This window comes from Hordeum vulgare, chromosome 3H (assembly GCF_904849725.1).
Source record: "Hordeum vulgare subsp. vulgare chromosome 3H, MorexV3_pseudomolecules_assembly, whole genome shotgun sequence".
Lineage (NCBI taxonomy): Eukaryota > Viridiplantae > Streptophyta > Magnoliopsida > Poales > Poaceae > Hordeum > Hordeum vulgare.
In genome coordinates this window covers 573,987,426-574,059,514 of record NC_058520.1, presented here as the reverse complement: position 1 = coordinate 574,059,514, position 72,089 = coordinate 573,987,426, and the positions used below count along the sequence as shown (strand labels likewise).

The 72,089-nt window shown below is 44.1% G+C and overlaps 3 protein-coding genes, 1 non-coding gene and 1 pseudogene across 4 annotated transcripts; 3 read left to right on the top strand and 2 right to left on the bottom strand.

Moving 5' to 3' along the window:
- Positions 1–25,876: 25,876 nt before the first annotated feature.
- On the top strand, positions 25,877–27,100 carry LOC123442074 (transcription initiation factor IIB-like). Its single transcript, XM_045118185.1, has one exon. It carries the CDS (start codon positions 25,877–25,879, stop codon positions 26,921–26,923), a length of 1,047 nt encoding a protein of 348 aa, XP_044974120.1. The 3' UTR covers positions 26,924–27,100.
- A 3,122-nt stretch (positions 27,101–30,222) lies between these two features.
- LOC123445889 lies at positions 30,223–30,419 on the top strand. The gene has a single exon (XR_006631247.1). It is a non-coding gene; the product is annotated as a U2 spliceosomal RNA (small nuclear RNA).
- Positions 30,420–30,853: 434 nt separating this feature from the next.
- Positions 30,854–30,979, top strand: LOC123445896 (annotated as a pseudogene).
- A 497-nt stretch (positions 30,980–31,476) lies between these two features.
- Positions 31,477–34,720, bottom strand: LOC123445242 (probable arabinosyltransferase ARAD1). Its single transcript, XM_045122205.1, has 4 exons — positions 34,154–34,720; positions 32,576–32,872; positions 32,391–32,486; positions 31,477–32,197 (listed from the first exon to the last, which is right to left on the bottom strand). The coding sequence occupies exons 1-4, from the start codon at positions 34,661–34,663 to the stop codon at positions 31,784–31,786; spliced, it is 1,317 nt and encodes a 438-aa protein (XP_044978140.1). The 5' UTR covers positions 34,664–34,720; the 3' UTR covers positions 31,477–31,783.
- A 2,851-nt stretch (positions 34,721–37,571) lies between these two features.
- On the bottom strand, positions 37,572–46,234 carry LOC123445241 (mannosyl-oligosaccharide glucosidase GCS1-like). Its single transcript, XM_045122204.1, has 22 exons — positions 45,818–46,234; positions 45,108–45,181; positions 44,492–44,743; positions 44,105–44,279; positions 43,894–43,980; positions 43,736–43,804; positions 43,472–43,568; positions 43,119–43,201; positions 42,677–42,784; positions 42,375–42,496; positions 42,143–42,250; positions 41,964–42,037; positions 41,235–41,360; positions 40,019–40,086; positions 39,643–39,792; positions 39,506–39,556; positions 38,888–38,944; positions 38,665–38,805; positions 38,459–38,550; positions 38,123–38,232; positions 37,958–38,021; positions 37,572–37,860 (listed from the first exon to the last, which is right to left on the bottom strand). Exons 1-22 carry the CDS (start codon positions 46,163–46,165, stop codon positions 37,707–37,709), a joined length of 2,610 nt encoding a protein of 869 aa, XP_044978139.1. The 5' UTR covers positions 46,166–46,234; the 3' UTR covers positions 37,572–37,706.
- Between the last annotated feature and the right edge of the window lie 25,855 nt (positions 46,235–72,089).

Below are 72,089 nucleotides of genomic sequence, written 5' to 3'. Positions count from 1 at the left end.
TCCACAATGGTTGGAGATTTCCAAGCACACCTAGCCAACAAGGAGGCATCACCCTCAAAAGGTAATAGATGATGTTGATGATAAACTCCTTGCTCTTGTGCTTCAAAATATAATCTTCCAAACTCTCATATATTTTTGGCTTTGGTAGAAGAGGATTTTATAGGAGATACGTCCTAGAGGCTATTTTTTTAGCCCCAAGTTCGCAATTATGTTTATTTCATGCTATAACTGCAATGGTCCTTGAGTCTGTATATCCATAAACTCTCAGAGGAAAACCATATGTGTGGAATAATAAATGATAAAATGTATTTCTAGTCATGCCTCTAAGATTAGCTCAAGTGTTGCATGATGATCAGTGATACGCCTCCAACGTGTCTATAATTTTTATTCTTTCATACTATTATTTTATAATTTTTGGATACTTTTTATACAATTTTCTATAATTTTGGGGGCTAACCTATTAAGTCAATGTCCAGTGTGAGTTACTGTTTTTTGCATGTTTTCTTGTTTTTCAGAAAATCAACATCTTGGATACTTTTTATACAGTGTTTGTTGAGATCCGATGAATTACGGGTTTATGATCAGATTATTCATTGAAAGTAATTAAGTCTTTTCTGAATTCTATTATTTGTGATTGATATAGCTAATGCTTTCCGATCTATGAGTTTTCTTTGGCCAACTTTATCTACCGATCATTAGTGGAAGTCCTCCATAGTAGTGGATTCAATCTTGCGGTATCTTCACCCAGTGATAGAAGGGGTAGCCAGGCACGTATTGTATTGTTGCTCGTAAGGATAAAACGGCGGGGTTTAATCATATTGCTTGGTTTTACTTTGTCTGTAGTATGACATCTTGCTTAAAGTGTTCTCCATTCGTATGAACTTAATTACCATAGAGACAGACAAGAGTCGGTTGATTGTTGGAGTAGTAGTATTAGATGCACGCATGAGTCGGTCTACTTGTCACGGACATAATGAATATGTATATGATCATGTCATGAATAACGTCATGATTATGCATTTTTCTATCAATTGTTCAACAGTAATTTGTTCACCCACCGTATGTCATGCTACTAAGAGAGAAACCTCTAGTGAAAACTATGGCCCCCGGGTCTACCTTAATCATATTACAAAAAACAAAAATATATTCCTAGATTAGTTAATTTTATTTTAATTTGCAATTTATCAATCTACATATTAGATTTTATCGTGCCGCTAACAAGTTCAATAGGATTGAACACCCTTTTGCGCGTGTTGGGTGCAAGTATTTGCTCTTTTGTGTGTAGGTGTTGCTTAAGGTTGCTTGTTTGGTGCTCCTACTATTTCGATAAACCTTGGTTCTTAACTCAAGGAAATATTTTCGCTACTTTACTACATCACCCTTCCTCTTTGGGGAAAATCCTAACGTCATCATAGGTAGCGGAATAAACTCTGACGCCGTTTCCGGGAAAATATCACCAAACAACCGCAAGGTTCTACATATAAATTTTCAATTACTTGTTCTACTTTTTGTTAGCTTTTATTTGTGATTTTAAAAAAATACAAAAAATATTTATCTTGCTTGTTTGATTGGTTACGTATTTGTTGCCATGTCTCAAGACAATACTAAGTTCTCTGACTTCTCCGATAGTAATAAAAATGATTTTATTAGTACTCCAATATCACGCACCACTAGTGCGGAGTCTTTTCATATTAATGTTGCATTGCTAAATCTCGTCATCAAAGGACAATTTTCTGGAAGTGCTACTGATGATGTTGAATCCCATCTTAATCCCTTCGTTGAATTATGTGATATGCGAAAGAAAATAGATGTGGATAATGATATTATCAAGTTGAAATTATTTCCTTTCTCACTAAGAGATAAAGCTAAAACTTGGTTTTCATCCTGGCCTCGTAATAGTATTGGAAATGGGGATAGATGCAAGGATGCTTTCGTTACTAAATGTTTTACTCCTGCCAAGATAATATCTCTTAGAAATCAAATTATGAACATTAAACAACATGAGCAAGAACATGTTGCACAATCTTGTGAAATAATGCAATTAATGATTAGATATTTCCAAACTCATGGATTGAATTTGTGGATAATCATGCAAAACTTCTTTGCTATACTAAACTTTGCCTCAAGAAACCTTCTAGACTCGGCAGCAAGTGGATCGTTTATGGAAGCAACATTAGGAGAATAGGCAAGGTACATTTTGCATCACGAATCTTTATTGATATTTCTCTTATTATTGTCCATTATTCCGTATTATTTTGTAATTCTTATATCTTTTATCTTTGAATATGCAAGGTACATTATGAAGAGGGAAGTATCTGGAAACTGGAATTCTAGGCCAGAAAACCGAGAAAAAGGCACAAAAATCAAGTTGCTCCAAATGACCTGAAACTTCACGGAATTTTTTTTCTAGAATATATAACAATTATTGGGCCAAAAATACACTAGAGAGGGGCAGCTACCTAGGCACAAGCCCCCGTGAGGGAGTCCGAGATTAAGGGGTCCTGAGGTAGTCGGCTTACTACGAAGAGGTCGGCCTTATGGGTTGTGCCTATCATGGGCTGGGCTGCACGATTGCCTCATATTCAAGAAGGAGAACCCCGAATACTTGGGTGGTGACCAAGTAAAGTAGACTAGGTCAGTTGCATGTAACCCTAGGCCCACCAAGTGAATATATAAACCGGGGGTCCTCGTCCATGTAGAGGGATTATTCCACCTAGGGTTTAGTATACACGATCTCGAGGTAGACTCTGTAATCATCATCCACATAAATATAATCGAGGAGGATGTAGGGTTTTACCTCCTCAAGAGGGCCCGAACCTGGGTAAACATTGTCTCCCCCTCTCTTCTGCAACCCATTGATCTAAGCTCCACATTTCGGGACCCCTTACCCGAGATCTACCGGTTTTGACACCGACATTGGTGCTTTCATTGAGAGTTCCACTAATTGGATGGCCGGAAGGATCGATGGCACGCCTAGTCATCAGCCAAGAGATCATTAGCAGGGATGTCTTCGTCCCCGGACAGATCTTCGCCTTTGGAAGCATGGTTCTACACACCAATCCGGCCGGCCACCTTGGCCTAGTCGAGAACTTTGCCCCCGGTCAGGACGTCAGGTTAGGGAATCTAGAGTTCACCACTGACCTCCGGGGAGATCTTGCATTAACAAAATTCTTAGCTCCTCTAGAGGAACTCGCGACCCCCGACTCTTAGGCATCGGAAGCCGCGAACCTCACCACTGGGACGACCTTCGTCCCCACCCTGATCTCAGAGCTCGACGTGATGAACATGCCGGAGCATGGCCCGACCGAGAACACTCTGGGGATCGGCGACATGGGTTGAACCCGAACAATTAAGTGGCGCGATCCCCACTGGAATCACGATGCTACACAAGCTACTCGATCAGATACAAGTCAGGGGAATAACGACCGACTAGGTTACGGTCTACGACCAGATCGGGCTTAGACCCGACGACAGGTAAATCTACATCCCACCTATTACGCACCTGAAAAGGATCATCGAGTGCCCGGGCATGGGTTCCCCGCACCAATCACCCGAGATGAGGACTGCTACCTCTTGAGCTTGCGTTGGTTTTCCCTTGAAGAGGAAAGGGTGATGCAGCAAAGTAGATATTTATTTCCCTCAGTTTGTTGAGAACCAAGGTATCAATCTAGTAGGAGGAACAAGCAAGGCCCAATGGTAGTACATGCACAAATATCAAACACTTGCACCCGACGCTATAAAAGGGTTGTCAATCCCTTCAGAGTTATTTGCAAGGATGAGATCTGATAGAGATAGATATAAAATATTGATAGATCTGAAAGAAAAACTAAAGTAAATAAATTGCAGCAAAGTATTTTTGGTATTTTTGGTTTATAGATTTGGAAATGTAATATGGAACTGTTACATGATGAATGTTATCCAATCAATATGTTTATCCGTCACCGATCCAAATGCCTACACTTTTCATATACTTAATCTTGCTAAGTTACTATTGTTGTTGCTACTGTTACATCAATATAAATCTGCTTTTGTTACAGTTACTTTACTACTACTATTTTCTTCTGCTATTAAAACTTTGGGTCTTTTACATTTGTGTCCCTAACTCGAACCCACTACTCAGATTTACCCCTAACTTTGAAATGTGCTCATATTTACCCCTCTATCGGAAGGGCATTTCTATAAGGGCACCTAACGACACGGGGTAAATTTGAGCACACTTCAAAATTAGGGTGAATCTGAGTAGTGGGTTCGAGTTAGGGACACAAATGTAAAAGACCCTAAAACTCTTGCTACATAGAGGTATGGTTGAATTGACAATTTAACTGCTAAGACCATTTAATATTCTTTGGCTCCCCTTGTGTTGAATCGATAAATTAGGATGAAATACTGCCCGTGAAGACTATTGTGATCTCCTATACTGGTTATCAGGAGACCAGCATCGATGCCCGGCGACACCGACCACTTAGAGTAGCCTCGTGTAGAGCCGACCGGAGGAGCCGCCGTAGAAACAACCGAGAGTGGTCGGGATCTACTCTCCTCGCCATCCAGCGAGATGCCCCGCCACCATCCTCTCTTGTGTCTGCCCGGGTTCCGTTGTCGGGATCCCTAGACGGTGGCGAGATTATAGGATGGGGAGGAGGGGTGAGGTGATGAGTTCGGTGGGGTTTTCCCTGTGTCGCCAGAGGAGGGGCAACATAAGGGTTCCCGGTGGGTGGAGTTGGTTCACACTAGTAGAAAACAGGGCTACCGTTCGGCCCTGGCCAGCCCATTAGTACCGGTTCTTCAAGAACCGGGACCAATGGGGGGTATTAGACCCGGTTCGTGAGCCTAGGGCGGTGGCCGGGGCCTCGTGGGCATTAGTCCCGGTTTGTGTGGAACCATTTTGTTGGGGAACGACGCATGGGAAACAAAAAATTTCCTACGCGCACGAAGACCTATCATGGTGATGTCCATCTACGAGAGGGGATGAGTGATCTACGTACCCTTGTAGACCGTACAGCAGAAGCGTTAGAGAACGCGGTTGATGTAGTGGAACGTCCTCACGTCCCTCGATCCGCCCCGCGAACAATCCCGCGATCAGTCCCACGATCTAGTACCGAACGGACGGCACCTCCGCGTTCAGCACACGTACAGCTCGACGATGATCTCGGCCTTCTTGATCCAGCAAGAGAGACAGAGAGGTATAAGAGTTCTCCGGCAGCGTGACGGCGCTCCGGAGGTTGGTGATGACCTTGTCTCAGCAGGGCTCCGCCCGAGCTCCGCAGAAACGCGATCTAGAGGAAAAACTGTGGAGGTATGTGGTCGGGCTGCCGTGGAAAAGTCGTCTCAAATCAGCCCTAAAACCTCCGTATATATAGGTGGGAGGGAGGGGAGGAGGCAGCCTCAAAACCTAAAGGTTTGGCCGAAATTGGAGGTGGAGGAGTCCTACTCCAATCCTACTTGGAGTAGGATTCCACCTTCCCACTTGGAAACTCTTTCCACCTTGTGTTTTTCCTTCTCAAACCTTATGGGCCTTAGTGGGAACTTATTCCAGCCCACTAGGGGCTGGTTTATCTCTTCCCACAGACCATGAGACCCCTTGGGGCGTGACACCCCTCCCGATGGTCCCCGGCACCCCTCCCGGCACTCCCGGTACACTACCGATGAGCCCGAAACTTTTCCGGTAATGCATGAAAACCTTCCGGTAACCGAATGAGGTCATCCTATATATCAATCTTCGTTTTCGGACCATTCCGGAAACCCTCGTGACGTCTGTGATCTCATCCGGGACTCCGAACAACATTCGGTAACCAACCATATAACTCAAATACGCATAAAACAACGTCGAACCTTAAGTGTGCAGACCCTGCGGGTTCGAGAACTATGTAGACATGACCCGAGAGACTCCTCGGTCAATATCCAATAGCGGGACCTGGATGCCCATATTGGATCCTACATATTCTACGAAGATCTTATCGTTTGAACCTCAGTGCCAAGAATTCATATAATCCCGTATGTCATTCCCTTTGTCCTTCGGTATGTTACTTGCCCGAGATTCGATCGTTAGTATCCGCATACCTATTTCAATCTCGTTTACCGGCAAGTCTCTTTACTCGTTCCGTAATACAAGATCCCGCAACTTACATTAAGTTACATTGCTTGCAAGGCTTGTGTGTGATGTTGTATTACTGAGTGGGCCCCGAGATACCTCTCCGTCACACGGAGTGACAAATCCCAGTCTCGATCTATACTAACTCAACGAACACCTTCGGAGATACCTGTAGAGCATCTTTATAGTCACCCAGTTACGTTGCGACGTTTGATACACACAAAGCATTCCTCCGGTGTCCGTGAGTTATATGATCTCATGGTCATAGGAACAAATACTTGACACGCAGAAAACAGTAGCAACAAAATGACACGATCAACATGCTACGTCTATTAGTTTGGGTCTAGTCCATCACATGATTCTCCTAATGATGTGATCCCGTTATCAAGTGACAACACTTGCCTATGGCCAGGAAACCTTGACCATCTTTGATCAACGAGCTAGTCAACTAGAGGCTTACTAGGGACAGTGTTTTGTCTATGTATACACACAAGTATTGTGTTTCCAATCAATACAATTATAGCATGGATAATAAACGATTATCATGAACTAAGAAATATAATAATAACTAATTTATTATTGCCTCTAGGGCATATTTCCAACAGTCTCTCACTTGCACTAGAGTCAATAATCTAGTTCACATCACCATGTGATTCCAACGAATCCAACACCCATATAGTTATGGGGTCTATCACGCCTTGCTCGTGAGAGAGGTTTTAGTCAACGGTTCTGAAACTTTCAGATTCGTGCATTCTTTACAAATCTTTATGTCATCTTATAGATGCTGCTACTACGTGCTATTCGGAAATGCTCCAAATATCTACTCTACTATACGAATCCGTTTCACTACTCATAGTTATCCGGATTAGTGTCAAAGCTTGCATTGACGTAACCCTTTACGACAAACTCTTTAACCACCTCCATAATCGAGAAAAATTCCTTAGTCCATTAGTTACTAAGGATAAATTTCGACCGCTGCTAGTGATTCAATCATGGATCACTCTCTATACCTCTCAACATACTTTGAGTCAAGGCACACTTCAGGTGCGGTACACAGCATGGCATACTTTAGATTCTACAGCTAAGGCATAGAAGACGACCTTCGTCTATTCTCTTTATTCTGCCGTGGTCGGGTTTTGAGTCTTACTCAAATTCACACCTCACAACGCAACCAAGAACTCCTTCTTTGCTGGTCTATTTTGAACTCCTTCAAAAAACTTGTCAAGGCATGCATCTTGTTGAAACTTCCATTAAGCGCTTTTGATCTATCTCCACAGATCTTTGATGCTCAACGTTCAAGTAGCTCAATCCAGGTATTCCTTGAAAACTCCTTTCAAACAACCTTGTATGCTTTACAGAAATTCTACATTACTTCTGATCCACAATATGTCAACCATATATACTTAGCAGAAATTCTATAGTGCTCCCACTCACTTCTTTGGAAATACAAGTTTCTCATAAACCTTGTACAAACCCAAAATCTTTGATCATCTCATCAAAGTGTATATTCCAACTCCGAGATGCTTGCACCAGTCCATTGAAGGATCACTGGAGCTTGCATACTTGCTAGTATCTTTAGGATCGACAAAACCTTCTGGTTGTATCACATACAATGTTTGCTCAAGGAAACCGTCGAGAAAACAATGTTTTGACATCCTACGTGCAATATTTCATAAATAATGCATCAACAACTAACATAATTCTAACAGACTTTTAGCATCGCTACGAGTGAGAAAGTCTCATCATAGTCAACTGTTTGATCTTATCGAAAACATCTTTGCGACAAGTCGAGCTTTTCTTAATAGTGACTTATCACCATCATCGTCTGTCTTCTTTTAAAGATCCATTTTTACTCAATAGTCCTATGACCATCAAGTAGTTCTACCAAAGTCTACACTTTGTTTTCACACATGGATCCTCTCTCGGATTTCATGGCTTCCAGCCATTTGTCGGAATCTGGGCCCACCATCGCTTTCTCCATAACTCGTAGGTTCACTGTTGCTCAACAACATGACCTCCAAGACAGGGTTACCGTACTACTCTGCAGCAGTACGCGACCTTGTTGACCTACGAGGTTTGTAGTAACTTGATTCGAAGCTCAATGATCATCATCATCAGCTTCCACTTCAATTGGTGTAGGCGCCACATGAACAACTTCCTGCGCCCTGCTACACATTGGTTGAAGTGATGGTTCAATAACCTCAGCAAGTTCTACTACCCTCCCACTCAATTCTTTCGAGAGAAACCTTTCCTCGAGAAAGGATCCGTTTCTAGAAACAAACACTTTGCTTTCGGATCTGAGATAGGAGATGTACCCAAATGTTTTGGATATCCTATGAAGATGCATTTATCCGCTTTGGGTTCCAGCTTATCAGACTGAAACTTTTTCACATAAGTGTCGAAACCCCAAACTTTCAAGAAACGAAAGTTTAGATTTCTCTAAACCTCAGTCTATACTGTGTCATTTCAACGGAAATACGCGGTGCCCTATTTAAAGTGAGTGCGGTTGTCTCTAATGCATAACCCATAAACGATAGTGGTAATTCGATAAGAGACATCATAGTATGCACCATACCAAATAGTGTGTGGCTATGACGTTCAGACACATCATCACACTATGATGTTCCAGGTGGCATGAACTGCAAAACAATTTCCACATTGTCTTAACTGTGTACCAAAAACTCGTAACTCAGATATTCATTTCCATGATCATATCGTAGACAGTTTATCCTCTTGTTACGACGAACTTCACTCTGAAACGGAATTGAACTTTTCAACATTTTAGACTTGTGATTCATTAAGTAAATACTCCTGTATCTACTCAAATCGTAAGTGAAGTAAGAACATAATGATATCCACTGCGTGCCTCGGCACCCATTGGACTGCATACATCAAAATGTATCACTTCCAACAAGTTACTATCTTATTTCATCTCAATGAAAACAAGGCCTTGCTCATGTGGTATGATTCGCATGTCACTAGTGATTCGAAATCAGGTGAGTACAAAGATCCATCAGCATGGAGCCTCTTCATGCAATTTATACTAACATGACTCAAGCGGCAGTGCCACAAGTAAGTGGTACTATCATCATCAACTCGTATCTTTTGGCACCAATATCATGAACATGTGTAACACTACGATCGAGATTCAATAAACCATTGAAGGTGATTATTCAAGAAAATAGAGTAACCATTATTGTCTTTAAATGAATAATCGTATTGCAATAAACACGATCCAATCATGTTCATGCTTAACGCAAGCACCAAATAACAATTATTTAGGTTTAACACCAATCCCGATGGTAGAGCGAGCGTGCGACGTTTGATCATATCAATCTTGGAAACACTTCCAACACGTATCGTCACCTCGCCTTTAGCTAGTCTCCATTTATGCCGTAGCTTTCATTTCGCGTCACTAATCACTTAGCAACCGAACCGGTATCCAATACCCTCGTGCTACTAGGAGTACTAGTAAAGTACACATCAACATCATGTATATCAAAAACACTTCTTTCGACTTTTGCCAGCCTTCTTATCTACCAAGTATCTTGAGTTGCTCCGCCTCAGTGATTGTTCCCCTCATTACAGAAGCACTTAGTCTCAGGTTTGGGTTTAATCTTGGGTCTCTTCATTAGTGCAGCAACTGTTTTGCCGTTTCACGAAGTATCCCTTCTAGCCCTTGCCTTTCTTGAAACTTAGTGGTTTTACAAACCATCAACTATTGATGCTCCTTCTTGATTTCTACTTTCGCAGTGTCAAACATCGCGAATCGCTCAAGGATCATTGTATGTATCCTTGATATGTTATAGTTCATCACGAAGCTCCCACAGCTTGGTGGCAGTGACTTTGGAGAACCATCACTATCTCATCTGGAAGATTAACTCCCACTTGATTCAAGCGATTGTCGTACTCAGACAATCTGAGCACATGCTCAAGGATTGAGCCTTTTCTCCTGTGCTTTGTGGACAAAGAATCTTGTCGGAGGTCTCGTACCTCTTAACAAGGGTGCAAGCATGAAATCACAATTTCATCTCTTTAGAACATCACTTATGTTCCGTGACGTTTTACAACGTTTTCGGCGCCTTGCTTCTAAGCCATTAAGTATTTTTGTACTGAACTATTGTGTAGTCATCAGAAACGTGTATGTCAGATGTTCACAGCATCCACAGACGACGCTCGAGGTGCAGCACACCGAGTGGTGCATTAAGGACATAAGCCTTCTGTGCAGCAACGAGGACAATCCTCAGTTTTACAGACTCAGTGTGCAAAGTTTCCTACTATCAATTTTCAACTAAATTTTCTCTAGGAACATATAAAAACAGTAGAGCTATAGCGCAAGCTACATCGTAATTCGCAAAGACCGTTAGACTATGTTCATGACAATTAGTTCAATTAATCATATTACTTAAGAACTTCCACTCAAAAAGTACATCTCTCTAGTCATTTGAGTGGTACATGATCCAAATCCACTATCTCAAGTCCGATCATCACGTGAGTCGAGAATAGTTTCAGTGGTAAGCATCTCTATGCTAATCATATCAACTATACGATTCATGCTCGACCTTTCGGTCTCATGTGTTCCGAGGCCATGTCTGCACATGCTAGGCTCGTCAAGCTTAACCCGAGTGTTCCGCGTGCGCAACTGTTTTGCACCCGTTGTATGTGAACGTTGAGTCTATCACACCCGATCATCACGTGGTGTCTCGAAACGACGAACTGTAGCAACGGTGCACAGTCGGGGAGAACACAATTTCGTCTTGAAATTTTAGTGAGAGATCACCTCATAATGCTACCGTCGTTCTAAGAAAAATAAGGTGCAAAAAAGGATTAACATCACATGCAATTCATAAGTGACATGATATGGCCATCATCACGTGCTTCTTGATCTCCATCACCAAAGCACCGGCACGATCTTCTTGTCACCGGCGTCACACCATGATCTCCATCATCATGATCTCCATCAACGTGTCGCCATCGGGGTTGTCGTGCTACTCATGCTATTACTACTAAAGCTACGTCCTAGCAAAATAGTAAACGCATCTGCAAGCACAAACGTTAGTTATAAAGACAACCCTATGGCTCCTGCCGGTTGCCGTACCATCGACGTGCAAGTCGATATTTCTATTACAACATGATCATCTCATACATCCAATATATCACATCACATCGTTGGCCATATCACATCACAAGCATACCCTGCAAAAACAAGTTAGACGTCCTCTAATTTTGTTGTTGCATGTTTTACGTGGTGACCAAGGGCATCTAGTAGGATCGCATCTTACTTACGCAAACACCACAACGGAGATATATGAGTTGCTATTTAACCTCATCCAAGGACCTCCTCGGTCAAATCCGATTCAACTAAAGTTTGGAGAAACCGTCACTTGCCAGTCATCTTTGAGCAAAGGGGGTTACTCGTAACGATGAAACCAGTCTCTCGTAAGCGTACGAGTAATGTCGGTCCAAGCCGCTTCAATCCAACAATACCGCGGAATCAAGAAAAGACTAAGGAGGGCAGCAAAACGCACATCACCGCCCACAAAAACTTTTGTGTTCTACTCGAGAAGACATCTACGCATGAACCTAGCTCATGATGCCACTGTTGGGGAACGACGCATGGGAAACAAAAATTTTCCTACGCGCACGAAGACCTATCATGGTGATGTCCATCTACGAGAGGGGATGAGTGATCTACGTACCCTTGTAGACCGTACAGCAGAAGCGTTAGAGAACGCGGTTGATGTAGTGGAACGTCCTCACGTCCCTCGATCCGCCCCGCGAACAATCCCGCGATCAGTCCCACGATCTAGTACCGAACGGACGGCACCTCCGCGTTCAGCACACGTACAGCTCGACGATGATCTCGGCCTTCTTGATCCAGCAAGAGAGACAGAGAGGTATAAGAGTTCTCCGGCAGCGTGACGGCGCTCCGGAGGTTGGTGATGACCTTGTCTCAGCAGGGCTCCGCCCGAGCTCCGCAGAAACGCGATCTAGAGGAAAAACTGTGGAGGTATGTGGTCGGGCTGCCGTGGAAAAGTCGTCTCAAATCAGCCCTAAAACCTCCGTATATATAGGTGGGAGGGAGGGGAGGAGGCAGCCTCAAAACCTAAAGGTTTGGCCGAAATTGGAGGTGGAGGAGTCCTACTCCAATCCTACTTGGAGTAGGATTCCACCTTCCCACTTGGAAACTCTTTCCACCTTGTGTTTTTTCCTTCTCAAACCTTATGGGCCTTAGTGGGAACTTATTCCAGCCCACTAGGGGCTGGTTTATCTCTTCCCACAGACCATGAGACCCCTTGGGGCGAGACACCCCTCCCGATGGTCCCCGGCACCCCTCCCGGCACTCCCGGTACACTACCGATGAGCCCGAAACTTTTCCGGTAATGCATGAAAACCTTCCGGTAACCGAATGAGGTCATCCTATATATCAATCTTCGTTTCCGGACCATTCCGGAAACCCTCGTGACGTCCGTGATCTCATCCGAGACTCCGAACAACATTCGGTAACCAACCATATAACTCAAATACGCATAAAACAACGTCGAACCTTAAGTGTGCAGACCCTGCGGGTTCGAGAACTATGTAGACATGACCCGAGAGACTCCTCGGTCAATATCCAATAGCGGGACCTGGATGCCCATATTGGATCCTACATATTCTACGAAGATCTTATCGTTTGAACCTCAGTGCCAAGGATTCATATAATCCCGTATGTCATTCCCTTTGTCCTTCGGTATGTTACTTGCCCGAGATTCGATCGTTAGTATCCGCATACCTATTTCAATCTCGTTTACCGGCAAGTCTCTTTACTCGTTCCGTAATACAAGATCCCGCAACTTACATTAAGTTACATTGCTTGCAAGGCTTGTGTGTGATGTTGTATTACCGAGTGGGCCCCGAGATACCTCTCCGTCACACGGAGTGACAAATCCCAGTCTCGATCTATACTAACTCAACGAACACCTTCGGAGATACCTGTAGAGCATCTTTATAGTCACCCAGTTACGTTGCGACGTTTGATACACACAAAGCATTCCTCCGGTGTCCGTGAGTTATATGATCTCATGGTCATAGGAACAAATACTTGACACGCAGAAAACAGTAGCAACAAAATGACACGATCAACATGCTACGTCTATTAGTTTGGGTCTAGTCCATCACATGATTCTCCTAATGATGTGATCCCGTTATCAAGTGACAACACTTGCCTATGGCCAGGAAACCTTGACCATCTTTGATCAACGAGCTAGTCAACTAGAGGCTTACTAGGGACAGTGTTTTGTCTATGTATCCACACAAGTATTGTGTTTCCAATCAATACAATTATAGCATGGATAATAAACGATTATCATGAACTAAGAAATATAATAATAACTAATTTATTATTGCCTCTAGGGCATATTTCCAACACATTTGTCCCGGTTCGAGCCACGAATCGGGACCAATGGTCCTCGCTGCTGGCCCACAACCTTTAGTCCCGATTCATGCCACGAACCGGGACAAATAACTTGCCTACATATATACCCACCGCCGCGGCAGAGCACTCCACAGTGCTCTGTTTTTGTCGAGCTGGCGAGGGAAGGGCATTTGGGTGCTCTAGTTCACCTCCTATGCACATGAGGTGTTCGATGAAATGCCCGAGTCACACTAGTTAAGCTTTCTCCTCTCGAAACTCGACCTCCGAGCTCCATTTTCAACGAGACTTGTGTAGATTTAGCGGTCCGTCATGCCCCGTCCCCGCCCCGTCTTCACCGCCGTCGATCCCCCGCGCCGATCTCGTCGCCAGCACCACCGTGGTGAGCCTCTTGTTCTTATCTTCTTTCTGAAAGAAAAAAATTCTGACTTCAGATAGATACTTGTCTAATTTTCTTACTTTTATTATTCCTTGTTATTATATAGTGCGATGGTTTTGGTATCCGCCCCCGTCGGTCCTCGTCTTGTCTATGATTCAGATGTGGTATATATTATCTTTTCATAACTATTTGGTTCATTTATTGTTTATGACAATTATGATGACCAACGTGACATATATTTTTAATCTAGGAGGTATGTGAACCGTAAATTCCAACCCACCTAGAAATGCTTCTCGAGAAGTTAACTTTGGTCGAAAAAGAAAACAAATACTTGAAGGAAAAATTGAAAATAATTGAGGATAAGAATATGGAAATGGAGTTGCATGTTGCCGAGGTCATTGACGATCGCAAGATGAAGATCGATGCGATGCGGTTGAAGATGGATGCAATGTGCTTGAAGATGGCTGAAATGCGCTTGAAGATTAGGAATATTAGAAAATATGCCATTGATAAAGAGGCTTGGTATCATTATGTTGTTGGGTCAATTGTTACCTTACTTGCGATTTTGATCGCGTTTGTTGTTGCGTTTAAATGTTTTACATAGTTGTATGTTGTTTTATGAGAGAACTTTATGTATTTATTTTTCAATAATAACATTTGATCACTATTGTGCTTTGGTTTTAATGTGATGATGAACTTGTATTAATTTGGTCATTTCTCTATTCATTTTGTTCTGCAATGGTTTTTTGATATATACTTAATTTTATAATAGAGATGAACCACCAATGGATGTACGGTGACCGACGCACTTTGGAGTACATTACGAACCGAGACTAATGCCCGAGTCGAAAAGGGTTGTAAATTGATCATGTGGCTTTGAATGGTGCATTTTGAACACAGAAAAACTATGGAGTTCAAATAAGTTCAAAAAAATGAAATCCCTTTGTAACAAACGAGTTTCCGTATGAAACCCTGATACTTCAAAAGAGATTGTCCGTTTTGTACACGAAGTGCATCCAGTTTTTGTCGTAACCCTCTCAACTTTCTCGCACATGCTATGTGGGTGAAATGATGATACCATGCCAACTTGGAACCTTTTCAGAGTTCATTTCAAATGCTTTTCAATTTCATGGTCTTATAGCTCATAATAATCAGTAAATGCATGAAAAATAACAAATGAAGTCAGAAAGGGTTGTAAATTGATGATGTGGCTTTGAATGGTGCATTTTGAACACAGAAAAACTATGGAGTTCAAATAAGTTCAAAAAAATGAAATCCCTTTGTAGCAAATAAGTTTCCGTATGAAACCCTGATACTACGAAAGAGATTGTCCGTTTTGTACACGAAGTGCATCCAGTTTTTGCCGTAACCCTCTCAACTTTCTCACACATGCTATGTGGGTGAAATGATGATACCATGCCAACTTGGAACCTTTTCAGAGTTCATTTCAAATGATTTTCAATTTCATGGTCTTATAGCTCAAAATAATCAGTAAATGCATGAAAAATAACAAATGAAGTCAGAAAGGGTTGTAAATTGATGATGTGGCTTTGAATGGTGCATTTTGAACACAAAAAAACTATGGAGTTCAAATAAGTTCAAAAAAATGAAATCCCTTTGTAACAGACGAGTTTCCGTATGAAACCCGGATACTTCGAAAGAGATTGTTCGTTTTATACACGAAGTGCATCCAGTTTTTGCCGTAACCCTCTCAACTTTCTCACACATGCTATGTGGGTGAAATGATGATACCATGCCAACTTGGAACCTTTTCAGAGTTCATTTCAAATGCTTTTCAATTTCATGGTCTTATAGCTTAAAATAATCATTAAATGCATGAAAAATAACAAATGAAGTTAGAAAGGGTTGTAAATTGATGATGTGGCTTTGAATGGTGCATTTTGAACACAAAAAAACTATGGAGTTCAAATAAGTTCAAAAAAATGAAATCCCTTTGTATGAGACGAGTTTCCGTATGAAATCCTGATACTTCGAAAGAGATTGTCCATTTTGTACACGAAGTGCATCCAGTTTTTGTCGTAACCCTCTCAACTTTCTCGCACATGCTATGTGGGTGAAATGATGATACCATGCCAACTTGGAACCTTTTCAGAGTTCATTTCAAATGCTTTTCAGCTTCATGGTCTTATAGCTCAAAATAATCATTAAATGCATGAAAAATAACAAATGAAGTCAGAAAGGGTTGTAAATTGATGATGTGGCTTTGAATGGTGCATTTTGAACACAGAAAAACTATGCAGTTCAAATAAGTTCAAAAAAATGAAATCCCTTTGTAACAGATGAGTTTCCGGGACTAAATATCCAGCGAAACCACGTGGCGTGTCGCATATGTTATTAGTCCCGGTTCAGGACAAAAACTGGGACTAAAGATCCAGCTAAACCACGTGACGTGTCGCGCAAATACGTGGCATGCCGCATATGTTATTAGTCCCGGTTTTAGATACGAACCGGGACTAAAGGATTGCCTATATAAACCCTCTCCCCTCCCACCCTTCTCTTGTGTTTGTTGGCGTTGAGGTGTGAGCATGCATGCCATGCTCTTGCCACTCTAGCTCATGCATATGAGAGAAGAAGAATGACGGTTGTTGTTATGGGGGTCGCTCTTCCTTCTTCTCCTTGTGCTAGATATTTATTATGCATTAGGGGAAGAAGGAATAGCAGCCATCATCGACGATCGAAAAATCAGGTAAGGGAGTGTCCACCATATATGAGAGAAACTTTAATAGCAAAAATAATTATCATAAAATAAAATTAATAAGTAATTATAAACAAAATAAAATAAAATAAATAAGTATTTTGTTGTAAGTAGAAAAAAAACAAAATAAGCTAACTAGCACTTTGAATTTAAGTAGAAAAAAAACAAAATAAACAAAAGAAAAAATAATCAGTAAATGCAACTAAAATTATCAAAGTATTTTCTGTTAAAAATCATTAAAAGCAAAAAGAATTTTCATAAAGAACTTTTTTTGTTAGAAACTTTAATGGCAAAAAGAATTATCATAAAATAAAATAAATAAGTAATTAGAAACAAAAAAAATAAAAAAAAAATAAGTATTTTGTTGTAAGGAGAAACAAAACAAAATAAGCTAACTAAAAAAATAAACAAAACAAAAATAAAGCAAAAAACAAAACAAAAATAATGGAAAAAAATAAAAAATAGATGCGAATTCATAGAGAAAATTCAACCTAAATTCAAAGTATTAGTTAGCGCTAACTAATACTTTGAATTTTGGTTGAATTTTCTCTATAAAGTCGTCCTCTCCACGTTGCAGCCGTGGCGGAGCTTATAAACAGGCTGGGAAGCCCTTCGCTTGGCGAGGTGGAACTAAACATTCAACCGCACCACGACTGTGGCAGGCAACCGGTACCAATGCAAAAAATAAATAAAATAAATAAAGCAAAAAAGAAAACAAAAAAAACTGGGAAAAAATAAAACAAATTGCCACCAACTAGGCCACCACGGCCTGAATACGACTAGAAACCCATCCATGGGCCAGGATTCAGGCCCGCAGTAGGCCCAGAAGGCCCATCAGGCAAAGTATTAGCAAGTAGGCCCGTAAGCCTGCAGTGGAGAGGAGCTCGAGAGGGGTGCGGCAGTGGGGCTTATAAACCACTGCGCGCCCCTCTTAACTAGCGAGGTGGGACTAAACTTTGGTCGCGACGCGGGCAGCACAGGGGCCTTTGGTACCGGTTCGTGGCACCAACCAGTACCAATGCCCACCCTTTAGTCCCGGTTGGTGCCACCAACCGGGACCAAAGGCCGCCTCTTCCCGCCCTTTGGGCTGCTGAAAAGTGGCCTTTGGTCCCAGTTGGTGGAACCAACTGGGACTAAAGGGGGGCATTGGTACCGGTTGGTGCCACGAACCGGTACCAATGGCTTTGATATATAAGCCCGCGCTTCTGAAATTTTCGTCAGTTTCTTCGATCCCTCCGACGACGCCGGCAGGCTGCCCGAGATCCCGACCACGCCTCTGCCCCCGACCACGCCACCGTTGCCCCCTCCCCGACCACGCCGCCGTCGCCGCCGTCGTCGTGCCTCTGCCCCCCGACCACGCCGCCGTTGCCGCCGTCGCCGTGCTTCTGCCGCGCCCCCTGTGATAGCCTGGCTTATTAGGGATGATGGACTACTCATATCAATAAGGAATTCCTTCTTTTCCGGGAGCCCATTTAGACAGAACTCCCAGGTTAAGCGTGCTCGGCTTGGAGTAGTTCTAGGATGGGTGACCGACCGGGAAGTTCATCCCGGGTGCGCATGAGTGAGGACAAAGTGCGCAGAAAAGACTAGTATTGATACGTGGGGCCAGTCTAGATCCCGCCAGGAGTAACGACCGCCGGCGGGTGTGTCCGGGGCGTTACAAGTTTGGTATCAGAACCGACCCTCGCGGTTACACGGATGTTTGCGGACAGGTGCGCAGGCATGTTCATGACGTTTGTGACCCGTCGTGGCACACTGCATGGTACATGTACTGGACTGGATGCACAGACGTTTGTACCAAGAGGGAACGCTCCTGTGGCCCGGGAGCCCATTCAAACAGAACTCCCAGGTTAAGCGTGCTCGGCTTGGAGTAGTTCTAGGATGGGTGACCGACCGGGAAGTTCATCCCGGGTGCGCATGAGTGAGGACAAAGTGCGCAGAAAAGACTAGTATTGATACGTGGGGCCAGTCTAGATCCCGCCAGGAGTAACGACCGCCGGCGGGTGTGTCCGGGGCGTTACACCCTCGACCCGCCCCGACCACGCCGTCATCGCTGCCCTCTACACCAACGTCGACGCCGTGCCTCTGCCCCTGCCCCGACCAACCTCTCCCTCCTTGGTCAGGCCGGCGGCGCCGCCCCCTGTCCTCTCCTCTGTTTTTTCATTATATGATGTTTTTTCCACATTATGTGTATATGTGTGAGTATATGTATGTATATGTTCTTTTCATTATTAGTTTTTTGTTCATATATATGATGATTTGTTTTTTGCATTTTTATAAAAATTGTTATATGTATATGTTCTCTGTGCATATAAATTTAGATTTTTAGTACATTTGGGTACATTTTAGGTTAGTTTTATCTATATATGTTCTCTGATTTAGTACATTTTAAGTTAGTTTTATCTATATATATTTAGAAAGAAGGAAGAAGAAGAAAAAGTTTTATATCTGCAAAAGTTACATTTTTTGAAAAGTATTATATATCTAGCTAGGAAGATAAGGAAGAAGAAGAAAATGAATGAGAGGAAAAAGGAAAATAAGAAGAGGAAGAAAGGAGAAGAAGAGGAGAGCAAGAAGAGGAGAAATAAATAAGAAGAGGAAAAAAGAAGAAAAAGAATACTTCTTTCTCCTCTATTCCTTTCTTCTTCTCCTTTTTTTTCTTCTTTTTTTCTTCGATTGCTTCTCTTCTATTCCTTTCTTCTTCTACTCTTTTTATTTCTTGTTTTGTCTTCTTATTTTTTATCGGGTATGTCGTTGTCGATATATACCCCCTCCAAAATTTACCAAGTTAAAAGAGCGTTGTCGTCGAGGCCACCCCAAACCCTTGAAGCGTTGTGTCCAGGCCACCCCAAACCCTTGAAGCGTTGTGTAGAGGCCACCCCAAACCCTTGAAGCGTTGTCGAGGCCACCCCAAACCCTAGAGAAGCAGCGTCGAGGCCACTAACATGATTCCTTATTGTGATTAGCTAGCTAGTTCTACGTTTGCCACTAATATATATCCATCTGTACCATGTTTGAATAATAATTGACATGTTGTAAATATTTGCAGAAACTATGGATCACTCCCGAGACGAAGAGGAAGAAGCGATGTTGGGGGAGATAATCGCACAAGGAAGTGATGTCATTGCGTCGTTTCTTAGAGACACCGATGGTCTGGAAGGACCGGGTGAAGAAGAGGGCTATGTTCATGATGATCTGGAAGGACCGGGTGAAGAAGAGGGCGTTCATGATGATCTGGAAGGACCGGGTGAAGAAGAGGGCGTTCATGACGGCTCCGTTGACCGAATCAAGTCCAGCCAGGTATATATATATTAGTTAAGCCCGTGTTGACTAGTTAATTGATGTATTCATTGTTTTCATATGTACACATATTAATTAACTCTCGTCTTTCTTCTTTTTTCTCTAGCCCTCCGGATCGACCTCAACTTCGGTAAAGAAACGAGGCCCGAAGAAAAAGTTGCGCTCGGATGAAAGGTTTGAGATCACAGCAATCGCGCGCGATGGCAAGCCGATTGAACCCATCCGAACAAGGGATGCATTTCGTGCTCAGTGCGGGGTTCTTGTTAGGGACAAGATACCGATCAGTATCCAGCAATGGTTAAAGCCAAAGAAGGAAGACCCTGAGGTGCCGACGTCTTATGTCTCCAATAAATAGAAAGAAGATCTTTGGACAACACTTAAGAAAAATTTCACCCTAACGCCAGAGGAGGATCCAGAGAAGCCAGTTAAAGAGGAATTGATCAAGTCTCATGCTCTTAAGAAGATGGCAGAACTATTCAGGAGGTGGAAGAATGAGCTGAAAACGTTTGTCGACAAAGAAGAGACACCAGAATTCACCGGCCGGTTTGAGAAGATCAGAGATCAATGGCCCGCATTTGTGGCCCACAAGACATCGGAAAAGAGTAAGAAGATGTCAGCGACAAACAAGAAAAATGCTGCGAAGAAGAAGCATCACCATCGCACGGGGTCAGGTGGTTACCTCAAAGCCCGACCTTTGTGGGACAAGGCTGAGAATGACCTGATTGCTAAAGGGGTCGAACCAGAGACATTGAGATGGCCACACCGTTGCCGGACTTGGTTCTTCGGGGTTGGCGGAACCTTGGACCATGTATCAGGGGAGTGCGTTTGGACGAAAGAGCAACTGTGAATACCCGTCAGGAAGCTTCAGCACTATATCGCCGCAGCACAGGAAGGGGCGTTCATTCCAGACAGAGAGAATGACGAGCTCACAATGGCCCTCGGGAATCCTGAGCACCATGGACGGACACGAGGCACGCCAGGCTCCCTTCCGTGGAAGGCTGGGTTTCCGGACGCATGGGGTTACAAAACCCAGGAGAGGAGGAAGAAAGCGGAGCATAGCCAACTGCAGGCGCTGCACGAAAGGGTACAAGGGCTAGAGGAACGAGAAGCAAATCACAACAAACGACCTGCCGAAGCTTCCCCTGAAGCTACCCTGCCATCTCAGCGGAGAAGCAGCGTGGCTTCCACCGAGCAGACTCAGCAGCTGGAGCCTATCTTCACGTGCTACCCCGTGGATGCTATCACAGAGTCTCAACATTGCTACCTTATGACGCAATGGATGACATTCAAAGTCAAGGCGGCTGTTGGCTCTGTTATACCTAATGAACCTGGCTCAACCTACCACGGCCAGCTGATTCCAGAAGGATATGCTAGGGTGATGGTGGATCAAATAACGGAAGGATTTGAGGACCTTGAGCTTGACCACCCTACGGGTGAAGGGGAGATTCGGCTGGGTTCTTCTGTGAAGACTCCATGCCTATGGCGGAAGGAGCTCATCCACCTTCCGAACTGGACGCCTCCGCCTCCTCCTCCTCCTCCGGCGAGTCAGGGCCCGCCTCCTCCGGCGGGTGATCAAGGCACTCAGCCTCCTTCTCCGGCGCGTGACGGCACTCCGCCTCCTTCTCCGCGTGCGCCGACGCGCCCGAGCAGCCAGCTGCCTCCTCCTTCTCCGCCTCGTCAACAAGGGCTGAAGAGACCCGCTGCCGCTCCGGCTCCTCCGGCGCGTAGTCCTTCTCCTCCGCCTAGTAAGAAAGGAAAGACAGTCGTAGCCGCTCCGTCTGCTCCGGCATCTAGCACTACAGCCAGAGGCAGGCAATACAAATACGGTCCTTCTCTGAAGACTCCAGAGAAGTTACCATACGAGAGGAGCCAGGAGGAAATCACGAAGATCGTGGAAGCCGAAGTGAAGAACTTCTTTGAAGGGGTGAAAGCAAAAAAACATCCACCTCCGGAGGAGAAGATAGATCCGGTAAAAGCAAAGCGTACTCTGGCTGCCCTGAAGAAACCACCAAAGTCTCCGACGAAAGGCAACTATGAGCGCATTATTACAAAGTTATTTATCGAAGCGCAGCGGTTGGGAAGTACTGTCAGTGATCAAAGGTTAGCAGAACGACGAGCTGGGAAATTTTTTGCCCAGCTCGGCGAACAAGCGAACCAATCGTTCCCCCCGCTCAAGGTGTCTAGCGATATCGTCGCTAATCATCCGGGGATCTTGTTGCCCGGTACCAATCCCGCAGATTACCTGCCCGATGATGCATATTTTGATTTATTGGAGGTGGACGAACACAAATACGTGTACGGGAAGCCTCTCGTCAAAGATGAAAGATCTCTAACAACGATGATGCGAAGATTCCATGATTGGTACATGAAAACTTGCAAAGAGTCTGGGGGGAGTAATATTTTGATGCTGGGAGTTAGAAAGGAGCATGACCTCGTTGGACTTGAACTGATGATGGTTCCATTTGAGGAGTTCTTCCCGTTTTTCAATCTAAAGGCCCTCGATAAATTAATGATCACTTGCTACTGCGTGTAAGTAGTACTACTTCTGTCATTAAGTCTCTATATATAGGTCAGCTCTTTCATTGCATGTATTTTTAATTATCCTCACTATATTATATGCAGATTGAAGATCGTCGAATTGAAGAAAAGACAAATCGGTGATATTGGGTTCATTAACACAAATCTCGTAGATGCATTTATGATTAAAACTTAGGCCAAAGATACCGAGGCCAACGTGCTACAATCGTTTGTATTGAATCAAAACAAAGCTATAATACTCTTCCCTTACGAATTCCAGTGAGTGTTCCTGTCTTGTGCATATTCGGTTTCCCTTATTAGTCAAGGTTATAGTAATGTAATTGATGAGTTATGCATGCATAAGCAGCTTTCACTATATTCTCCTAGGGATTAAGCTTGAGCAGGGACTAGTAACCGTCTTAGACTCGAGACGAAAAGATCCCAACGAGTATGCGGACATGACCGAAATTCTAGAGAAGTAAGTTAAATCGATCATTATCGCACCATATCGGCAACTTTGTTCATTTCCCGATATCAAGTAATTGTTTTCTTTGTGTGACAGGGTTTGGAAAAAATTCACCGCAAAAACTCCGGGACTGCCGAAGAAGCTGCAATTTAGACACCCGAAAGTAAGTACTGTATATTGTAAGAGATAATTATACTGTATATATGTAGCCAGTAGCGTCGGATAGATATACGAGAACTTGTTGTTCGACCAATCTCTCAGAGAAGGAGAGGTGGTCGATATCACTTCTCTTTGTATGCATATGTTCATGACGATCTTTTGTTTCCTTCATTTGCTTACTAGCTAGCGTGTCTAGTCCTCTCTATACGTATAGTATGCAGCGTCGACCAAGCACGGAGATAAGAGAGAACACTTCTCTCTATTCATTAGCTAGCTAACACAATATATGAAACACCTAAATTAACCCCCCCAAAACCCCCTAACCCCCCCCCCCTCAAAAAAACCATCACCTGAAATGTTGACGCGTGGATGCCTTTTGGTCCCGGTTGGTGTCACCAACCGGGACTAAAGGCCCCCCTGCCCGGGCTCGCCGCACCGGCCACGTGGAGGCCCATTTGTCTCGGTTCGTGTAAGAACCGGGACTAAAGGCCAAGGGCATTAGTAACGACCTTTTAGTCCCGATTCCGAAACCGGGACAGAAGGCCCTTACGAACCGGGACAAAAGGCCCTTTTTCTACTAGTGTCATAAGGCAAGCGTTACGATTCGTGTAATTGAAAAAAAGTACTTTTTAAATATAGTTGTTACACTTGTGAATTTTATTTTATTATTTAAACCAATTTGTGAAACGGTGAAATTTAGACGAGTTTAAAAATATAATGTCAAATATTGGTCTTATTTCAAAGATCTTTTGGTATGTGTTTCAAATAGTAAAATTAAATACATCATTTCTTTAGTTCAAAAGATACTATGCATCTAAAAATCACTAAGAAATTAAATGCTAGCCTCTTGTGTGGTAAAGAGAGGAGAGATAATGTCAGATCCACGTGTGCACTTTGTGTATCTCACTCTCACACAAAAAGGTGATGGGCTGTGTGACGGAGCTAGGATTGAAGCAAACTTCAGGTCTAATTTTCTTTCCGGCAACGTGGAAAAACTTTACCGCCTATAATAACCATAAAAGTACTTCACTACCATAAAAATTAATACCCCGTATAAAAAACACATAAATATATGGCCCAATTGCACAATAAATCTAGAATTCCAACTCAATGCATAACACTCTAACAAAATAGATTGAAAAAATGTATGACAAATACTGCAAATAGGAATACCGGGACACAACCAGCGAACCAAATAAATGGTGTGCCTCCAATCTGAGTAGTTGTTTTGTTATTGTGGAGTTAATTTAGCCCCCTTGGCCCCTGATTCCCTGAACTAAAACAATGTAGACACTCATGTTACGACTTATGAGCATTGATGAAAATAATAGTCTCTTCGTCGGCTATTCTTTTCTCTGACATAGAATAAAATTGATATAAAATACTTCCTCTGTCACGGTTTAGAAGACACAGTTAAACTTGCGTGTCTTTTCAAAATAGACAAGGTTTAAGTCGTGAAAGCAATTACTTTTATTAATTAGTACTAGTACTAGCCATGCATGCGCCCTCCCAATTTGCTGCTCATGTATTAGTACTAGTATTACTACACCTACTACTACATCTCACAACCAATCGATGACTACCTTGGTCCCAAAGATTTTCAAACGTACCTTCTAAACCGTGACGGAGGAAGTACATCAATTTAAGTACAATCAATACATACACAGTAAATTTCAATTCAATTTATATGGTCAATCATGGCACAGAAAACTTACCAGTGTAGAAGAATGGATTCCCGACGTCAGCAACAGCAACACAACAACACAGCAGCCAGGACCCAGGTTTAGGCCAGGGAGTCTGGAATCACGGACAAAGTCAGAAAGGCCCTAAGGCCTTGTTTGGTTAAAACGTTCTAGGATTTTTTTAATCCTAACTAAAAAGTTCATAATTCCTACATGTTTGATTTTAAGGATTAAACATGAACTGTAGGCTATTAAATGACATATTAAAATATCATATTATCCTTAATAATGAACTAGGGGTTATTAAATGACATGATAAAAGCTGAAGCACTGCTGAAAAAAGTATTAAAAAGACTCTCCCTCGAGATCTTCTTTCTTTAGTCTCAAATGCCCACTTTTAGTCCCTAAGAGTTCATCATGTTTGGTTTAGATGAAACTAAAAATGACTTTTTTAATTCCTACATCAAAAAATCTTTGTAAACAAACACCCTCAAAGTCTTGTGCGTGTTGTTGATGCAGGAACCGGCCAGCAGCACGAGGGTCGAGCTCTGGGCGGAACAACGAGGTGTCGAGGTTCAGCTAGCGCATTACGCAGAGCAGCCATCGGGAGTGCAGAAGGGAGCGTGCAGCCAGGCGCCCAGGGAAGGGCGGGACTAGTCGAGGTCGCGACGAAGATAGCGGACGACAGCGTCGAGCAGGGCAAGCCAGCAGGACGGCGGCGCAACCGTGACCGTGAGTGCGATCTCTCTCTACTAGTCGGCAGTTCGGTGCGATTGGAAGGGATGGAGCCATCCAGGCTGTGTTGGGCTACGCCCCAGGCCCAATACTAAATCTGTGTAGGTGTAAGTCTAAAAATAGTGTCACGTCCGAAGCCCAGGCCCTGTGGGCCGGCACTCGGTTCCCAAGCCTAATCGGAAAGAAACGCTGGTTGTTGAGTCCGGAACCCCACGAGGAAAAAAGGGCGACTTCGAGCCGGGCCCCCACCGACCTACGGGTCTATAAAAGGAGCCATCCAGCGATCCCAACACCCCAACAAACCCACCCCAGACCTCCTACGCCGCACCAAAAGCAAGCGAGCCAGCGGGCGCACGAACGGGAAGCCAAATTGTTCCATCCTATAGCGACCGAGAGCGGTAACGGCAGCGGCAGCCAGCAATGAGCGACGTCGCGAGCTCCATGCGCTACTGCCCGGACTGCCGCCGCGCCGTCGCGGTCGCCGTTGACCGCGCCTCCGGGGACACCGTCTGCGCCCTGTGCGGCCGCGTCCTCGGCCAGCGCTACGTCGACCGGCCCTCCGCGTGGAGCACCTTCCTCAGCCAGGTCGGGGGCATCGACGGCGCCGGTGACCATTCCCTCCCCCCCGCCGGGACCGCCGTCGCCTACCCCTCCCCAGGCGACGCGCATGCCAAAGTGAAAGCGCCCGGCGACGCCGTGACGCACGCGGGGGAGGGCGCCTTCTTGGGAGCACCGACGAGGAAGCGCGGCGGCGCGGTCGGCGCCGGTACTTCGCGGGGCGGCGGCGGCGGTGCGCCAAAGACGCGCGGCGCGGTGGGGCCGGTGCCCGACAGGTCGCTCGCCGAGTCTTTCCACGGCATCGACGACATGGCGGCGCGGCTGGGGCTGACGGCGGCCGTCAAGGACCGCGCCAGGGACGTGCTCCGGAAGGTGGAGAACGCCAAGGTGTTTACCAGGGGCGGCAAGTGCCGGAACCGGCAGGCGCTCTACGCGGCCTGCCTCCACGTGGCGTGCCGCGCCGAGGGCACGCCGCGGACGTTCAAGGAGCTGGCGTCCGTGACGGGCGACAGCGTCACGGCGGGGCTCAAGGACATCGGGAAGCTCTTCAAGCTCATGAAGGACCACCTCAGGGAGGAGGACGGCGATAAGGCGGCGGGGGAGATGATGATGATCGGCACCGTGGTGCGGGCGAGCGACTACCTGCGCCGTTTCGGCTCGCTGCTCGGGATGGGCGACCAGGAGGTGGGCGTGGCGCTGGAGGCGGCGCAGAGGCTGGAGAAGAACCTGGACGTGAGGCGCAACCCCGACTCCATCGCCGCCACCGTCATGTACATGGCCATCGAGCGCGCCGGCGCCGGGAAATCCATGCGCGACGTGTCCACGGCAACCGGCGTCAGCGAGGTGACCATCAGGGAGATTTACTACAAGGACCTCTACCCGCACGCCAACATGCTCTTCGGCCAGTAAGAATGGTGAACTTACGGAAAGAAGTTTGATGAAGACTAGCGATGTTGAATTCCCAGTAATGTTGTGCGTAAATCTAGCAAGCAAGTCGGCCTGGTTGTCCATATAGGAGTATATGAGATCAACTCTAGGCCTTGGCGTTATTTCTTCTTGTTCACTTGCATTTAGCGTTGATGTTATTTTCGGTAGCCCTATATAGTATTTGGATTGCTTCTTTGTGTCCGTTGTGTGTGCATACTTGTACTTTTACCTTTCGAGTAAAAACAAAATATTGACCACAAGTTGAGCCCTGCATTGTTCAGCTCCTTATGACCTTGGTACTCAGAATCCTTGCCTCTGATTGCTGATATTTATTGCTATTGTGCAAAAAGATTATATCGGATCATCCAATTAATGGATTTGTGGCATAAAAGGGAAGAAGTAATGCACATTATTCTCTTTTCAAAAATACCATACACTTTATTCACGTAATTAAGGGGTGCACATTAACTAATAACTCCACTTATTTGGCGATGAAGCATAAGAATTCTAAGGGTGTTATGCATATTTAAAAAGGTTATAGCACATTAGAAAAAATAAATATGTATGGCTCACACAACTTGTGTGTGCCTTGACATATCAAAAAGAAAAGTCCAAGTTAATTTTGTACGTGGAACAAACTGTTGTCGATTCGGGTTTTGTTTCCAAGCGACTAAAATTTGATTGAAAACAAGCGCAATGATTTGAAGTTGTTTGCGGAATTACATTCACATGTCAAATTAGGTAGGTTATCAACTTTGCAAATGAAAGTTAAAGTATGTGCCTTTTCTAAATCATTATATTATTTAGTACAGATGCAAGCGATCATATACACGCGCATACGCCCATTCTTATGAATGCACGCACACACCCTACCCTATGAGCACCTTCGGGACTGAGCCGGCATATCATTTTGAAATTTACGAAGTTATTGCACGCACCTCATCGTCGACAAAAACATATTTTCCTAGTGAATGCACGCTGGAAATACTGAAATAAATTCAGGAATAAATGTGAGCACCGGGACTTAAACCCTCGTTGATTGGGATATCACACTCCCTCTAACCATCCAACCACATGTTGGTTCGCCTCAAATATTCTATTTAACGTAATACTCGATATTGCAAGAGCGTTTAGCAATATATTTCCATATTATTAATCGACGCTTTGAAAAAATTGCGTGAAAACTTCTAATCTATTCATATTTAATCATGGCAGTACAACGAAGATCAGAAATCATAAAAATTACATTGAAATTCATAGACCACACAACAACGACTACAAGCACTCAAGTGAGCCGAGGAGCGTCGTCGTCATCGCCCCTCCCGTATCAGAGCGGGTAAAATTTATTGTAGCAGATAGTCGGAAAGACTTCGTGCTAAGGCCCTATAGGACCAGCACACCAAAACAACAACCGTCAATGTTGAAGAGTAGCGTAGATCGAAAGAATCCAACCTGAAGATACATGGACTAGTCTTACCTCTTAGAAGATATATAAGAGACTATATGGCCCTTGGATCAAACAAAAACACCGCTAAAATAGTCTGGGACCATATATTACAATATCTATAACGATCTTTGTTTAGTTTCTCTTATTGATTTATCAAGTTAGCGATCTTGCACCCACAATGCGCCTCTCATACTAATACAAATCGAGTGTATATGACCATGGGTGTTGGATAGTAGACTCTTCCATTTTTGTTTATGATAGGTTGGTTTTTGGTTTGATGTAACACAACTATTGTACAAGAAAAAACAACAACTGTCAGTTACAAAAAGACTCATTTTTTCCCTTGTTTTTCTTTTCTCCATATTACCAATCATGTGTTTTTGCCGTTTCCCTATTCTCAACAATTATTACTTGTGGTTCCGCCAAACGAATAACTAATAAATCCTCATTTTCAAGTCGACAACTATCCTTCTAGTGACTCGTTGAAAGAAAGTAATTACAATCAAAAAAAATTCTTTACTATCTTCAAGTCTTCATTTTTCAGTGCATATGTTTGTTGTAAACCAGTCATGTCATAATTAATCATGTTCTTAATTAATAGTTTTATTAACATAGACCATCTCCTCACTTTATTGTTTTAAGAAAACGGCAAATCCTTCTCTCTGATGTCATCTGTTGAAAGTCAATCTTATATATGGTCATATCTTGGTTATCACAATATTAAGCCTTATTGGATATCTTCGCATATTGAAAGATGCAAAATATCAATCGTTAGCTTAACTTGTCGAAGGTCCTTCAAGTTTTCACTTTTGGCTTATGGCTTACTTGTGAAGGTAACCTACTAATATCATGTGTTGGCTAATGTCAACACAGAAGCCCTCTCGGATAAGTATCTTGGTGTGCCAGCTTTAGTTGGAGCTGATAGGAGCCACTGTTTTAACCACTTTGTTGAAAGGGTTTGCTCGCGAACACATGGATGGAATGAGAGACTTTTGTCAATTGAATATAGGGAAATTTTGATTAAGGTTATGGCCCAAAAAATCTCTGTGTATGCAGTGTCTGCTTTTAAAAACCCTAAAGGAGTGTGTGACGATATCACAAATGCAATTGCTAGGTTCTGGTGGGCAGATGATGCAAATAACAATAAAATGCATTGGTGGGCTTGGTGGAAATTGTGCTTCCCAAAGAAAGATGGAGGGATGGGCTTCTGAGATCTCCACTCTTTTAATCTAGCCATGTTAGCAAAGCACTGCTGGAGACTACTAGATAAACCAGATCAGTCTTTATGTGTGAAGCTCTTCCAAATTCTCTTCCTTATTTCAGCAGCATCGCGTCTTGCGATGACAGTGTGTCTAATGGACGAGCTTAGGATGCAGTCGGGATGCCTCAAAATCACATCCAACTGCTCATCGGGCGCCTCAAGGATTGCTGCTTTGCTGACCGACTGCAGCATGTGGAAGACCTCCACGCCGCCGACGACTTCCCATCCATGGCAGGCTCGCCTCAGGTGCTCGAGGGAAGGGGACCTCGCCTTAGGTCGATCGACGCCGGCGTCTCGTCGCACCACCAGCCAGCCATGCATGCATGGATCGTCAGGCTTCAGAACACACTTCGACGGAGAGTTGTCTAACAGCGCTCGGCCTTAGCACTCTGGCCCGTATTACAGGCCTCGTCGGGAAGGCCGTGTCGTTTGCGGCCCATGCGCAAAGAGGCTGCTGGCTCGGGGAGGGTGCGCGGTGCAGCGAGCGGGTGGTTTAGTCCCACCTCGGCTGGCGAGGAGGAGACGGGAGGGGGAGGAGGCTACAAATAGAGGGCGACGGCAGCGTTTCAACTCATACCTTTCTCGGCCTTTTGGCTAAGATCAAGTGTAGTATCTGTTCTTATCAGTTTAATATCTGATATGTGGGCCATGCGCCCACAACGATATTAAATTTATTTTTTGTGGGGGAGGGCCCACCACAGTGGCTTGCCACTGGGGCCCTCGGGTGTCGCCCAGTGCGTTGCACTATTGCCTGGGCAGGCGCACCCCAACCAAATATTAAAATTAAAATTTGGTCCTCTGGAGGTTGGCAGTAGAGTCCTCATGAGGGGTTTAGCGGGCGCCTAGAATCCCATCTTCAGGTTTTCTTTAACGGGGCCTCCTTTTTGCGTGTTCTAATTGTGTGGCACGTAGGCCATTTCTTCTAGTGATCCTGTGATGTAGGAGTGGTTACAACAACCTGCTAGTAATCGCCGGTCAGCCATACAGCGGTGAATCCGTTCCCGGGCCTTGTACACACCGCCCGTCACACTATAGGAGCTGGCCATGTTTGAAGTCATTACCCTTAACCGTAAGGAGGGGGATGCCTAAGGCTAGGCTTGCGACTGGAGTGAAGTCGTAACAAGGTAGCCGTACTGGAAGGCAAGTGTTACATTTACTGGCTAATACCCCGTGGGGACAACAACAACCTTGACCAAAGTGTTACATTTATGCGCTCACAACGATATTAAATTTATTTTTTGTGGGGGAGGGCCCACCACAGTGGCTTGCTGCTGGGGCCCTCTGGTGTCGCCCAGTGCGTTGCACTATTGCCTGGGCAGGCGCGCCCCAACCAAATCTGAAAATTAAAATTTGGTCCTCTGGGCGTCTTGAAGCCCATAGCGAGCACCTTCGATCCCATCTGCACGATTTCTTCACGGGACCGTTTTCTGAATTCGAAACTGGACGGGTTGCAGCTACTGCTGTTTTAGACATTGCTGAATTCGAAAGTGGAGTTTAGACGGTTCAAGCCATATGTTTTTAGACAGATACCATGGCTGTTAACCCAGAGAAAGTTTCTCAATCTGCAGTTAGTTCACAATCTGTGGCCGCATGATAAGGGAAAGAGCCATATGAACACATGTAGAAGGTTCGAATTTGGCAGTTTATTCACAAAAGTCTTCGCTGTCCCGTCAATACCTGGAGAAAGTTCCTCACAGGAAACAGAGAGTTAACATGTCAAAAGATACCATGGCTGTTAATCCAGAGAAAGTTTCTCACAGGAAACACTAAATGAACCATGTCAAAAGATACTGTACCTTGGATGTTAAAGGCCTCAACAAGTAGCAATCAGCAAGAGAAATTATATCTATTTGAAATACATTGCAACATCCAGTTTGTTGGTCCACGTGTGTGTAAGTGTGTTTCTAATGCACATGCTTCTGCCAGGCAAGCCTGCTCTATAACATAACTACATGTTCTCACTATATCATGACCTCAAGGGGGGTAATGGCTACGGTGTTGTAAGATCAATGAAAAGGGGCAAAAATGTTAGTGCCTGTCAGTACATCTTCCTGGATCCAGTGTCATGGTGCACGACCATGGCTTCGTGTCATGAACCATATGAATGATGATATGTACATGATTAACCAAATCCTCACCACCAGTCTGGAACTTTTAGTCTCCTACTCCTGTGAATCGCAAGATTAACTGCCGGGATTTTGTGCCTCACCTGCCGCCATATCATGTTCACGGCATCATCCTTCCTGGGGGGATACTGGAACTCGTAGTGGCTAGAGACGTTTTTCAGCTTTGACCACATCTCAACCCACTTCTCTTTGGGCATCTGTCTGAGCTGGTTGAGCAAGTAATCAGGTTCTAGAGCCTCTTCAACCGAGAAGAAAAGTGAGAACTCGCTGTAATCAATCTCATCCTCAAAAGGGAGCTCGATCCGGCTGCTGATAATCACTGGAATACAATGACTGACAATGGCATCAAACAGCCGGCATGACGAAGGAGTGTCCCCGGCGGGATGGAGACAAAACTTTGATGATCGCATACCATCTGTAGACTGTAAGTAAACCATTTATAAAATATCAGTTCTCATATCAAGAGGCCTTAACAGAGAAGTGAATCACGTCAACATATTGAAACCGTAAACAAAAGCCACTATACACTTAGAAGGAACGAGTATGGTGAGGGGCAAGTCCATTTAATTCCATGTCACTAAATAGAGAACGATATGAATGATAGAGAATGCTTACGATTTTAATGCCGTCGCCTGTGGCAAGACTATCCTCAAAGCGCACACCATCTTTGTCCTTCAATATCTTTGCGAGTTTTCCACGGATTTTCCCTTCCTGGAAGAAAAATAAACCTATGATCCCATACTCTCAAGACAGATTCCACTACAGTTAATGCTAGGCTGAGGCATAAATCAATTCCATACAGCTTTCCTGACTGTACGCCCCCGGAAGAAAAGCAGTGTAGGGCGAGCCTCAAATGGATCAGATGCGTTGTCATCAAGGAAGGAATCTACAACATGCACATATGGTGCTACAACATCTTTCCTCAAGGAAGCCAGTTCCTTTGTGTATCTCCCAAAGTCTGAAACTATAAGAACAGATGCATTCACCATATCTCGCAGAAATCTAAAAGCATTTGGGTGATGCATCGGAATCACATGGTCACGTCCCGCTGATCGTTGCCAATATTCAGACTTCCCTAAAATGTCCATAAGTTCCACCTACAAGAACAAGATAGAAACACGTTTAAAAAGCAGTTTAATTTAATTATTACTCGATGAAATATTTACTTAGGATGAAAAGAATAATGAGGACAGAATTACACATTTACAGGGGAGCGTATCGATACAGTTATAGGCAGTTTTTTGTGTGATTTTTGTTCCCGCCCAAGCCTTACAGGATGTTCCACAGTTAAGAAAAAACAATTTTTTTTGTGGCTAAGCAAACTTTACAGGTTGGCATAACAAAATAACAAACAGGTGACATGCGATGCAAGTAATATAATGTTCATTGATTTGTTTCATTATATAACAGGTCTTTGATTCGGAGCATTTTTACTTAGGATTACACATAATGGGCTGTGCAGTGCACAATTCTCAGAGATACTGAACACAGAAACACGGGAATCCAGCCTCAGTGTCATCGTCATGGAGCACTAAGTTACTCTGTTATCATCCTAATATATGTTTGTAAAACCAATGTAGTCTGATTGCCGGCTATAAATTTGCAGTGGTTGGTAATCACGACAAAAGATGCACAGACATTGTGTGCATCAAGTCTGCTTGTGGCCATATTACCCACAATAAGTAATATCGATTAGCCCTCAAAATGTATAGACACACCATATCCAATCGAGGATTTCTTACAAGATCAAGCCATACGTACACGTATTGTCAAGTGTGGTAGGCAGTAGGTTAGTTCAGCATTCCAGTCCGCAATTTGGATTCAGTTCCACAAAGAACAAACATGGTGATCAGAGCCTGCTAAACTGCCCCTACGACTCATACATAAACCAGCCAGATAGCTTACCGGGAAACCCACATCACTGCACCTCACAAATTATATTTGCTAACTCCCAAACATTCTTTTCTTTCAAGGCAAGCCACATTGTAAGTAAAGGAGATAGCGGCCTGCCATGTCTGCCATAATTTGGGGAGACCACTGCTGCTAAATATACAGCGTTGTCGACAGCGACGGAACACCAGCTATGAGAGCAATGTTCAAAGCCTGGGTGTTTTATCTTTTGATGAGCTTACAGTGTTCAATGGACCATTAATCTACAGTCATCCTCTCGTCCGTTTAGTGTGTTTTGTAGCGGTACAGTTTTCACCGGGCAATTTGGCTGTTGGTGGACGGTCGTACGCGAACGATTTTGCACGAACACAAAACACGATTCAGAGCAGAGACGTCTCAATCGGAGCCGAGACGACCCATTCTAGGCCACAGGAGAGAGCTACCAGCGAAGGCAATGAGATAAGGGAGCGTGGAGGAGCGCCTGGTACCTGAAGGAGGCGGTCGGCCTCGGTGTCGGGATCGGTCATGTTGCGGCCGTGCACGTTGAAGCTGAGCGAGGAGAAGAAGGGCACGAAGAAGGCCTCGGCGGCAGCGGGATCCCGCACCCGGACGGCCTCCGCCGCCGCCGCCGCTCCTCCCTGCTGCTGCTGCAGGGACGCCATCATCCAGTACTCCACGCTGTGCTGCCGCCTGATCCCGCCCGCGGAGGGCGGCCACGCGGGGAACGCGGTGGAGTCCCCCTCGGCGCCGAAGCCGCCGTTCCTGGAGGCGGCCATCATGGCGACGTGGAAGCGCGGGGGGAGGTCGTACATGAAGACGCGGAGCGGCGGGGCGGGCGGGCAGCGGGCGGCGAAGGGGCGGAGGTTGAGGAGGATGCTGCCGGGGGAGGCGGCGCGGGCCGGGGAGGCGAGGTAGATGACGGTGGAGGAGAGCGCGAAGGCGAGGAGCAGCAGCCCGAAGACGGCGGCCACCGTGCGGACGCTCGGCGCGGTGGCCATGGCCGCGGGGGTGGATTTTGGGGGTGGGGTGGGGGGTACGGGGCCGGGTTAACAACTGACCCACCCAGCCGCGTCGGGGGGTTGTAATAGGCACGACACGATGGGAAGGCAGCTCCGCTCCGGAGTGGGGAATATGGTTGAGCTTCAAGGGGTTTTTAATTTACCTCTCTTTTTTTTACCTTTTTTGAGCATTGACTTGAATATGTTTATTACTTGTGCATGATGTAGACACAACATGTGCCCATGAGTTATTATCACACCACAAAATTTCAAGGTGGAAACATCGCTTGAGAAACATAACTATTAGATTCATTACTGAATGTACTTCCCCATCATATAGATCTGTTACGGTAAATGTTTATATTGTTTACTATAAACTTGATCAAACTTTACAAAGTTTGACTTCATTCAACTGTAATACGCAGAGTAAACAAAAATAGAGGAAGTACTTATAGCTATAATATCTTGATTGTGTCCTCACTTTTATATTTTCACGCATCCTAAAACCTTGTAGAAGTCCCTTAGGCAGCGACCTAGAAATGTTTTTATATTTCGGATTTGCTAATTCTCATATCGACGAGAATTAACAGGGCCTCGTCTAACTCCTAGACTATTAACCGAAAAAAATTCAGGTCCGGAATGGGGAATAGGGTCGAGCTTCAATGGTTTTTCATCTACTTGTTTTACTTTTTTGAGAAAATTGACTTGAATACATTTTGTTTGTGTATGATGTAGTCACAACATGCCTTTACCACACCTCGAAGTGCGACTTTTAGTTCAAAGCGTAAATTGAAGCAAAACCAGGGTAGATACTCATGATTAGCAAAGTAGAAAACACAACCAATTTTATTAGCGCTGATCGTGGATTAATCCTTCTTGTAAGTTGCGCTTCAAATTTGGATCTGAGCCTGTGAAAAGGTAGACATGTCTCACGGCTAATCGAGCTGAGTTCACAAGTGCACTATCAAACTCTCATTTCGCCACAGCGCGCCACCTACTCCTTCCGTCAAGTTTGCCTCTCCGAAGCTTGCTATATTTCTTCTTCTTTGTCGGGTGTCGCTAAATAGATTTGAGTTTTCTCTTTGGAGAAACTTCCGATCTATTAAAAAACAATCATGACAGTACAGAAAGCACATGAGGTAATACAAATTACAATCATGTTGATGGATCACCTAGCAACGATCACAAGCATAGAAGCGAGTCGAAGGCCGTCGTCCCCTCCCTCATCGGAACCGGTCAAATCTTGTTGTGACAGCCAGTCGGAAAAAGTCATTGTATTAAGACCTCATACGACGAACGCACCAGAGCAGGAACCATCCTTGATGAAGAGAGTCGTAGATCCAAAGGACCAAACATGTAAACACGCCAAATGAAGACCATAACCAAACAGATCCGTCAAAAACCAACACCGACCGATTCCCGCGAAATCTCAGAGGGACACCCCTTCGCACGCCCTCCCGTTTCATGTCCCTTCCCTGAAACCCACACCGCGGAGCCGCTGCGCACAGGGACGAAGCTAGCAAGCAAGCATAGGGGGGGCAAGTTTGTTTATGAAAGGGTCAAAGTTCATATGAAGTAAAAAAAATTAGTTACAACAATTATTATTATAGTAAAAAAATCAATTTGTTAGGGGGGTCTAGCCCCCTAGTCCCCCCTAGAATCGTCCCCTGCGCACGTGCACCCGCACCAAGCTCAAATTCAAGCGCGCTTACCGCGGGCATGGAAATGATTGCATTGTGCATTCACAGGTTTGGCGGTCATGTGGCCATTGCTCCCGCGCATCCTAGGATGGGTTGGTCATTGGTCAGACAACATGGCTGCCATGATTAGCCACCACGAGTCCACGATTCCCCTCCTTTTTTTTTTTCTCTCGAACGCATGACTCTTCCATTCCTTTCGACGAGCACGGCCGGGCCCGGCCAGCCTGATGCTGCCCGTGAAGCATACGCACCGCGGCCGCCGCCGGCACCGTGAGAAAAAAAACTGCGGTGCGGCACAAAGCACTAGTTGTGCCGATTGCTGCCGCTTCTGAAGTCAATGGCGAGCGATGATGGGTGTGGCAGAACCGCGCGTTGATTGCAAGAGATTCCGCGTGCCAGGAGCCCAGGACCGGACCACGACCTCCATTTATTTATTTGCTCTGGAAAAAACAACAGGATTATTACTGCCTCTGTGCAGGACGATGCGGTGGCAGGGGAGCGTGTACTAGCAATGCTCTGCGCCGGCACGCCATTAGATCTAGCAAATTTCGGTAAGATGCAATAATTTTCGTCGACGATTGCAATAAAAAGAATTATACCAAAAAAAATGTCTACATGATCGTAGCAAAAAAATAAAGCTGATGATGCGTAGTAGCAAAAATCAAACGTCGGTTGTAGCAAAAAATGATGCCGGTTGTAGCAAAAATTAACACGGTTATAGCAAAAATCAAAACGCCGGTTATAGCAAAAATCCAACGAACTCGAGTTAAAACCAACCATGGATGCAGTTTTATAAATAGACAAAATGTAGCAAAATGACAAACATTTGCATCAAAATTAAACGTTGCATAGCTGCCAGCGAGGAGCGCGGCCTGCCAAACGATTCTGTCGGTGCGGGTGGAAGCATTTGCCGTGATTTTTTTCCATTCAAAGCGGGGAATCGACTTGTCCGTCACGGCGCCGGAAAGCGCGCGCATCCCTAGCTTTGCGTGCGTGCGAGACCGGAGCAGAGGAGACGATGCTTCCAAGCCTACTCGTAGCCCTGGCACCCAGGGGGCAGGGCTCACCCGGTCAGGCGGGGACTGCGCTTCCCAACAGTTGGAAACTCCAATGGGATTTTCAGCAAAAGCAAAGGCCTCTACTCCCGAGAATTTTGCAAAAAAAAAGGCGTCGTGATATCATCACTCGTTGGCAGGCGACAGTATAACACCCTGACTTGAATGTCTCTAGTTCCTTTCTTGGGCATCTCGAGCTACCGAAGCCCAGGGAAAACATGTTACACTAGTAGAGAGACCAGACCAGGACTCGGCCATGATGATACACCGATACATCTGTCTATCTATCTATCTGTGCAACGATGGGTAGGACTCGGCCATGATCAGGACGACGAGCGACGTCCATCCGGTGAACGACCTAGCGCCCTTCCCCTTCCCTCTGTTCTTCTGGTCGTAGTTCTCCCAGAAGAACCCCGTTTCCTGGTAGTTCCCCACGATGTTCCTGTAAATGCAGGCAGATAAGTTAGCACCACCAGGCGTCTATTAGAGAGGCTGAGATTCAGATAAGTTTGTTTCTCGTGCGAGGAAGATGGATATACCGGATCAGGTTCGATCTTAGCTCATCGTACAGTTCCCCTGCCCTGACACTGTATGGGCCATCCTCTACAGGGCAGCGCGGTGTTAGATCGTTATGCATTTTTTACAGTGAAATTTATGGAAGGTAAGACAATAGTGCATTTCACAGCATAGTCTGAGGAGTTTACCATGTGCATAGTGATGTAGTCCTGAAAGAATCATGTAGTTCATGTTTATCCAAATAGCACCTCTCCAGTACGGCGCGTCATGCTCCGTATTACGCTTCATATACATTGAGCTGGACCATGGATCAGCAAATAATTCAGAAACCACTAATTGAATGACCTGGTAATATCGTTCAGTGCGTGTAATAGTAATACAACTGGCCCAAGTCTTCTACACTGGGCCCTGTAGTGAAGTTACGGTTTTCCACATGGATGCTCTAGAAGTTCCAAAGTCATGAGTACCATGAAATTTAACCATTGAGTTGCGCTCCTTAGCAAAGTGTATAAATAACGATATACCTTGTTCTAGAAAGTGACCGAAGACCATAATCCGTCCACAGGACAGAGCTGTTGGATATAAGGTCAAGCTGCTTCTCAAGAACCCATGATTCCTGAATAGAGTTAAATACTGCTTATCAATGTAGGAGTTTAGGATGAGCATGACTGAGCTGGGATAAAAAATATGTTACAAGTGAGAAGCAAACAGATGGAGGTAGTGAGCATACAGGTGGAATGGCCCCCATCATGAATGGGAAAAGGCTGACATAACCAACATGAGGTACTAATTGCAGCTGCGGGGCTTCTAATGTTTCTCGCAGGAGTTCTCGTTTCATAGCCTCCTTGTCTTCGTACCATCTCAAACGAACCTTTAATAATGATCTTACAATCAAAATTAATAATCATGCCTGTCAGCTAAATCACAAGGCCAAGAGGAAGCGCAACACCAACCTTTTCTGTATGGTTACCATAGTCAAAATAGGCACCAGTTTTGTCATCCAAGTGCATCTGTCAAAATGCAACAAACAATTGAACAATGGAAGCCTAGTTATTGCTTGAAGACAGCTTATTACATGCTAAACCCAATAAGTCGATAACAAGCATTTAGTAGATAGCTGCTCTTTGGAAGAAAAAAGACTACGCAACACATCATGAATTCAAAGGCATTTGTGTAATACTTTTTGTCTCCTACTGGCATATGAAACCATAATACTTTAATACTTCTACTCAGCAGCAAACAGAAAGTTCAGCATTTTCCCCAAAATTATCCCCAGAAAAATTGCTTATATGGCCCCTTCGAGTTGGGCAGGAACCAAAACCACAGCATTCACTGAAGTTCTTGGTAACATTAGCCACCATCCATTGCACAGTTCTTTGTCTACGTTTAAAGGGTCATATAAAAAAGATTGTATTGGATCATAACTATTAGCATTGAATAAGTGCCTCTATTCATATCCAAAAATATAATGTCATCAGTTAAGTGACTTAAAGAATGATATCTGTTTGATCTACACAATAAAAACAACATTCATGAACGAAAATAAACTATCAGAACTTTCAGGGCAATACCTTGTTAAGTGTCTCGAAATCTGAAAGTTGATCTGACAATTTATAGTAATCCTGCAGAAGATCACAATTTTTCAAGAAAAAGAGTAAGTCGGTAAATGGCTGAGACAAACCCAGTGCAGATATTCATATTGCAGTACCTTCTCAAGAGAGCTGTCCATTTTAAGAAACCCGGCGATTGAGCGCATACAATTTGTAGCTAGAAGCATCCAGCACCGAAGGTCAACATGGCGCTCCTCGTCATTAGGGTGAGATGCACGAGGATAGTCATCCAACCCAGATGTCAAAGTCTGTAAAGGAGTTGAAACACTGGGAGTGATCTCACTAATGCAATTATACAGAAAGACACGGGAATAAACTCTATTCCCAATAACATAGCTTTTGCATATACTCCCTCCGTTCCAAAATAATTGTCTCAACTTTGTACAAAGTTGAGACACTTATTTTGGGACGGAGGTAGTACTTTAGGATCAACTGACCAGAGCGGGAGCAAACAACTAAGAATTGTTCAAAAACCTTTGGGTTTAACTCCCTTGTTGTCACATTGTCTCTTCCATGCCAAAAAAACGTCCCTTCATATTTGCCTAAAAAAGCAATCAAGTCAATAGACCTTCATGATAAACAAGCTAAAAGTCCGACATGATGAGCAGAAACATAAAGGGTAATCTGGTTGACCCAACAGTAAACATTGACTTTTAACAGTACAAATACATACATATATATAATATTTTACAGCTTACACCAGTTCGCAGAAAGGTTAAATGCACACCGTAATGGGTGTGGCAGAAAAAGTGTTCTATAAAGCACTTAGGCTAGGGCGACAGTGCAGTGGCAGGTTGGCAACTAGCACATAGCCGCCAACCAGTCAGACAGGCTTAGGTGTTCCCCTTTAGAACAGTGCAAAGAAATGGAGCATATCTCTTTCCAGGCCATCAAAAGTTCAAAACACAGGCACATGGCACTGTAACCTGAAAAAGTGTATAGTTTCTAACTTTGGACAGGCAGATCCTTCGGCAGGGCATACGTGTTCCATATCCTGACAGCTGGTTACACATTTCTCTCATCGGAACAGTTGATCTGAGACACAGCGTCTGCTAAACTAGTCAAGGATCAATTTATTTGCGTCAGTTTGAGGAGAGAGTATATATAAAGGAATCAGAGAAACTGAAGGGGAAACGGATAAACTTCTGAAAACTTTGATGTGTTCCTATACATAATATAAGAAGATATAGATGATCGACAGAAGAGACGATTATCATCTGTGCCAGACGTTTGCACCCTTGATCTAGTTTCGGTTATGCTTTTTGGTATTTATACTGAATTGCTTTCTACAATTAATGAACCGAAACCTCTAATGCTCAAGAATAAATATTAACCCAAATATTCTTTAAACATACCATAGACGAGTCAAGGCTTTGGAAGCTCAATAGTCAAGTGTAACTACTCTTCTTACCATAAAACCACAGATAGCTCCTAACAGAAGACAACTAAGCATGGTAATCCTCGTGTTCAACAATATGTCCATAAATCAGTAACAGCCTGCAATTCAGCATGTTCATGCGTGCTCTAAACACTGTGATGAACATGACTTAAAATAAAGTGAAGATCCAACCGACACATACTTTTCCGTGCTTGGCAAAAAAAAAGCATACTGGTTCCATTTTCACAGGCACCAATCATTTACTCATAATAGTTATGACCGAGTATAAGACATTGAAACAGCAAAGCTCACCTGATTGCGTACTGTTGAACCACTGGAACCAAGAGTTCAGCCGTACATAAGCCCTTTTAAGGAAAGTGGATATCTTTTGAGCTTCCTCATCCGAAAACTGGTGTGCATGTATGCCACTTGCCAAGTCTGCGAGAGAAAATGTATTAGACCAACTGGACCGCAATCACTCGATCATAATTCACACACTTCTACACATAAACAGGTTTTTGATGCTTGGTCAGATACACACATTAATAAGATTCTGATGCTAGGCCACTGTGAGCAGTTCTCTCTCAACACATAATTGGATACACATGCACCAACAAAATAAACCTAACATAATTTGTAAGACTTGAAAGCCATTTTTTCCGTTGATTGAGTGTTGTTGTTATGCCCTTGGATATTTAAAGTGGGAGGGATAGGGGAACCGGCCAGTAAATAAGCTGTTTAACCTCCCAACCGACCACCCGGGTTAGAGTCATAGGACCAGTTTGGGTGCCCATCTGGCCACCTCATTCTTTAGTAATTGAGTAATTCCAAGAGAGAAGCTAGTCAAATTTCAAAAGAAGAAAGAAGGGGTAGAGGCAGGGAACATTAGTGTGTAAGCTGATTTTCTGCCTTACACGTCAACATTTATCACTTAAAGCATCTAGTGTGTACAAGCCGAATAATCCGAATAATTAAAGAGAAATACCAAGAAAGTAATTAGATATCTCAATTATCAACACCGATGAACAGAATTGGTCCTACCACGCAGCGCAAGAAATAATGTCGGAGGGTTTCCATTGGAAGGATACTGCAGAACAAATTCCTCAGGAACTTTACTGCATGAAGCCAAAAACTAGATGATATGAGAACTGACACATCAAACTTATGACTAGCTATGAGAAGGACATAGATAAGAATGTCGGAGGGAGGTGGATACTAACCTTAAAGCTTCAGCCCCTAATATTTGCTCTCGAGGAATCCATCCATCTGCATTAATTAGATCCAACCAATGGCCAATTATGTCCATGGATATATGGGCATCCCAGCGACTGTACATCATCATCAAGGAAGTGTGTTCAGAGAAAGCAATAATACCAGTACAGCAGGGAAGTTGTCCAGATAACGGATGGAGTAGCAGAAGCCATGCACATTATGAATTGATAGAATGCTTACCAAATGACTAACTGATGGAAGCCCTCGTCCCACAGGAATCCCCTAGGGAAAAATGAGCGACTAGGCACAGCTGTATATAGTGCAGCAGGCCAATATGGAATATATTTATCTCCATTTTTTTGCTGCGACAGAAAATCTTCAACATTATTTGTTTGTGTGATAGTTATAACCTAGAATTCGTATCTGTTCTACTGCCCACAAGAAATAGATTCAGCACAGTAGAGTAGATCACTACACATAAGGTGGCAAACAGCCATGAGAAGGACATAGGTAAGAATATCAGGTGAAACTCTAAAACTTACTGAAAAACCTTTTGGAAGTGCAATTTTTGACTGCCCATAGAAGTAGCCAATACCGCCAAGTAGACTTGACAAGGCAGCTCTACCAACAGATAGTTCTTTGGAAACAATCTGCATCAGAGCAACACTAGCATCAACATAGGTCTATTACATAGTCCTCAGCCAAGCTTTACTGATTGCCTGGAAAAATATTTGTCTATCTAGCAAAAAATCCATTAGCATTAAAGTATCCTACAACTGTAAAGCACACAACCAATAACAAAAACGTAACTATCATGTACAGCCCCATAAACACGGACACAGATGCAAGAGTAAGTACAAATACTTTTGATTTGGGAAAATTAAACTCAGGGTTCCTAGGAAGCAGTACTACAGTGAGAAAAATAACTCTAGAGACTGCAAAAAAGAGCTTGTGGAAAGTACAAGACTGATCCAAGGAGCCCACCTTATTATTTAAGTTGAAAATTTGATCATATCTCTCTTCAAACTCTTTCTGTTTTGATTCAAGGCGGGTGCTCAGCATGGGACCTGAAAATCTGACATCATTACTGATATAAAAATTAAAAACAAAATGAAAACATTGTGCCTTCAATACTCCTGAAGTTCAGGTTCAACGTAAGGACAAGATGCAGGTAAAACGGATCTCATATCTGATGCGAGGAAGCGAGAAAAAGTTAAAATCTCGCGTTACTTCCTTCAAAATGTTCAGAGCATGCATATTATAGATGATGTCCATGGAATCCAATAATGAATATGTCTCCTATCTATAAGCAGTATTGCACTGTGCAGCAGAATCACCTGTTAGCCTGTTAATGCGTTCTGCAGTCATTGGATTTTTTGAGCCAGCCCCTGACAAGAACACTATGTCTATTTTGGCAGGAAGTTTTATTGAAATCTGTGGAAACAGAGGGAAAACATAAATCACAAAGGCACAAAAATATTACTCAAGTTCTGGGTGTTATTGACTCATTCTTGATTTGACACATACATGAAGATGTACTGTATATTGATGGAATAACTTGACAGGGGCAAAAAAAAATATTGTCTTCACCTTTAAAGTACCTGATAGATCATTGCATTTGAAGAATCTTCGGTCATGTCTGGCAGATTAAGGTTCCCACTTTGCCTTGCCTATAAAGGTCCACAGAAGTAGCTATAAATGCAAAGTTGCAAACCAACTTCAGAATATACAGGTAAAGGAACAAGAGTTTAGGAATTACATTAGTCACAAGGGCATGTTGTACTAGGTCGCTTAGATTATGCATACTGATCGTCTGGAATCCAGCTCTGTGAATTTCCAAATTGTCCTGTGACAGAGTTCCATGAATGACAATAGAGATGTCAACCATATGGCATCATGTTACATACTAGTATCAAGTGATACAAAAAAACCTAAAAACTAGGACTAACAAGGCCACAGTATATGTATACCTCAGATCTCAGGTAAAGTTCCCAATCACTAATCTCTTCATGCGATCCAGAGGCCAAAAGAACAGGACCTCTCGACGGAGGCTCATGTGAGCCCATAGTGATCAACTTTCCTGCTTCGTCAGCAATATAGAAGAACAGATGTGTGGTGCTTTCTTGGGCTTCACTTAAACTTGACCTAAATTAATTGTAAGGGCATGGGATGAATTTCCTTTTGTTCCTTAGATAATGTTGCAGGAGTAAGAACATATGACAACTTCCTAATGTTGTATTTGGTGATGAAGAGGTCAATTCAAGTATAAAATAACAGTATTTGCATCTCGTGCTAAACATTACTTTATTTAAATAAGATTTTTTTTTTCAGTTTGCGCCTAATGAATATGGACTTACCCCACGTTCTTAGCATCCAATCGAACTGCCCAGTCTCCTCCATAGCCACTGCCATCTCCTTTCTCTTTTAGAAAGCTAGTGGTCAAGTGCAAGCCATGATCAGTCAGCTCTTGACGTCCATAATCCCTACCATTGTGATCTGCCCACCCATATTTGCTAAGCTCGTCAGAATCTTGGCAGACATGGCGAATAAAATATTGTCCATTTTTCACGCCAATCCACATCAACCCAGCAATTAGAGACAACGGAGTTCTGAAATATAAATTGTATTAGTATGGATTTTTCACAAGCTTGGTAGTAACAGAGCTGCCGTCACACACACATATTATTTCTTCTGATTAATGGAAAACAGCATGCTGCACCAGCAGCAGAAATTGTATACCACACCTCCAGTCCTCCACAAATAGAACTAACCTAATGAGAACAAAAAAAATACCTCTGTTTGCCTCGTGTTCTCGAGACAAGTAAATTCAAAGCATAACAACTAATGATGCTAGCAAATAGCAATATAAGTTTTCATGGATAGTTCTAGCATGTCCAAGAGGACTAAGAGAACAGAATCATTCCAACTAGCATGATATAAGGGAAAGAGGAAGAGATCACTAAAGTTAAGTACCTAGCACGAATTCCAAGATATACATTTGGCCTGTAAGTACCCCAATATAAGCTTTCTTTGTGATCACCTTGGAACTGCAGCCAGTCAACATTAACCATCAGAAATCTAATTGGTTTACAACCAAAAATCAATATAAAATTATAAATCATCTAGAACCAAATAAATCAAATACTCGCCTAGTAAAGAACAAGAATGCATACACATTACAGTGGAAAGCAGTTTTATCTCGCCTACACACACTATTCTAATTCACACCTCTTAACGAGCTTAACGACCTATGGCAAACCAACGGGAGGGTTTACTACCACACTGGCCTCCTTCGGTTTACAGGAATTTTGTAAGAATTCTGAAGGATAGGAATTTTGTAGGAAAGATTTCCTTCGAATCCCTTAGGTTTGTAGGAATGGTTTTCCTATTAACATGATATTCTTATTCTATGAACCAAAGGAGCCCTTAAAAATTACTTCACCAGAGCACTAATAAAGCACACGCAATCCGTAGTTCATTATACTGATGTAACCAAATGTTTAACCAAAATTCATCATTAACTAGCTACCATCTAGACCCAGCGGTTGGGATATACAGCAGTGGCGTCCTTCCCCAATTTGCGGGGCTCTTACATAATTCCATGTCCTAAGTTCCACTGTTGCAGGTTCTAGCAGAGCACGCGGAGATTACAGAATGAGACGCTACGAGGTGATGACCCTCACCTGAGGCAGATCCATCATCCGGGGCGCATCGAGCGGCGTGACGGAGCGCGCCATCCTGCGCAGCGCCGCGGCGCCCTCCGACTCCGCCTCAGCCTGCCACCACCCGCCGGTATACGCGAGGAAGGCGAGGGACAGGAGGGTTACGGAAGCAATCCCTAGGAGAAGGAGGGTTCGGGCGCTCACGGTCATGAGGCGCAGCGGGCCATGGTCGCCGCGGCCGCTGCGCCGCGCTGCTGCGGCGGCGGCGGCCCGGCGCGCGTCCGGATCCGGGGCAGAGGAGGAGGGGTCCCCGCCGCTCCTGGAGGCGGCGGATGGACGCCGGGTGGTGCCTCTGCTGCCGCCGGTCATCGGCGAATTCCCGGCGATCTCCCCGCTTTCTCTGGTTTGGTTCGTGGACTTGCCACTCGGGTAGACTGGACCGGAGTGACGGGGGGAGGGGCGGGGTTTGGGTTTCGTCGCTTTCCGCCTCCGCACTGCGTTGACGGAAAACAGAATTACGTCTTCATCGCCGCACCACATATCATGTTTTCCAACCATCTTATTTTTGCGGAATATTTCTCAACTATATCTTATTTTCTGCGGAATATTTTCCAACTATCTAAAAGTTCTGATATGAGCCGTCTTTGGGTAATTCAGAGGATCATCATGGAACCCGCTGTTTTTGGAGTTTCTCATCGCTAGTCGAGAACAATTATTTTGTGGATGGGTATACACGTATGATTTTTTTTGGTCTTTAAGAAAATAATAAAATTAGATCCCGGTAATCGATATTCAGTAATTTGTTTGATGCCGTCGTCTTTCATTATTTTTGTTGCTCGTGGAATGAATAGTTCCTTTATGAAATTAACATGGGTCGGGTGGTGTTTAAGATGGTGGTTAGTTTTTTTGGCTTTCTTTTTCTTTAGCTCTTGCTTAGTCAGTTTATTGGCTACGTCCATTCGTTTTTTTCATAATTTTATCATAGTCTCTCAAAGAAGGATGGAGCAAGTCATTGTCCCTTTAAAACGGATCAGACTTGGACACATTGATATTAGTTTTCGCCATCAAAGAGGACTCGTGTCCTCTCGCCCTAAATTGAAAGGTGTCCTCATATTGTCAGCAAGAGCGCTTCACCCCACCGACATGCCCCCCTCAGTGTCCACTGTCGGTGGGGAATCCTAGTGTCTTTCCTTCGGTAGTAGTTTAGGGTACGTAGGGTTTTTCAGTCCTTGCATGTGCGACGCTCGGTTGGATGACTACACTTCTTCTTTGAGTTTGTCTTTCGGTCTACGGTCCTCCTCGAGTTCGCCTGATAACCCACAAGCGTAGGGGATTGTTTGTAGCTTTTTTTGATAAGTAAGAGTGTCAAACCCAATGAGGAGCTAAAGGTAGAATTAATGTTCTCTCAAGTTTTATCGACCAACGATACAACTCTATGCATGCTAACGCTTACTTTAACTAGATCAAGTATGAATCTACTTTGTGGGAAGGAAACTAGAAGTACTTAGTAGGTGTAATAGATAGCTTTGCAAGATAAAAAGAACACGAAAATAAAAGTTAGGTATTGTTTTAGATAAATATTAATTTAGTTCGTTGTTTAGTAGAAAGCTTTTTCTGTAACGCAAGAGAAAGATTGTCCATAGACAATTGAATATAACATGATAGATATTTATCATATGCAATGAGGGAGAGACATACGCTAACACTTTTTTTACTCGTATCATATGCACTCATGATTGAAACTCTAGCAAGCATCCGCAACTACTAAAGATCATTAAGGTAAAATCCAACCATAACATTAAACATCAAGTCATCTTTACTCCCATACGCAAACAATCCCCTTACTCGGGTGTAAGTTTCTGTCACTCTAGCCACCCAGTATAAGCAAATCATGAACATATTACAAACCCTCCAGCGGGATTCCTTCACGTGTGCGCCTCACAGAAGGCGCCTTCGCACATCAACATATCAACATACAACTCAGATCAATAACACCATACCACAATTAACCCGTAGGACAAAAGAAAACTACTCAAACATCATAGGATAGCCACACATCATTGGATAATAATATATATCATTAAGCATCATGTTTAAGTACAGATTACATTGGGGAGAAGAGGGTTTACACCGCTGCATAGAGGGGGAGAGAGTTGGTGGTGACGGCGACGAAATTGTTGGTGTAGATCGCCATCACAATTGTTTCCTCGGCGTCCAGGCGGCGCTCCGGCGCCACCGGGAGAGAGGGGGAGAGAGCCCCCTCCTTCTTCTTATTCTTCCTTGGCCTCCTCACTAGGTGGAAGGAGGGTTTATCCTCTGGTCCATGCCCGACATGGATCCCGGAGGGCAGGAGCCCCTCCGAGATTGGATATATCTCTCTCTTTCTCTTCTATTTTCTCTTTTGTTTTCTGTCCCTTCACCATTTCTTAAATATCCGAAGATCCGTAACTTCGATTGGGCTGAAATTTTGAGAGGATTTTTATCGCAAAAATATCTTTCTTGATTCCAAAGTGCAGCTCCAACCGACTTAAGGAGGAGCCACAAGGCATCAGGGCGCGACCACCCCCTGGTCACGCCCTTTTTCCTTGTGGGAGCCTCGGGCATCGTGTGGTGTTGATTCTTCTTCCCAAAATTCACATATATTCTAAAAAAATCCGTAATTTTTTATCGCGTTTGGACTCTGTTTGTTATGGAATTTCTGTAAAATAAAAAATACACAAAAAACAGGAACTGGCACTGGGCACTCGATAATAAGTTAGTCCCAAAAAATAATATAAAGTGTTGCCAAAAGTATATGAAAGTTATAGAATATTAGCATGGAACAATCAAAAATTATAGATACGACGGAGACGTATCAACATCCCCAAGCTTAATTCCTGTTCATCCTCGAGTAGGTAAATGATAAAAAGATAATTTTTATGTGGAATACTACCTAACATAATCTTGAAAAAAAATATCTAATCATGGCATGAATATTAAGATACAAGGGATTCAAGGTAACAGTCTATCTTTTGACAAAAAGACATCCATACTAAGGTTTACTACCGAACAATTATGTCCTTTCAAAATAACAACGCTAAAGAACGTTATCCCTACAAAATCATATAGCTTGTCATGCTTGGTCTTTCTAGCATAAAGTATAAATCATGAGCACCCAGGTGTCAAACCAAACAATTGGATCGTACTTTTTAACGCGCTTCAGCTTTTTATTACTCACTCAATACATGAGCGTGAACCATGGATATAGCATAAAGGTGGAATAGAATATGATGGTAGGTTTCAAAGGGGTAAAAGTGAAAAAGAAAGTCTCGCATCAACAAGGCGTATCAACATGCTACGAAGATGTCCATCAATAAATATCAATGCGAGGAGCAGGGATTGCCATGCAATGGATGCACTAGAGCTGTAAGTGTATGATAACTCAACTGAAGCTAAGTGGGTGTGCATCTAACTTGCTTGCTCACGAAGACCTCAGGCATTTGAGGAAGCCCGTCATCGGAATATACAAGTCAAGTTCTATATGAAAAATCCCCACTAGCATATGGAAGTAATAAACATTAAACTCTCTGTATGAAGAACATGGTGCTACTTTGAGGCATAAGTGTGGTAAAGGATAGTAGCAAAGTCCTTTCTCTCTTTTTCTCTCATTTATTTATTTGTTTTTTAATATATATTTTTCATGGTGGGCTCTTTTTTTGCCTCCCCCATTTATATTTTTTTGTGGTGGGCTCATTTGGCCTCCCCAATTTTTTATTTTCCGTCCGGAGTCTCATCCCGACTTGTGGGGGAATCATAGTACCCATCATCCTTTCCTCACTGGGACAATACTCTAATAATGATGATCATCACACTTTTGATTACTTACAACTCGATATGAAAACCTATGAAACAATATGACTCAATAGAATGCCTCTCGGAGTGTACGAGGATGTGAAGTGTTCTAGCATAGCAAAAGATATCAAAAAACGGACAAGCCATGGAAATATCATGCTAGCTATCTTACGATCATGTGAAGCAATATGACAATGAATGCTCAAGCCATGTATATGATCATGACGGAAGTTGCATGGCAATATATCTTAGAATGGCTACGGAAATGCCATGATAGATATGTATGGTGACTGTTTTGAGGAAGGTATAATGAGACTTATGTGCAACAGAGCGTATCATGTCATGGGGTTTGGATGCGCCGGCAAAAGTCGCCCCGATCCTCGAGGTGAGAATGCGCAATGCACGGTACCAAAGAGGATAACAAATATGTGGAGCTGAGAATGCGTATATCCATGGATTCACATTAGTCAACTCACATACTTATTACAAGATTTTATTAGCTCTCCCGAAGCAAAGCACTACTTGGATGCTCCTAGGGAGGAGGTTGGTAGGAGTTAATCATGACGCCCCCATTATAATGGCACAAAGGATTTCAATCAAGGATAAATTATGCTCCAATCTTCATGGCATAACTAGAGACTATACGTGCATGTTTTGGTTATCACAAACCTTAACATCAATATTCTTACTAATCCACAATCATCCACTAGTGCACCCACATATTACTATATTAATGTCGCAAAACTATTGCAGGGGATCAAACATATTATTTTTATTGATCTACAAGTTTTATGTAGGATTTTATGACTAACCGGTTTTCCATATGTAGATAAACACGCATCCAACTTCAAATGATATACTCCCTCCGTCCCTAAATATAAGACCGTTTAGAGATTTCACTATGAACTACATATAGATGTATGTAGTCATATTTTAAAATGTAGATTCACTCATTTTGCTCCGTATCTAGTCTATAATAAAATCTCTAAAAGGTCTTATATTTAGGAACGGAGGGAGTAGGTGAAGCACATGAAGCATTCTATGAAGCCATACTCAAAAGATATAAGTGAAGTGCAAAGAGCATTCTACAAATCAACCATGGACTTTCCCATGCCAGCATGGTGCATTTCTAAAAGGAAAATAAAGGGCACACGACGCTCCAAAAATTTACGCATACCATGTGAAGAAAACAAAAATTGAGACATACCGATAATTGTTGAAGAAGAAAGATGGGATGCCTTCCGGGGCATCCCCAAGCTTAGACGCTTGAGTCTCCTTGAATGTTTAATTGGGGTTCCTTGGGCATCTCCAAACTTGAACTCTTGTATCTCCTTATTCTTCACATATTGATACCTCCTCGGTCTTCGAACAGTTCATCCACACAAAACTTAAGAGAACTTTCTTTACAGAGGTTAGTTCATATAACACTAAATCTCATCATGACGTGCCATAAAATTATTGTATGATTATAATCCAACATTACCTATTGTATGCTATCACAATTTTATGGCTCCCAATCCAATGAGGCCCAACAAGAATTCAAACATAATCACACAAAGCAACTATAACAGCAATCTGTGAAAAACAGGACAATGTGGAAAAATGCAAATGAAACGTATAGTTTTGTAACTCAAAAATTCTGAAAAATTAGGACGTGGTAAAACATTTGTATAACAGTACTGTGTAAACATTTTATATTTTTTTTGACGTTCCAGTAAAATAGTAAAAATCAAACACTGTAGCCAACGTTTTTGCTTTTACACAACACAAATCAAACAAGCAATTTAAACACCCTAAAGGTCAATATTTGCACATTATTTTTATAATACAATGGATTTATACAAGGGGATAATTATTTTTATAATACAATGGATTTATACAAGGGGATAGTTTTAGGTTCCCCACTTTTAAAAAAAAATATTTTAAAATCAGACAACAGAAATAAATGACTCTCTAAAACTTTCGGGTTGTCTCCTTGTTAGCGCTTTCTTTAAAGCCATTAAGCTAGGCATATAGTGCTTAAGTTATTGATCCACCCGGATCCTAAGGTATATTAAAGTCAATTTTAATTAACAACGATTTGTAATTAAGTAGTGAGAAAAAGGTGATATATATCATGTGACATCAAAGTCTAACTCTCTTCCTATGCATTGGCATGTCATAAAAGAACAATTCATTCACACAAAGTAAAGGCCAATACATAGTATACGTAGTTTCTTGCAATTATATCATACCGAAAACAAAGAGAGGTGAAGATTTCGTTCCTCTCTCATAATAATTGCAAGTAGGAGCAGCAAGCACATGCATATTATATTCATCAAAATCATCATGTATAATATTAAGACACAACCCATCAACATAGTCCCTAATAAGTGCAAGCTTCTCCCATATAGTGTTGTTGGGAGAATTTTAAAAATAGGACTATCGTGTGTGGGTGCAATAGCAACAATTTCATGCTTAACATAAGGAACCATAGCAAGTTCATCTTCATAAGCATAATTCATATTGGCATCATGACCACAAGCATAGCGAGCATCAAGTTCATCAAAAACAGATATTTCAAACGAATCCAAGGGATCATACCAATCATCATAGCATTCATCCTTCGGTATGTGCGAAAGGAAATTAAATAATGTATGAGTTGAAGAGTTACTTGACGTCAGTTGTGCTTCCCTGGCAATGGCTCTAGAAAAGGGCTGATCCTGCAATCTCTGGCGTTAGCTAGACGAATGCTTATAACAACAAACCTTCTCCTGCAACGGCACCAGAAGAATGCTGATAGCACTCCCCGACAATGAGACTGGAAGAATGTTGTTGATGGGCCACCAGCGCGTGGGTTCGCAGCAGTTTTCGAGGGTAGAGTATTCGACCCAATTTGTTGGTTTACCAGTCGGGAGGTGAGAGTATACTCTCAAGTATTAGCAGCTGAATTTGTCAGATTTAACCACACCTGAAAGATTAGTATCTACAAGCACAGTAGTAACAGCAAAGTAGCGAGTAACGACAGTGTAACGAGCAATAGCAGTGGCAAGGAACAGCAGTAGTGACAGCAGTAGCAAGTAGCAACAGTAGCAAGCAACAGTAGAAGCAGCAGCATAGCAAGACAAGTAACAACAGTAGCAACAGTAGTAGAAGCAGCAGAGCAAGACAAGTAACAACAGTAGCAACAGTAGTAGCAGCAGCAGAGCAAGACAACTAACAGCAGCAGTAGGACAAACTCGTAGGCAATGAGTTGGTGATTTGTTTGGATGATATTCATCATGCAATAGCTATAACACGGAGAGATATGTGGCTAGCTCCCGTTCGTCAATGTGATGTAGGCATGCATTCCGTGTGTCGTCATACGTGCTTAGGGAAAAGAACTTGCATGACATCTATTGTCCATCCCTCCCGTGGCAGCGGGGTCCAAAAGGAAACTACGGGATATTAAGGTTCTCCTTTTAATAAAGAACCGGACCAACGCATTAGCACTTGGTGAACACATGAACTCCTCAAACTATGATCATCACCGGGAGTGGTTCCGGTTATTGTCACTCCGGGGTTGCCGGATCATAACACATAGTAGGTAACTACAACTTGCAAGATTGAATCTAAAACACACATATATTGGTGACAACATAATAATTTCAGATCTGAAATCATGGCACTCGGGCCCTAGTGACAAGCATTAAGCATGGCAAAGTAGTAGCAACATCAAATCTCAAAACATAGTGGATACTAGGGATCAATCCCCATCAAAACTAACTCGATTACATGATAGATCTCATCCTACTCATCACCGCCCAGCGAGCCTACGAATAGATTACTCACGAACGATGAAGAGCTTCATGGAATTGGAGAGGGAAGAAGGTTGATGATGACGATGGCGACGATTTTCCCTCTCCGGAGCCCAAGACGGACTCCAAATCTGCCCTCCAGATGAAGAGCAGGAGGTGGCGGCGCCTCCTTATTGAAAATGCGACAAAAACTTCTCTTTTTATTTTTTCTGGGACGAAAGACAACTTATATAGCTGGAGTTGGGGGCGGCAGGTGCCTGTGGGCCCCACAAGCCTGCCCACCGCCACCAGGGGGGGTGGCGGAGCAGGGGCTTCGGGCCCACTGGCCCACCCCCTGAGGTGGAACTTGGCGCAGATATTTTTGATATTTTCCAAAACTGCTCCCCGTAAATTTTCAGGACGTTTGGAGAACTTTGATTTCTGCACAAAAATAACACCAAGGCAATTCTGCTGAAAACAGCGTCAGTCCAGGTTAGTTCCATTCAAATCATGCAAATTATAGTCCAAAACAAGGACAAAAGAGTTTGGAAAAGTAGATACGTTGGAGACGTATCAACTCCCCCAAGCTTAAAACCTTGCTTGTCCTCAAGCAACTCAGTTGACAAACTGAGAGAGAAAGAAAAACTTTGACAAACTCTGTTTGATCTTGTTGTTGCAACTATGTCTAACTCATAACCAGAATTTCAGCAAGATCACAAGTTAAACCACAAAAGCAAATGACACAAAGGTCTCACGTTAAACTAATATCAATGGCATAATCAGCTAACGAGCAAATAATAATGAGTTTCAAATACCAACACTTCAATCAAAACAAGCATGAAGCAATATGAATAGGTGGTATCTCGCTAGCTCTTTCTGAGACCGCAAAACATAAATGTAGAGCACTTTCAAAGATCAAGGGCTGACTAAACATTGTAATTCATAGCAACGAAGATCTAGTCATAGTCGTACTCAATATCAATCAAAAGCAAAGCATAAAAATGACAGAGGTGCTCTCTAATTGGTGCTTATATAAGAGGAGGATGACTCGACAGGAAAATAAATAGACAAGCCCTTCACAGAGGGAAGCATTGATTTGTAGAGGTGTGAGAGCTCAAGCTTTGAAAACAGAGATAATAATTTTGGGTGGTATGCTTTCATTGTCAAAGCAATGACCAAGAGTTCTCAATATCTTCCATGCTACTCATGCTATAGGCGGTTCCCAAACAGAAAAGTAAAGTTTTAACTCCCCAACCACAAATCAATCACACTCCACGGCTAGCCGAATCCTCGGGTACCGTCCATACTAACATCAATCCGGGGGGAGTCTTGTTTTACAGTTATGTTTTCGATTTAAGCATGGAACTGGGCATCCCAAATACCGGCCCCTTTCTCGTGAATGACTGTGAATAAACACATGTCGAGGATAACACTTGAAAAGGACGTGGATGTCGCCTAGAGGGGGGGGTGAATAGGCGCTTTAAAATAGTTAAGGTTTAGGCTTGAACAAAAGCGGAATAAAACTAATCGTTTAATATGTCAAGCACAAAACCTACAACAACTAGGCTCATCTATGTGCACCAACAACTTATGCTAAGCAAGATAAACAACTAAGTGATAGCAAGATATATTACAATAAAGAATATGTCTATCACAAAGTAAAGTGCATAAGTAAAGGGTTCGGGTAAGAGATAACCGAGGCACGGGGAGACGATGATGTATCCCGAAGTTCACACCCTTGCGGATGCTAATCTCCGTTAGAGCGGTGTGGAGGCACAATGCTCCCCAAGATGCCACTAAGGCCACCGTAATCTCCTCACGCCCTCGCACAATGCAAGATGCCGTGATTCCACTAAGGGACCCTTGAGGGCGGTCACCGAACCCGTACAAATGGCAACCCTTGGGGGCGGTCACCGAACCCGTACAAATGGCAACCCTTGGGGGCGGTCACCGAACCCGTACACGTGGCAACCCTTGGGGGCGGTTACCGGTACCCGTACAAATTGCTCGGGGCAATCTCCACAACCTTATTGGAGACCCCGACGCTTCCCGGAGCTTCACACCACAATGATTGAGCTCCGAGACACCACCAAGCTTCTAGGACGCCAAAGCATCCACGAAGAACAATATCAAGGGTACTAAGTACCAAAGGTAGTAAGCTTCTCAACTTCTCACTTCCACGTATCACCGTGGAGAACTCAAACCGATGCAACTAATGCAATGGCAAGAACACACGAAGTGGTCAAGTCCCTCACACTCAAGTCCCTCCACAACAACAAAAGCTATGGAGAAATACGAGAGGAAGAACAAGGAGCTCACAAAGAACTCCAAGATCAAGATCCAAGGGGTTCCCCTCACATAGAGGAGAAAGTGATTGGTGGAGATGTGGATCTAGATCTCCTCTCTCTTTTCCCTCAAGAACAAGCAAGAATCATTGGAGGGATTGAGAGTAATCAAGCTCTAAGAATGTCAACAATGGAGGTAGAACAAGAGCTCAACAGATGGATAAGATCAAGGGGGAAGAAGACCCCCTTTATATAGTGGGGGGAAGAATCAGACCGTTACCCCCACTCTCTGCCCGAGCTCCAGCGGTACTACCGCTGGCTTCAGCGGTACTACCGCTGGCACTCCAGCGGTACTACCGCTAGCTAGCGGTACTACCGCTGGCTGCAGCGGTACTACCGCCGGCACTCCAGCGGTACTACCGCCGGCACTCCAGCGGTACTACCGCTGGGCCCCTGGTAGTGCAACGGCACTACCATCGCCAAGAAAGTCTTCGCAAAAAGGTCCGTCCACGAACAACCGCTAGGCAGGCGGTACTAAGCTCCTGGAGCGGTACTACCGCTGACCAGGGGCGGTACTACCGCGAGCCAGCGGTACTACCGCTAGGGCCAGCGGTACTACCGCCAACTCTAGCGGTACTACCGCTAGGTCGAGCGGTACTACCGCTAGGTCCAGCGGTACTACCGCTCGCCACTGAAACAGCCATAACTTTCGCATACGAGCTCCGAATCGAGCAAACCCAAGCTTGTTGGATTCAGGACGACAAGGGCTATCCAAACAGCAAATGGTTTGAGCTCTCAACGAACGATACGATCAAGCTACTCACTTGAGAGCCCTCCTTGATAGAACAACAATCTATCCTAACCAGAAAACCTATCAAGGGAAAACCTATGCCTTGCACCTCATCCTCATGAGCTAGATGATGATGATCTTGGCTTCCTCAAGATGGACCACCTTTCTTGATTGTGTTGGCTTGATGAATACTAGTTGATTGCTCCCCCATACTCACTATGGGTGAGCCACTCTTCAGCATATCTTCACAAGTCCATTGCCACCATAATGGACGGCAAGCTTCAAGCATGCTATCTTCGTGCTGATCCACTTGAACTTGCACGTCGCAATCTTGATGACGATCACAACTTGACGTCATACTCCATGGGTTGTATGAGATCTTCCCTTTGACGCAAGCTCATGGAAACACACCTAACCCCCACATAGAACTCTCACGAAGACCATGGGTTAGTACACAAACACGTAATGGACAATGCTTACCATACCATGGGATCACTTGATCCCTCTCGGTACATCTTGTACGCTTTGTGTGTTGATCATCTTGGTTTACTCTTTGTCTGAGATCTTGATCAACCATTGATGATGATCACAACTTGACGTCATACTCCATGGGTTGTATGAGATCTTCCTTTTGACGCAAGCCCATGTAAACACACCTAACCCCCACATAGAACTCTCACGAAGATCATGGGTTAGTACACAAACACGTAATGGACAATGCTTACCATACCATGGGATCACTTGATCCCTCTCGGTACATCTTGTACGCTTTGTGTGTTGATCATCTTGATTTACTCTTTGTCTGAGATCTTGATCAACCATGCGTCTCTATGACCATTTTTTGGATAATACCTTGAATACCATCTTGGTCATCATATAAACTCCTTGAACCCAACAGATGGACTTCAAGAAGTGCCTATGGACAAATCCTATAAATGTAACTTAAGGCAACCATTAGTCCATAGGAATTGTCATCAAGTACCAAAACCACATATGGAGATATATGCTCAATATATGCTCCAACAACACTCCTAGCATGGAAGATACCAATAGCCTTCTGTCACCACATGAGCGGTTCGGGCATGCAAAACAGATTTATTTCTTGAAGGTTTAGAGAATGGCACATGCAAATTTACTTGGAACGGCAGGTAGATACCGCAAATAGGTAGGTATGATGGACCCTCATGGAAAAACTTTTGGGTTCATGGAAGTGGATGCACAAGCAGCATTCCCGCTTAGTACAAGTGAAGGCTAGCAAAAGACTGGGAAGCGACCAACTAGAGAGCGACAACAGTCATCAAGATGCAATGAGTTTGACTAACATTGAATGCAAGCATGAACAGGATATAAATCACCATGAATACGAACATCATAGAGGCTATGTTGATTTTGTTTCAACTACATGCATGAACATGCGCCAAGTCAAGCCACTTGAAACATTCAAAGGAGAATGCCATCATATCATACTACATCAAAGTCATCTCAAAATCTATGTTGGCAATCAAGACAAACCATTATAAGCTCTCGGCTAAATAAGCATGGCATCAGAAACTATGATCTCTAAGTTGTCATTGCAAACATGGTTCTCTCACAACAAAGGTAAATCTGGGTCGACAAACTAGTCATATTTACAAAAACAAAATAGATAGAGTTCATACCAGCTTTTCAGTCTCAGTCACTTCATCATATATCATCATTGTTGCCTTTCGTTTGCACGATCGAACGATGAAAACGATAATAAGCGCATTGGACTAAGCTGAATCTGCAGGCAAACACAAAGGAGAAGACAAAATAATATGGCTCTTTGAAAGCTAAACAGGTAAGCATGTAAGAACCACTAAGCATTGTAACCAATATCTTCTACCTTGACACAAAGAAAAAGAAAACTATTTACACGGGAAAGCTCCCAACAAGCAAAAGAAGAAAGAAAAATATTTTTGGGTTTTCTCAAAAGGACACAAAACAAGAAAACAAGAAAACAAAAAGAAACTAGCATGGATAATACAGTGGCAAAGTGTAAACACCGGCTAACAAAGTGAAAGCATAAGCATGAATGTAAAGTCGGTGAGAACACGTACTCCCCCAAGCTTAGGCTTTTGGCCTAGCTTGGTCTACTCCCATGGTGGGAAATAACCAGCTCTAGGATACTCTGGAGCAGACTGTGGATGCCACTGCTGTGTGAGCTCCTCTCGCTCCCACTGATAAACTGGCGTCTGGTACTCGACTGGCGGCTCGGGCACGGGCGCTTGTGGTTGGGCCAAGCCCCAATATGCGTAGATGTCTGCGGGCAAAATAGTGTACCTGCCTACATGAAGATCAAACAAAGAAGGAGCAGGCAAAGTAATAGTCTCCCGAGTACCCTGACTAAACACCAGGTTATAAATCATCCGTCTACTAGCATCTCTATCCAGAAAATCATGGCGAACCATGCTTTCATAATCCAGATATCTCTCAGGGAGAAGCATCTCTCCTTCCTCTCTCAGTCTAATGGGTATCTCAAAGTGTCTGGCAAGACGGGTAGCATAGATACCTCCATAGACAACACCCTTGGAACGGTTCAGGTTCAACCGTTGAGCGACTATAGCGCCCAAGCTATAAGTCTTATCGTTATAAAGGCCTTCGCGCAAAACCGCAAGGTCTAGAGAACTAAGTGATCCAGCCTCCCCATGGCCAATCAAACATTTTCCCACAAATAGTGAGAAGTACCGAAGCACAGGAAAATGTATGCTAGCAATTCTAGCGCGAGACACTCCTCTCTCCTCTCCAACAGCAATGGAACCAATGAAATCCTCCAAGGCCCGTGGACGAGGGTCACAGATATCCCCAACATAAGGTAATTTGCATACATTGCAAAAGTCCTGCAGCGTCATACACTGGGGAATATCGAAAATCATGAACTCAACCATGGGAGGATTCTTCCTCGGATAAAAGTTGAAGCTTTGAACGAAAATATTGGTGAGGAGGAGATATTGTGGGCACTTATCTTCAACAAACGTAGTAAGACCTGCGTTCTCCACCAAGTAATAAAAGTCTTCATAAAGTCCGGCAGCGCGCAAAAATTCATCACTTGGCCACTCGCACGCTCGAACTTCTGTGACTCGAGGGACTACGTACTTGGGGTGGTTCTTCTCATCCTCCTTGTGGTTACGGCTTGAAGAGCCTCTCAATAACCTCCTCATCTTTTCCTTTTTCTAGCTCTGAAAAATTCTGAAATTTTTAGACTTCGAAAGAAAAGTGAATAAGGATTAACCCAACTTGTAGCAACTACTCCTACTAGTGCCTAGAGACCGTATCACGCGCTAAAACCACTTAGGACCAGCTAAAATCAACTTTTATAGCTCAAGAACAGGGTCACCAAGGTAGCAAGAATTCGCGAAGGATAAAGCACTAGAGCAAAAACTAATTGGACCAATGGAGGAGTCACTTACCAAGGAGTAATTTCCCCAAAACAGTTCGGAGAATGGTGCTTTGAGCAAGGAGATCGAAAATCACAGCCAAATGAGCAAGAACACGGGTTTGAGCTACGAAACAATTTTTTCTAGAGGTGGAAGAAGAGGCTGAGAGCTGGAGTGAGTGGAGGGGGTGCCTGTGGGCCCCACAAGCTTGCACACCGCCACCAGGGGGGTAGGTGGCGGTGGGGGGCTTGTGGCCCACTGGTCAGGCCCCCTGACCAACTCTCAGGCCCATAATTTTTCAAAAATTCCAGAAAAAATCATACTAAATTTTCAGGACCATCGGAGAACTTTTATTTTCGAGGTATTTTTCTCCGGGACGCTAAAACAGAAAACAGGAAAAGCTAAACTAATTCCATCATTTTTCTTCTAGGCAACAGAAAATGAAGACTCAAAACAGAGGTATGTGACTCTTTGATTCATCCGTTTCATGGTCATCGGAAGAAATTCGTCAATGGGGTTGATCAAGTCCTTATGACAAAACCTTCTCGAGTCGCAAGAGAGAACGGAGAATTTTTGAAATAGCCACTAAGTCACCTCAATGGGGATATGTATCTCCCCAACAAGCAAATCATACTTCATCTTGACATGAGGAATAGGGCATTCAAAGCTCCCAATGAGAATCGATGAAGTCTTTTCGATAACATTGATGCAATGTACTGGATATCGTTTCTTCGGAAAGTGCATTGTGTGCTCGTTACCGTTGACATGGAAAGTGACATTGCCTTTGTTGCAATCTATAACAGCCCCTGCGGTATTTAAAAAAGGTCTTCCGAGGATGATAGCCATGGCATCGTCCTCGGGAATATCCAAGATAACAAAGTCTGTTAAGATAGTGGTATTAGCAACCACAACAGGCACATCCTCGCAAATGCCGATAGGGAAAGCAGTTGATTTGTCGGCCATTTGCAGAGAAATTTCAGTGGGTGTCAACTTACCCAACTCAAGTCTACGATAAAGAGAGAGTGGCATAACACTAACACCGGCTCCAAGGTCACATAAGGCAGTTCTTACGTAGTTTCCTTTAATGGAGCAAGGTATAGTGGGCACTCCGGGATCACCAAGTTTCTTAGGAGTTCCACCTTTGAAAGTATAATTGGCAAGCATGGTGGAGATCTCAAGATCTGATATCTTCCGTTTATTAGTCACGATATCTTTCATGTACTTGGCATATGGAGACATCTTGAGCATATCAGTTAACCGCATCTACAGAAAGACGGGTCTTATCATCTCAACGAAGCGCTCAAAATCGTCATCATCCTTTTTCTTGGATGTCTTAGGAGGAAAGGACATAGGTCTCTGGACCCATGGCTCTCTTTCTTTACCATGCTTCCTAGCAGTGAAGTCATTCTTGTCGTATCTCTTAGGTTGTGGATTATCAGGATTAACCGTAGGTTCAATCTCCACAACCTCATCATGGCTAGGTTGAGCATTATTATGAACATCACTGTCCACATTGTCACCAGGTTCATGTTCATCACCTGATTGTGTTTCTGCATGAGACGTAGAAATATCATTAGGTTCTTCAGGTGTGATAGTATTTGGTGAACTGGCGTACAGGTTTCTATCATCCTTCTTCTTCTCCTTAGGATGACTGGGTGTATCGGCATTGATTCCTTGAGAATCTTGATCAATTCTCTTAGGATGACCTTCAGGATACAAAGGTTCCTGAGTCATTTTGCCTCCTCTAGTAATGACTCTGACAGAGTTGTCATTTAATTCATTGAGCAGGTCATTCTGAGCTTTAAGTACTTGTTCTACCTGAGTAGTAATCATAGAGGCATGTTTACTCATAAGCTTCAGAGCATTGACATTTCTGTCTACACAAGCACTTAGATGGCTAAGCGTACGAGCACTTTGTTCCAAATGTCTGCTAACATAATCATTGAAACTCTATTGTTTGGCAACAAAGTTGTCAAATTCATCAAAGCATAGGCTAGCAGGTTTATCAAAAGGAATATCACTCTCATCAAACCTACGCAGAGAATTCACTTCTACTACCTGTACCGGGTTATCGAGACCGTGGATCTCTTCGATAGGTGGTAGATTTTTGACATTTTCAGATCTGATGCCTTTCTCTTGCATAGATTTCTTGGCTTCTTGCATATCTTCGGGACTGAGGAATAGAATACCTCTTTTCTTAGGAGTCGGCTTAGGAGTGTTGGGTAACGTAGCATAAATTCAAAAAATTTCCTACGCTTATTTAGATCTTCCTATGGAGAGACCAGCAACGAGAGAAGGGTAAGAGCATCTTCATACCTTTGAAGATCGCTAAGCGGAAGCGTTGCTAGAACGCGGTTGATGGAGTCGTACTCGCAGCGATTCCGATCTAGTGCCGAACAACGGCACCTCCGCGTTCAACACACGTGCAGCCCGGTGACGTCTCCCGCACCTTGATCCAGCAAGGAGGAGGGAGAGGTTGGGGAAGAAGACCAGCAACACGACGGCATGGTGTTGGTGGAGAGACGAGGTCTCCCGGCAGGGCTTCGCCAAGCGCCGGCAGAGAGGAGGAGGGAGAGGAGCAGGGCTGCGCCGAGAGAGAGAGATTCAACCGTGTCTCAAACAGCCCCGAACCTCATCTATATATAGGGGGAGAGGGAGGGGGTGCAGCCCTTAGGGTTCCCACCCCTAAGGGGTGCGGCAGCCCTTAGATGGGAGAGGGGTGGCGGCCAGGGCAAGGGGGAGGGGTGGCGCACCCCTCTGGTGGGCCTAAGGCCCACCTTAGTTAGGGTTCCCCCCTTTCCCTTTTTCCTGGTGCACGTGGGCTGGGTGGGGGGCGCACCAGCCCACTTAGGGGCTGGTTCCCTTCCTCACTTAGCCCATCTAGCCTCCCGGGGTCGTCCCCCCCTTCGGTGGTCCCCCGGGTCCACCTCCGGTGGTCCCGGTGGTCCCGGTACGTTACCGGTGATGCCCGAAACACTTCCGGTGGCCGAAACAATCCGTCCTATATATCAATCTTTACCTCCGGACCATTCCGGAGCTCCTCGTGACGTCCGGGATCTCATCCGGGACTCCTAACAACTTTCGGTAATCTCGTATAACAATTCCCTATAACCCTAGCGTCATCGAACCTTAAGTGTGTAGACCCTACGGGTTCGGGAGACAGGCAGACATGACCGAGACACCTCTCTGGCCAATAACCATCAGCGGGGTCTGGATACCCATGGTGGCTCCCACGAGCTCCACGATGATCTCATCGAATGAACCACAATGTCAAGGATTCAATCAATCCCGTATACGATTCCCTTTGTCTGTCGGTATAGAACTTGCCCGAGATTCGATCGTCGGTATACCTATACCTTGTTCAATCTCGTTACCGGTAAGTCTCTTTACTCGTTCCGTAGCACGTCATCGTGTGACTAACCCCTTAGTCACATTGAGCTCATGATGATGTTCTACCGAGTGGGCCCAGAGATACCTCTCCGTCACGCGGAGTGACAAATCCCGATCTCGATTCATGCCAACCCAACAAACACTTTCGGAGGTACCCGTAGTGCACCTTTATGGTCACCCAGTTACGTTGTGACGTTTGATACACCCAAAGCACTCCTACGGTATCCGGGAGTTGCACAATCTCACGGTCGAAGGAAAAGATACTTGACATTAGAAAAGCATTAGCATACGAACAATACGATCTAGTGCTAGGCTTAGGATTGGGTCTTGTCCACCACATCATTCTCCCAATGATGTGATCCCGTTATCAATGACATCCAATGTCCATGATCAGGAAACCATGATCATCTATTGACTAACGAGCTAGCCAACTAGAGGCTTGCTAGGGACACATTGTGATCTATTCATTCACACACGTATTACTGTTTCCTGTTAATACAATTATAGCATGAACGATAGACGATTATCATGAACAAGGAAATATGATAATAACCATTTTATTATTGCCTCTAGGGCATATTTCCAACAGTCTCCCACTTGCACTAGAGTCAATAATCTAGTTACATTGTGATGTATCGAACGCCCATAGCATTATGGTGCTGATCATGTTTTGCTCGTGGAAGAGGTTTAGTCAACGGGTCTGCAATATTCAGATCCGTGTGTACTTTACAAATATCTATCACTCCACTGTGGACATGGTCCTGGATGGAGTTGTAGCGGCGCTTGATGTGCTTCGTCTTCCGGTGAAACCTGGGCTCCTTGGCTATGGCAATGGCTCCAGTGTTATCACAGAAGAGTGTCATAGGACCCGACGCGCTTGGAACCACTCCAAGGTCGGTGATGAGCTCCTTCATCCAAATTCCTTCATGAGCTGCTTCTGAAGCAGCTATGTACTCCGCTTCACATGTAGATGCTGCCACGACTTCTTGCTTGCTGCTGCAGCAGCTCACTGCCCCACCATTCAACACATATATGTATCCAGTTTGTGACTTAGAGTCATCCGGATCTGTGTCGAAGCTAGCGTCGACGTAACCCTTTACGACGAGCTCTTCGTCACCTCCATAAACGAGAAACATTTCCTTAGTCCTTTTCAGGTACTTAAGGATATTCTTGACCGCTGTCCAGTGTTCCGCACCGGGATTACTTTGGTACCTCCCTACCAAGCTTATCGCAAGGTTTATATCAGGTCTAGTACACAGCATGGCATACATTAGAGAGCCCACGGCTGAAGCGTAGGGGACAGAACTCATCTTCTCTCTATCTGCTACCGTGGTCGGCGACTGAGTCTTACTCAATCTCATACCATGCAAAACTGGCAAGAACCCTTTCTTTGAGTTTTCCATATTGAACTTCTTCAATATCTTGTCAAGGTATGTACTTTGCGAAAGACCTATGAGGCGTCTCGATCTATCTCTATAGATCTTGATGCCTAATATGTATGCAGCTTCTCCAAGGTCCTTCATTGAAAAACTCTTGTTCAAATAGGCCTTTATGCTCTCCAACATCTCTATATCATTCCCCATCAATAATATGTCATCCACATATAGTACGAGGAAAGCTACAGAGCTCCCACTCACTTTCTTGTACAGACAGGCTTCTCCGTAAACCTGTATAAACCCAAACGCTTTAATCACCTCATTAAAGAGAATGTTCCAACTCCGAGATACTTGCACCAGCCCATAGATGGAGCGCTGGAGCTTGCACACTTTGTTAGCACCCTTAGGGTCGACAAAACCTTCTGGTTGCATCATATACAACTCTTCCTTAAGGTTCCCGTTAAGGAACGCTGTTTTGACGTCCATTTGCCAAATTTCATAATCATAAAAGGCGGCAATTGCTAACATGATTCGGACTGATTTCAGCTTCGCTACGGGAGAGAAAGTCTCTTCGTAGTCAACTCCTTGAATCTGTCGAAAACCCTTTGCGACAAGTCGAGCTTTGTAAACGGTTACATTTCCGTTTGCATCAGTCTTCTTCTTGAAGATCCATTTATTTTCTATGGCTCGCCGGTCATCGGGCAAGTCCACCAAAGTCCATACTTTGTTCTCATACATGGATCCTATCTCGGATTTCATGGCCTCAAGCCATTTGTTGGAATCTGGGCCCGCCATCGCTTCTTCATAGTTCGAAGGTTCACCGTTGTCTAACAACATGATTTCCATCACAGGGTTGCCGTACCACTCTGGTGCGGAGCGTACCCTTGTGGACCTTCGCGGTTCAGTAGTAACTTGATCCGAAGCTTCATGATCATCATCATTAACTTCCTCTTCAGTCGGTGTAGGCACCACAGGAACAACTTCTTGCGTTGCGCTACTTTCCTGTTCGAGAGGGGGTGTAATTACCTCATCAAGTTCTACCTTCCTCCCACTTACTTCTTTCGAGAGAAACTCTTTCTCTAGAAAGGATCCGTTCTTGGCAACAAAGGTTTTACCTTCGGATCTAAGATAGAAGGTATACCCAATAGTTTCCTTAGGGTATCCTATGAATACGCATTTCTCCGCTTTGGGTTCGAGCTTTTCTGGTTGAAGTTTCTTCACATAAGCATCGCAGCCCCAAACTTTAAGAAACAACAACTTAGGTTTCTTGCCAAACCACAATTCATACGGTGTCGTCTCAACGGATTTAGACGGTGCCATATTTAAAGTGAATGCTGCAGTTTCTAATGCGTATCCCCAAAATGATAGCGGTAAGTCGGTGAGAGACATCATAGATCGTACCATATCTAATAAAGTGCGATTACGATGTTCAGACACTCCGTTGTGCTGCGGTGTGCCAGGCGGCATCAGTTGTGAAACGATTCCACACTTCCTTAGGTGTGTGCCAAACTCGTGACTCAAATATTCTCCTCCACGATCAGATCGTAGACATTAAATTTTTCTGTCACGTTGATTCTCAACCTCACTCTGAAATTCTTTGAACTTTTCAAACGTCTCAGATTTGTGCTTCATCAAGTAGATATACCCATACCTACTCAAATCATCGGTGAGAGTGAGAACATAACGATAACCACCGCGAGCTTCAACGTTCATTGGACCACACACATCAGTATGTATTATTTCCAATAAGTCGGTTGCTCTCTCCATTATTCCCGAGAATGGAGTCTTAGTCATCTTGCCCATGAGGCACGGTTCGCATGTGTCAAATGATTCAAAGTCAAGAGACTCTAATAGTCCATCAGTATGGAGCTTCTTCATGCGTTTAACGCCGATATGACCAAGGCGGCAGTGCCACAAGTACGTGGGACTATCATCATCAACTTTGCATCTTTTGGTACTCACGCTATGAATATGTGTAACATCACGATCGAGATTCATCAAGAATAAACCATTCACCAGCGGAGCATGACCATAAAACATATCACTCATATAAATAGAACAACCATTATTCTCTGACTTAAATGAGTAGCCGTCTCGCATTAAGCAAGACCTTGATACAATATTCATGCTTAAAGCTGGTACTAAATAACAATTATTAAGGTTTAAAGCTAATCCCGATGGTAGATGTAGAGGTAGCTTGCCGACGGCGATCACATCGACCTTTGAACCATACCCGACGCGCATCGTCACCTCGTCCTTGGCCAGTCTCCGCTTATTCCGCAGTTCCTGTTTTGAGTTGCAAATGTGAGCAACAGCACCAGTATCAAATACCCAGGAGCTACTACGAGCGCTGGTAAGGTACACATCAATAACATGTATATCAAATATACCTTTAACGTTGCCGGTCTTCTTGTCCGCTAAGTATTTGGGGCAGTTCCGCTTCCAGTGACCTTTTCCCTTGCAGTAGAAGCACTCAGTCTCAGGCTTGGGTCCGTTCTTTTTCTTCTTCCCGGCATCTGGCTTACCGGGCGCGGCAACAGCTTTGCCGTCTTTCTTGAAGTTCTTCTTACCCCTGCCTTTCTTGAAACTAGTGGTTTTGTTGACCATCAACACTTGATGCTCCTTCTTGATTTCTACTTCTGCAGACTTGAGCATCGAGTACAACTCGGGAATGGTTTTCTCCATCCCTTGCATGTTGTAGTTAAGCACAAAGCCTTTGTAGCTTGGTGGGAGAGACTGGAGGATTCTGTCAATGATAGCATCATCCGGAAGTTCGACTCCAAGTGAAGTCAGACGACCGTGTAACCCAGACATTTTGAGTATGTGCTCACTGACAGAACTGTTCTCCTCCATCTTACAACTGAAGAACTTGTCGGAGACTTCATATCTCTCGACACGGGCATGAGCTTGAAAAACTAGCTTCAACTCTTGGAACATCTCATATGCCCCGTGTTGCTCAAAACGTCTTTGGAGCCCCGTTTCTAAACTGTATAACATGCCACACCTGACCAGAGAGTAGTCATCACTTCGCGCTTGCCAGACGTTTAGAATGTCCTGGGCTGCTGCGGGAGCGGGAGGGTCACCTAGTGGCGCATTAAGGACATAAGCCTTTTTACTTGCTTCAAGGATGAGCTTCAGGTTGCGAACCCAGTCCGCATAGTTGCTACCATCATCTTTCAGCTTGTTTTTCTGTAGGAATGCGTTGAAGTTGAGGTTGACGTTGGACATCTACAATATTTATAAAGACAACTTTTAGACTAAGTTCATGACAATTAAGTTCATTTAATCGAATTAAGTATGAACTCCCACTTAAATCGACATCCCTCTAGTCATCTAAGTGATACATGATCCATGTTGACTAACCCGTGTCCGATCATCACGTGGGACGGACTAGTCACCATGGTGAGCAACTTCATGCTGATCGTATTCAACCATATGACTCATGTTCGACCTTTCGGTCTCTTGTATTCGAGGTCATGTCTGTACATGCTAAGCTCGTCGAGTCAACCTAGGTGTTTCGCGTGTGTAAATCTGGCTTACACCCGTTGTATGCGAACGTTAGAATCTATCACACCCGATCATCACATGGTGCTTCGAGACAACGAACCTTCGCAACGGTGCACACTTAGGGGAATACGTTCTCAAAATTTTAAGAGGGATCATCTTATTATGCTACCGTCGTCTTAAGCAATAAGATGTAAAGCATGATAAACATCACAATGCAATCATATAGTGACATGATATGGCCATTATCATCTTTGCTCTTTCGATCTCCATCTTCAGGCATCGCATGATCATCATTGTCACCGGCGTGACACCATGATCTCCATCATCATGATCTCCATCATCGTGTCTCCGTGAAGTCGTCACGCCAACTACTACTATCACTACTACTATGGCTAACCGTTAGCAATGAAGTAAAATAGTAAGCACATGGCGTTGCATCTCATACAATAAATTAAGACAACTCCTATGGCTCCTGCCGGTTGTCATACTCATCGACATGCAAGTCGTGAAACCTATTACAATAACATGATCATCTCATACATCATACATGCAACATCACAACTTTGGCCATATCACATCACATGTCAAACCCTGCAAAAACAAGTTAGACGTCCTCTAATTGTTGTTGCAAGTTTTACGTGGCTGATTTGGGTTTCTAGCAAGAACGCCTTCTTACCTACGTGACAGCCACAACGATGATATGCCAAAGCTATTTACCCTTCATAAGGACCCTTTTCATCAAATCCAATCCGACTAGAGTAGGAGAGACAGACACCCACTAGCCACCTTTATGCACAATGTGCATGATTGTCGGTGGAACCAGTCTCACGTAAGCGTACGTGTAAGGTCGGTCCGGGCCGCTTCATCCCACAATACCGCCGGAAAAGAATAAGACTAGTAACGGCAAGCAAATTGACAAACCATCGCCCACAACTTTTGTGTTCTACTCGTGCATAGAATCTACGCATAGAAAACCTGGCTCGGATGCCACTGTTGGGTAACGTAGCATAAATTCAAAAAATTTCCTACGCTTATTCAGATCTTCCTATGGAGAGACCAGCAACGAGAGAGGGGTAAGAGCATCTTCGTACCTTTGAAGATCGCTAAGCGGAAGCGTTGCTAGAACGCGGTTGATGGAGTCGTACTCGCAGCGATTCCGATCTAGTGCCGAACAACGGCACCTCCGCGTTCAACACACGTGCAGCCCGGTGACGTCTCCCGCACCTTGATCCAGCAATGAGGAGGGAGAGGTTGGGGAAGAAGACCAGCAACACGACGGCGTGGTGTTGGTGGAGAGACGAGGTCTCCCGGCAGGGCTTCGCCAAGCGCCGATAGAGAGGAGGAGGGAGAGGAGCAGGGCTGCGCCGAGAGAGAGAGAGAGATTCAACCGTGTCTCAAACAGCCCCGAACCTCATCTATATATAGGGGGAGAGGGAGGGGGCGCAGCCCTTAGGGTTCCCACCCCTAAGGGGTGCGACAGCCCTTAGATGGGAGAGGGGTGGCGGCCAGGGCAAGGGGGAGGGGTGGCACACCCCTCTGGTGGGCCTAAGGCCCACCTTAGTTAGGGTTCCCCCCTTTCCCTTTTTCCTGGTGCACATGGGCTGGGTGGGGGCGCACCAGCCCACTTAGGGGCTGGTTCCCTTCCCCACTTAGCCCATCTAGCCTCCCGGGATCGTCACCCCCCTTCGATGGTCCCCCGGGTCCACCTCCGGTGGTCCCGGTGGTCCCGGTACGTTACCGGTGATGCCGGAAACACTTCCGGTGGCCGAAACCATCCGTCCTATATATCAATCTTTACCTCCGGACCATTCCGGAGCTCCTCGTGATGTCCGGGATCTCATCCGGAACTCCGAACAACTTTCGGTAATCTCGTATAACAATTCCCTATAACCCTAGCGTCATCGAACCTTAAGTGTGTAGACCCTACGGGTTCGGGAGACAGGCAGACATGACCGAGACACCTCTCTGGCCAATAACCATCAGCGGGGTCTGGATACCCATGGTGGCTCCCACTAGCTCCACGATGATCTCATCGGATGAACCACGATGTCAAGGATTCAATCAATCCCGTATACGATTCCCTTTGTCTGTCGGTATAGAACTTGCCCGAGATTCGATCGTCGGTATACCTATACCTTGTTCAATCTCGTTACCGGTAAGTCTCTTTACTCGTTCTGTAGCACGTCATCGTGTGACTAACCCCTTAGTCACATTGAGCTCATGATGATGTTCTACCGAGTGGGCCCAGAGATACCTCTCCGTCACACGGAGTGACAAATCCCGATCTCGATTCGTGCCAACCCAACAGACACTTTCGGTGGTACCCGTAGTGCACCTTTATGGTCACCCAGTTACGTTGTGACGTTTGATACACCCAAAGCACTCCTACGGTATCCGGGAGTTGCACAATCTCACGGTCCAAGGAAAAGATACTTGACATTAGAAAAGCATTAGCATACGAACAATACGATCTAGTGCTAGGCTTAGGATTGGGTCTTGTCCACCACATCATTCTCCCAATGATGTGATCCCATTATCAATGACATCCAATGTCCATGATCAGGAAACCATGATCATCTATTGACTAACGAGCTAGCCAACTAGAGGCTTGCTAGGGACACATTGTGATCTATTCATTCACACATGTATTACTGTTTCCTGTTAATACAATTATAGCATGAACGATAGACGATTATCATGAACAAGGAAATATGATAATAACCATTTTATTATTGCCTCTAGGGCATATTTCCAACAAGGAGGTGGTTTGGGAATAGTCCAAGCATTATCGTTGATCAAGAGGTTATTCAGTAGGGTCTCATCTTGTTCTACAGTTCGTTCCCTAAAAACACAACCGGCACAACTATCTAGGTGGTCTCTAGAGGCATCGGTAAGTCCGTTATAGAGGATATCAAGTATCTCGTTCTTCTTAAGAGGGTGATTAGGCAAAGCATTCTGTAGCTGGACGAGCCTCCCCCAAGCTTGTGGAAGACTCTCTTCTTGGAGTTGAGCAAAGTTGTATATTTCCTGCAAGGCAGCTTGCTTCTTATGGGCAGGGAAATATTTCTCATAGAAGTAATAGACCATCTCCTGGGGACTACGCACACATCCAGGAGCAAGAGAGGTGAACCAGGCTTTAGCATCATCCTTTAGAGAGAAAGGGAATAGCTTAAGGATATAGTAGTGGCGGATCTTCTCCTCATTAGTGAAGAGGTTGGCTATTTCGGATAGTTTGGCAAGATGGGCTATGACCGTCTCAGACTCATAACCGCGAAAATGATCAGATTCGACTAGAAAGATTATCTCAGGGTCGACAGAGAATTCATAATCCTTATCGGTGACAAAGATAGGCGAAGTGGCAAACTTCGGGTCATTTTTCATCCTGACTTCACGAGATTTTTCCTTCCACTTGAGAATTAATTTCTCAGCGTCATAGGCATCCTTACACGCAAGAAAATCCTCAGCTATCTCTCCCTCCATAACGTAACCCTCAGGTATATCACGCAATTCATATCTAGGAGAGCTAGATCTAGCAGGAGCAAAAGCAGGTTCTATCTCAATAGTATCGGTAGTTTCAGAAGCATCACGAGCATTGGCAGTAACTCTAGCAATATGAGCATCAAGGAACACTCCTAGTGGAACAGGCAAAGGAGCATCTCTAGCAGTATCAAGCATAGAATCATCAGGCAAAGCAGCATCTCTAGCATCATCAGGCAAAGCAGTATCAAGCATAGCATCTCTAGCAGTATCAGGCACAATATCAAGCATAACATCTCTAGCAGTAGTATCAAGCATAGTCTCAAGCATAGTATCATCAGGCAAAGCAGCATCTCTAGCATCATCAGGCAAAGCACTATCAATCATAGCATCTCTAGCAGTATCAGGCACAACATCTCTAGCAGTATCAAGCATAGTATCAAGCATAGCATCTCTAGCAGTATCAGGTATAGTATCATCAGGCATA

What these genes read in the sequence shown, in the direction of transcription:
- LOC123445242 (XM_045122205.1), bottom strand. Translation starts at nt 34,663, where the DNA reads ATGGCCACCGCGCCGAGCGTCCGCACGGTGGCCGCCGTCTTCGGGCTG. An exon ending in GGCGTACAGTCAGGAAAGCT is followed by an intron (nt 32,487 to 32,575) that starts GTATGGAATTGA and finishes TTTTTCTTCCAG; the next exon opens with GAAGGGAAAATCCGTGGAAA. An exon ending in CAGGCGACGGCATTAAAATC is followed by an intron (nt 32,198 to 32,390) that starts GTAAGCATTCTC and finishes GTTTACTTACAG; the next exon opens with TCTACAGATGGTATGCGATC.
- LOC123442074 (XM_045118185.1), top strand. Translation starts at nt 25,877, where the DNA reads ATGAGCGACGTCGCGAGCTCCATGCGCTACTGCCCGGACTGCCGCCGC.
- LOC123445241 (XM_045122204.1), bottom strand. Translation starts at nt 46,165, where the DNA reads ATGACCGGCGGCAGCAGAGGCACCACCCGGCGTCCATCCGCCGCCTCC. An exon ending in GGATGATGGATCTGCCTCAG is followed by an intron (nt 45,182 to 45,817) that starts GTGAGGGTCATC and finishes GACTGGCTGCAG; the next exon opens with TTCCAAGGTGATCACAAAGA. An exon ending in ATTATTTCTTGCGCTGCGTG is followed by an intron (nt 41,361 to 41,963) that starts GTAGGACCAATT and finishes TTTCTCTCGCAG; the next exon opens with ACTTGGCAAGTGGCATACAT.